The following is a 72,089-nucleotide window of genomic DNA, read 5'->3' as shown; positions in this document are numbered from 1 at the left end:
GCCTGAACTCCTCCTTCCTTGCCTTTCATCACACTTGTGCCATCAAATGTCTGAGCAACCAGTTTTTGAGTATTTTCTTCGAGGATTATGTCTAACTGATCTAGAATGCGCTTCGATATTCCGTCTGCCATTTGGTTTTCCGGAGTGAAAAAAACCTCAAAAATGCTAAAAATGTCTCCATTCAGTTCACATCTCAGAACAATTACCATTTGTATATGTTCCAAAACATCTGTTGTGTCATCAGCCATGACAGCTACAAATGAAGCTTCTTTAATTTCTCTTTTTATTTCATATTTGCCACAAACAGGCAAGAATATCATTTTGAAATGCCTTTAAATGGTTCTTTAAATTGGAATCTAATGTACAGGCAAAATTTATTAACCCTCTGAATACTCCTGGATTTTTAGAATCATCTTTTTCATCATTTCCACGTAAAGGAATTTCAAACTCTCCACAAAATTTAATGTAGTCTATTATTTTAGATAATACCTCACAATTCTTGGTAACTTTTCTGTTATGTTTGGAGATCGAACGTCTGTAGGCCTCAATAAGCTATTCTTTAATGTTTACACTTCCCTAAAGCGATAGTGAAATCACATTATCAATATGTTTCTTCGAGTTTTTTCTTTCATTCTGTTTATGTTTGTAAAGCCACTTTTTATCCATGTTAAGTCATCTCCAAACAGTAAACATGGAAAACAAAATGATGCATTTTTAACTTCACAACCACAAAGCCAACTTTTTCTTTGGTACCATTCAGTTTTAAAACTGCAAATATATTTCTTATTATTACTTATTCCCCACTAAGAAATTTGAATCTTTGGTGTGGGGTGGCCTTCTTTTTTAATTGCATTTTGTTTTTGGAAAGATAATTGTGAAAAACTAAGTTGCTGAAATTTATTCACTGTCACGCAATTTACTTCATGGGGAAGCATGGAGGCCAGGTCCGAATCAAATTTCACAAAATCGGGTGTCTTAGAAATAATGTTTTACTTACACATCACCTCATAATGTAACTTCAACTTAACAAGTTCAAGCTCAATTTGCAATTAAGCTGTAATCAGATAATTACACTGTTGAATGTTGAGTATTGATTTAATACTGATATTATTTAGTTAATTAATGGGAATTCGGGCGAATAACAAAAAGACACCAACATTGTGGCTACACACCCATCATTGTCAACGATGAAATCTGCACTGCATGCTTTACAGTGACTTTGATTTACTTCACCATTAAAAAATGTATACTGGCAAGTTGCCAATATGCTAGTTGCCAGTGGCAACCAACTACCAGATATTCACTGGAATGCAAAATGCAGTAGTAGTAGTAGTAGTAGTGGCATGTGATGCAAGAAAGCAAGTGTATGAGCTTATGCAGCATCAGCCAAAAAAAAATCACACCATTCCCTCCAAATGCCTGTCCAGTTCCTCCTTAAATTTATTTAACTTATCAACTTCCACGACAGATGGAAGTTTGTTCCAGCAATTAATCACCCGCTGGCTAAAGGCAAATTTCCGCACATCTATTCTACATCTGTCTTTTCTTAATTTGAATTTATGCCCCCTTAGGTTCGTAATCTGAACAAGTGGAAGGATCCCATCAGAATTCAGCATGCTCAACCCATTCAAGGCCTTATACACCTCAATCAGATCACCACGCAGGTGCCTAGTCTCCAGCCACTGCAATTTGCAGAACTTAAGCCTCTCTTGGTAAGAGGATCCCTTCATTCCCCTCACCAATCTTGTTGCCCTCCTCTGTACACGCTCAAGCAAATCTACATCCTTCCTAAAATGAGGCCTCCAGACCTGTACGCAGTACTCAAGGCGTGGCCTGACCATTGCCTTATACAGTGGGACAGTCACCTCCTTTTCCCTGCTAGCAAAATTCCTATATATCATTGACAAAACCCCATGACCTGCCCTGGCAGCCTGTCTGCATTGCTCAGAAAACTTCATATCTGACTGCACAATTACTCCCAGATCTTTTTCATTTTCTACCACCTTAAGTGTAGTACCACACAGTTGGTACGTTTCTCTGGGGTTACTTCTACCCATATGCAGTACTTTGCATTTGTCAAGGTTAAACTTCAGTTGCCACTTCTTAGCCCATCTGCCCAAATTATCTAGATCCTGTTGCAGTAGCACACTGTCATTAATAACCCTGCCAACCTTTGTATCATCTGCAAACTTCGACATTAAGCCTGATATACCTTCATCAATATCATTGATAAATATACAAATCAACAGTGGACCCAACACCGAACCCTGTGGGACTCCACTAATAACATTAGTCCACTAAGAGCAGAATCCATTGATTATCACCCTATGTCTTCTCCCACTCAACCATCCTCTTATCCATTGTAGCAACTTACCCTTAATATCATTCTGCTCCAATTTGTACAATAGTCTTCCATGCGCAACAGTGTCAAAAGCTTTCCTGAAATCCAAATATATGAAATCAAAATTATTTTTTGCATCCAGTTCCTTTGTAACCACATCATAATATCCTATCAAATTTGTCAGACAAGACTTTCCCTTAACAAACCCATGCTGTGTCTGAATTATTGCAGCAGTCTTGTCTAGATAATCCTGCAATGCATCTTTAACCAGTGACTCCATTATTTTACCCGGAACAGAAGTTAAGCTAACTGGTCTGTAATTACTCGTGTCACCCTTGATCCCCCTTTGTGAATTGGGGATACATTTGCACATCTCCAGTCCGTGGGGACCTCCCCTGAGTCCAAGGATGCTCTCATAATTATGGCTAAGGGTTTGCTTAGTCGCTTTGCTGCCTCCTTTAATATAACTGGATAGATCCCATCCACCCCAGGTGCCTTTCTTATGTTTAACTTCAACAATTTCTCCTCCACTTTGCTCTCAGTTATTACAAAATCATTAAGCACCCTGCTACAATTTGATAACCTTCTGCCATTTTCAAACCTTAATAACTCCTCATGGATGGCCTCCGTAGCCGAGTGGTCAGGAGCGGGAGTGCAGTGGTACACGCTCCTTGAATAGACCGGGGTTCAAGCCCCTGACTGCTAAATACGGTCGATCTGCCAATCCGCACTGGACCAGCGTGGCAGATTATGGTCCATTTCCCTCAGCATGAATTGTTGGGGAGGCTTCCATCCTGCAGTGGGTTGATAATGGCTGCAATTTATTTTTATTTAACTCCTCATGTATGAATGTAGATGCAAATACTCTTTCAGTTTGTTTGCTATATGAGCAGGATCATCAACAGTCAAACCATCGATATCAAGTGGACCAATCAAGGTGTACAAAGCCTTGAATGGTTTGAGCATGCTCAATGCTGATGGGATACTGCCTCTTGCTCAGAATAATCACCTGAGAGGGCATAAATTCAAATTGAGGAAAGACAGATGTAGGATAAATGTGCGGAAATTTGCCTTTAGCCAGCGGGTAGTTGGTTGGTGGAACAGACTTCCATCCCTTGTTGTGGAAGTTGATAGCCTAAATAAATTTAAGGCTCAGCTGGACAGGTATTTCGAACGAACGGAGGGGTGAAGTGAAAGGGTTTTTTTTTTTTTTTTTTTTGGCTGATGCTGCATAAGCTTGCTTTCTTGCATCATGTCTCTACTAATGCTAATGCTAATCAGATTCATCCTCTTCTTTTTAGTGTTATAAGTAAAGAAATTCTTGCTGTTTTTCTTAGCATCTTTTGCCAAAGATTTCTCATAATCTGCCTTAGCCTGCCTAACCTCCTTTGTGACCTGATTACAGACTAGCTTATATCTGCCATAGGCTTCTGAGTCACTTGATAATTTATATGCATCCCATGCATTTTCTTCTCTGTAACGAGTCTCATTTGTTCATTTGATAACCATTTAGGCCTAAACCTTGAACAATATTTCTTAATAGGTATGAAACTTTTAGTAGCTTCCACGATTAATTCCTTTAATTCTTCCTACTTAGAATTTACTGTTGGTAACATTGTCAGTTGATCTCATTGTACAGAATTTAAAAACTGTCTGAGACCACTGTACTCACTTTTACGGAAGCAAAAACCCTTTCCTTTACCCCTGATGGTAATTATATCTTTAAGTAAAACCCACCTCAGTACACTGTGATCACTGCCACCTAGTGGTTCCTTTATCTGCAAATTCTTAATACATGAATGATCACTGCTGATAACCAGATCAAGAGTATTACCCTCTCTGGTTGCCTCTCGAACATGCTGCTGCAGAAAACAATCATCCAATAAATCCACAAAAGTCTCACTGTGTCACTGCCTAGTGCACAGTGAGGCCTACAGTTAATTAAACTTCAAAGTTAGAAATTATTTCGTCTTTTTATTCTTTTATTATTTAAATGATTACTGGAAATAGAGGATGCACATACTATATGTGGGTCCTCTTAATAAAAATATTCATTGCATTGCATTGTTCTTCACAAAATTTCATATAACTCTGTTCACACTATATCTAGATTTAAATAGCTGGGAGTGCTGCAGTGCCTATGGACAAGCCGCCCATGTGTACAGACAAAACAAGGAACAATTCTACAACTCGTGTCAGCATGTTGTTACTAGATACCACCTGTTATTAATGAGGGACCAGTTAGTCCTGAAACAGGCTGTCATAACAGATCTTTTAAACAAAAACAAAAGAACAGTTAATCTTTTATATATGCCATCTGTTTGAAAGTAGTGTAATATGAGAAACTTGTTGCAAAGGCAAGTTTGTTCTGCTGTGAGAGTTGAGGCCATTGCATTATCTAAGCAGTTTAAATCCCTCCTGTCTGCAGAAACAAATTTAAAGACAAGATGTCCTGCACGCAACTTGTAAAGAAATGTTACTCTTGTTTTGTGTGGATTCTTAGAGACAAATGCGATTGTTGATACAAATGCAGAATTGCTTTCTAAATATATTTCTGGATTATCAAATGTTGATTATTTTATTTATTTATTTTTTAAATGTGTCAGATTTTACAAAATGCTAGATTTTAAAAAATTCCATATTTTAGAGTGCCAGATCTTACAGAGTTTACTGTATCTATATGTGTTTACTGTATTTATAAATGATATGTCAAATACAGATCTTACTGTATTTGACATATCATTTATGGTATTTAGCAATCATACGAGCCTGAACCACAGTTAACTTAAATTTGCGTACTACTGCACTTCTACACTGAACACTTGGCTATGTCAAACCTTAAGTGTTAAGTGCCAAGGTAATTAATGCCATGAGACGCCAGTGTATTGTGTCTGTAATTGCATGTCCAGTTAATTTGTTTTCTGAATGAAAAAAACCTGAATTTCCTGGAGATAAAACCATGCAATCCTTGCCCAAGATTTACGAAATCGACCCTGTTGTGAAAAAAATAGCCAGTTCCCTCTGCCAAAGTGTAATTCAAACTCAGATCTCTTCCACATGGTGTCAAAGAACAAAGATCATAACCTGTGCTAACTGTGAGGGCAGTTGTGAACAAACGAGTGACATACACTACTGATAAAGTGAGAAATATTTTATTAAGTTTATTGCGATTGCCTTAAGTTTTAAGTAAGATAACGTTGGTTAGAAAGATCTGCTCTGCATGACAGGAGGGAAGCTACTGATAGAAAGAAGCATGTCAGAAAGTCCAAAAGCATTGCATGCATACAAATAGCAGGAGAAGCCACACATGACTTGCTGCCAGCAACTGACACCCTAGGCAGACCATGCAGCCGGTACTTTCCTTCCTTAAACCCCAAGGGCAGATATAGGCTGAGATGTTTTTGAGCACCTAAGGTCTCAAGTAGCCTAGGTAGCAGTTACTCAGTTTCCCAAAAATCTATAAAATGGTGCTTTTTAACAAATTAATTTAAACAGATTTCACTTTAAGCATTGTTTGACAAGATTTGAAAATGCTTACCTACAAAATTCAGATAAAATTGTTGTTGATGATGTTATGCAATTAGGCTTTTGTGACCATTTAAGCAGTACTTGCTTTTACGATCATCAACACATGACAGTACAACTGTATAATATAAACAAAGTGTTCTTGTGAAGGCTTCTCCCAGTCTTCTCAAAGGTGCATCTATGATCATTTGAGATATCATTATTTCAAATCTTTAAGATAATATGCAAAAAATATTTTCCCAACAACATAAGCATAAGATCAGTACTGAAATTCTGTCTAAGTTTACATTTTTAAGTTAAAGTGTAAGCTGTAAATCAACATGTACAGGTTGGTGTTAAAATTCACAAAACAAATTTTAAAAATGTTAAGAAACTCATTTCCCAGCTCAAGTTGGAACACCTAAAGTAATCATGGTGCAGGAACCAGTGTATTTACACTGTGTTTTTACCAATAGTCTATAACATTTGCAGATGTTGGATAAACTTTTGAAAAAGAAAAAAAAAAACATTGTTCTTGTCTTTGCTTCTAAGTATTAGCATTCAACTTGTTAATATTTTCTAATTCACACTCTGTATAAGATCAAGAACTGTACAGTTCTTGATTTCTCAAAACATCTCAATTAGATATCCCCAGTGCTAGAACTGGATGGTCTTGGATCATCATATATACCTTATAAAAGCATGCAAACATCCCTGTTTTCATAGTCTATTGAATCTTCCTTGGGTAAAAATGTGACTCAGACCAGTATATAAGAAAAGTATATGAGTCAACAAGACAATTTATTATTGGATGTAGAACAAAACTGACCAATTTGTAGAGAGTGGAAGAGTGTTAATGTCACATTTTTGACAGCTTGCACCACAAAGTTGATTGTCAGTAATTCTATCATGAAATGGAAACATAACAGTACCATCACTGTCCAGCAATGTGCAGGAAGACAACAGAAGCTCACTACACATGATGACAGGATACCTGGAAGGGTTGTATGACAATTCTATCAATCTTGTCAGGCATCCCTACAAAACATCAAGAGCATAAGGGGTCAACATGGGATGAAGTCCATATGAACACACTGTGTACAGAGTTTGACAGCCTGGTTTTCATGGCACAACAGCAGCACGTAAGCCAAACATCACCGACCACAAACAGCAGTTCTATGCAGTCTTGCTACACCCTATTACAATCACATGGATGGGAATGATATGGAGAATGTCTGGAGAATGTCTGCTGCCAGAATGAATTGTGCCAACAATGAAGTTCATAAGAGTAGTAGTGTGCAGTGGTGTGGTGTACAGCTGTCTTTCATATTATGGTCTTTGGCATTGTGCAGGGAACTGGGAACACCAACGTCTACTCTTAACATTTTGGACAATTGCATGCTCTCTATAATGTGACAGTTCTTTGCTACAGACCCATGTTTCGTTCAACAGGATAATGTCCAATGCCACACTCAAGGGTGTCGAGAGCTAATGTGAGCTATGGCGAATGATGGGTTCTTGTATCTGTATGTATAAAACTGGATCCTGTGCAAAGTGCATGCATCCACACTCCTTTTGTTTGTATGTTTTTGTGTGTGCATACAGATGTGAGGGTTAAAAAGCAACATGTCAATTCTAACGTATATTATAAAGTTCATAGTTTTTTTTGTTGCTTGTTAAAAATAAATTTATACTGTGGGCTTCCCAATCCCCATCTTGTTTGTTGTGGCTTTACTTCCTTTGCTATTTGTGATTGGTGTGGGGACATGAATGTACAAAACTTGGAATGGCTAGTGCAGAGTGCCGATTTCAACTCTATGTAGCACATATTGGATGAACTGGAACATGAGAGGAAGGTCAGGCCAACATGTCTTGCATCAGCAGCTGAATTAGCACATTAGTCACATGCTGCAGTCTATTGTTTGCTGGCAGAAAGTCTACCAAGGAGGGTAAAGTGTATCATAGTAGCCAACAAGGGATTAACACATTATTGAAGGAGCAGTAACTTCAATGTAAAATCAGTGTGTAATCAAAATAAAATCAGTTACTTTTTTGGAGGGTAGTGTATATCAGATTTGAATCAGTGTGATTATTTCTTAAAGAGATTTCTTAAGGGGACATGTACAAGGCTAATTCACATTTGGTTGAAGTATTCAAAGCTGAAATCACAGCTAGTGTTGAATTTCTAATTAAACCAACACAGAAGTGTTGGTTTGATTAGAAATTTCATCAAGGCAACTAAGGTCATCATATGGTGTCAGCAAATTTACCTTAAAAATCTATGCATCATTCGTCTGAGACCAACTAGCCTTGTATTGCAAATCATCCCATCTTAATATGGAATATTTCTAAACTTCGGCCATCAATGAAATCAAACCCAGGCCTTTTTCATACAGCATGAGAGAGTAACAACACCATTCACAATACTAACAGATCGCATTACTGAAGCAACACCAGCTCAGTGTCACGCAAACATTTTTGGCCCCAGACCCCCTTTTAGTTCCTAGCTTTACCAGCAAACCTCCAATATAAAATATCATTTTGTTGAATATTGTTCTCAAAAATAAAACATTATAATCGAGAAACAAAAATATTTTTAACTCGCCTTCAAAATTTACCTTTCCAAATTTAAAAGTATACATATTTAAAAAATTAAAACTGTCAGTCCTCTGCATGCCCCAGACTAGAGCAGCAAAGAAACAGGCAGAAATTCGTGGGAGGGCTGTGGCTCAGGGGAGAACCGAAGGGGGCAATTCTCCAGTGCATCACAGCCTTAAAAAATGGAATGGCTGAAATGTTTGCAGAACTTTCTGGAACAGGACATGATCTAGCCATGGAGGATGTCTTTGTGTGAGTGCTAGGTGCAGAGGGTGTCAAGAAATTAGGTGCCAACTCATTCTGATGGGCATCTATGAGAGTTTGAAGAGTAGGGCAGATACCCTCGAAGGAATTAAAATTGGGCCCATCAAGGAAAAAATTACAGTGGGTGCTCATCAAACTTTCAGCTGCCCAACTCATTGCCAGAACTCACTCTTGTGTATCAGGCAACAGTGGCAATCTTCAAGGCAGAACACGCTAGTCACACGGGAGCTAGTTATTGTCAATCACTCAATTGTTAGGGAAACAGGAAATATATTGTGCAAAAAGGATAGGTGGAACAGGACAAAGGTATGTCTGCCAGGTGCAAAAGTTGAAGATGTAGAGCAGATGTCTTTTAAGGGCACAAAACATGATATTGTTGTACACAGCACTAATGAAATTAAGAGTAAGAGATCTGCAGACATACCTAGCAAGTACAGGTCAATGTTGAAAAGGAGTTGCGAGTTAGGGTTAAATTTGAAAGTGTCTGCAATTCTGCCCAGACAGGAAGGTAGGAGGGGGTATATGATGAGAGCTTTGTCAATCAGTTCAGCTCAGGAGAGATTGTGCAAGGCTCATGGGGTAGAATTTTTCTACCCCATGACTGCAAGAATATATTTGCTGATGTTATCGAGGCAGGATTAGGCAGGTTGCAAGACTATTAGATTAACAGTAACTGCAGGTAAAGGTGAAAGATAACTTTCACTGCGTCTATTGAATGAGCAGCAGCTTGGAAAGCAAGGTGCTGGGGATTTCAAGAACTGCTGGAAGTCATCATGGTATAAGTAAATACATGGGCCGTGTTAGGGTAACTAAGAGTAAGAACAGGTGCATGTATACTTGCATGCAGTGGTGAGCTGTGAATATTTTAACAATGGGCTCGCAGTTTTTCTGACTTTCTACTGAGGAAATTTCATTGGTCACGGAAGTGACATCATCCGTGGCTTCCACCAGAGGCACTTCCCACGCTTGCACTACTAGTAGTGTGATTAGAGCGCATGACGCATTTTTCGTGACCAATATGATATTTCAAATCAGGGAGAGATTCAGGTGGGCGGAAAGATGGGATTTAATACCTCTCACCCCTTATTACCATGTGTGTAAGTGAATGTGTAAAACGTTCCTAGGTCTATTTAAAAAAAAAAAAGAAAAAAATTAAAAACCTGGTCATCATGCCTTTCCTTACAATGATAACTGGATACGACGGTGTCTGGAGTTCTAACTTTTTAGAATTTGCTTCCTGAAGTTACTACTGCAGTAAGTATGATTGCAACAATACAAATATTTGTTGACAATTTCCTTTTTTCGTCTCGCATTTTCATTACATTCCATTGCTAGGTGCCCCTAATAGTTGCGTATGTCACTTCAACTCAGAGCCGGAACTAGGGTGGGGCAACAACCCCAGGTGCAACAGTTTAAGGGTGCATTTCACCAGTTATATATTTTAAAATTGCTTCATTTGATTCACTTGATTTAATTACAGACGGACCTGTGTTCCACGAACTTCTTTATAGCGAATTTTTTGAATTCCTTTTGGTAATTACATTTAAAAATTTCCATATAACGAACGGGGATTAGTAGTAGTAGTAGTGGCATGTGATGCAAGAAAGCAAGTGTATGAGCTTATGCAGCATCAGCCAAAAAAAAAAAAAAAAAATCACGCCATTCTCTCCAAATGCCTGTCCAGTTCCTCCTTAAATTTCTTCAACCTATAAACTTCCACGACAAATGGAAGTTTGTTCCAGAAATTAACCACCCGCTGGCTAAAGGCAAATTTCCACACATCTATTCTACATTTGTCCTTTCTTAATTTGAATTTATGCCCCTTAGAGGTTCATAATCTGAACAAGTGGAAGGATCCCATCAGAATTCAGCATGCTCAACCCATTCAAGGCCTTAATCAGATCACAGCGCAGGTGCCTAGTCTCCAGCCACTGCAATTTGCAGAACTTAAGCCTCTCTTGGTAAGAGAATCCCTTCATACTCCTCACCAATCTTGTTGCCCTTCTCTGTGCACGCTCAAGCAAACCTACATCCTTCCTAAAATGAGGCCTACAGACCTGTATGCCGTACTCAAGGCGTGGCCTGACCATTGCCTTATGCAGAGGGACAATCACTTCCTTTTCCCTGCTAGAAAAATTCCTATATATCATTGACAAAACCCCATGATTAAGAGAGAGAGACTTAACTTTGTATGCTTTGTTTCCACCTCTGACCTTTAGGCAATTTAAGCAATTAGAAAGTGCAAATTAAGGGTTAAAGGGATTACCGTTCAAAAATGTAAGTGGAACATAAAACGTGTGCAGCTACCTATAAAAAATTTATTAGAAATACTGCATTATCTTTGTATGTGCTACTTATGATTCCAGAATTTTTTGTGAGAGTGAAAAAAATTAGAAATTCGGGATTTATAATCACTTATGGAAAAAAAAAATCAGGGAGGTACAGTGTTTTACAAATTTCAAAAATAACAGAGAAACTCCAATTACAAACTTCTAAAAATATGGCCCATTTTGTGATGTCACACCTCTAAAATTTTGTTTGTCCTCCAGTGGTTAGCACTGGAGGACAAACAAAATTTTTCAAATATCTGTTGATATTTTGACAGATATTTGAAAAATCATGTTTTACCAATTCTGCAGGATATAAAATCTGTAACCCCTTTACAACTTCTCCAATTCGTTCATGAGTATTGTTTAATAGAATCTTATCTAAATATAGATAAAGGCTAGCACTATGAATTTTTCTTACCCTACCCGTAACAGTAGCTTCTTGTGGTCCTTCAAAGCGAGAAAAATTCAATTAAAATAATACACCTTTATTGCATATTTTTAGTTTATGTTATAATGTTAAAAGTACTGTATTTTGCAATATCTTGTTTCAATGATTTTATACTAGATATATAAACATAAACTATCTGGTTTTCTAGTTTTTTTGTAGTTATATGTATTTTCTTTGTAGTTTAAATAGAATTAAATTCTCTGTAGATTTAAACGAATATTTGTAAGTTTCTCTTTCTTTTGATATTTTTGTTTTGTTATATTCATTATATTGTTTAAATTATTTTATTAATAAATACTGTAAATGCAAATTGTAGACCGTTGCAAATTAATAAAGATTGTAGAGGAGAGGCGTGGCAGGGGTAGCAGAGGAGAATTTCCCCAAGGCGATGAGCTTCAGGGCCGCAAACTGAAGGAATTATCTATCACAACAACCCCAAGGGCCCACATCTGGTGAGTATGGGCTTGGCACACCTAGGTTCCTGAACTGGATATCATTATTTTTCTTTTTCTTGGCGATTCCCCCCCCCCCCTCTCTCTCTCTCTCTCGGGGTAATTCAGAAAAAAAATTTTTTTTGGCTGGTGCAGCATAAGCCTCAGGCTTCCTTGCACCACGTGGCTTATAATAATAATAATCAAGGCGCCAGGAAGAGATGTTGGCCCCGGACGTCGATAACCCTAACTACGCTACTGAAGGATTAACTACCTGCATATGATGGGGTTGTACTTCTAACACTTTTGCCCCAGGCGTAGCCACAGAGAAGTAAGATATGTATGTATGTTACTACTTTGTGGGCGTACGATTGCCTATTTCCGGCTCTGCTTCAACTACGAGATTGGTACATCAATCGATGCTGTTTTCCAGAGACATTTAGATACGTTGCAATCGCATATACATCTCTTCTTTAGTTATCACAAATCCGTTGTACTTGTCTTCCAGAAATTATGAAAATTTGTGAATAATCAATAAATTATTTACAATAAAAAAGCTCTTTTATTTCGTAATCAATATATGCAAATCAAAATACCTAAAAGAAACGCGAAGGATGTTTCACACAAACCATCTACAGCGCGTGCTCGGCACACGCGCAACTTTTTTATTTATTTATTTTTAACAAATAAGTAAAGATAATAGATACAGTACATTTTTTTCATGATAAAATTTTAATATTGCGAAAAACAAAATAACATGAAATATTTCTCATATTACAAATAACGTAAAAACTATCACAAATTTCCACAATATAAAAACAAATACTACCATCAGGGGTAAAGGGAAGGTTTTGGTTCGGTTTTTTTTTTTTTTTTTTTTTTTTAAGGAGCATTAGCAACTAAGCCCATATTGCTCCGGGAATATGCGGCGGTCATTCCCTGACCTTTCCGCATCCTCCGTATTTAAAAAAATAAATTTTCTGTTTATACTCCGGGACGACTAAACGGTCAGAGGAGTTTACAAGATACACAGAATACAAGAAACAGCACCGTATTCAGCAGTCACGGGCTTGAACCCCGGTCACTCAAGGCACGTGTACTTATGCACCCGCGCGCCTGACCACTAGGCTACGGCTGACGGGCTCGAACCCCGGTCTAATCAAGAAGCGTGTGCTACGCACTGCTGCTCCTTCCCACCTGGCTACGGAGGCGCCGTAAAGGGAAGGGTTTTTGCTTTCGTAAAGGCGACTACTTTGATCTCAGACAGCTTTTAAATATTCTAGCCCCCAGAGTGATGTACCAACTGTTCAGTAGAACACTCAGGGTAGTGGAGAATGAACAAAGTCCTGCGGGTAATTGTGCAGTCAGATATGAAGTTTTCTGACCAGATCAGACAGGCTGCTAGAGCAGCTCATCGGGTCTTGTCAATGATATACAGGAATTTTTCTAGCATAGACAAGGAGATGATTATTCCTTAGTATAAGACAATGGTCAGGCCACACCGTAAGTAATGCATACAGGTTTGGAGGCCTCATTTTAGGAAAGATGTAATGCTGCTGGAATGAGTACAGAGAAGGGCAACAAGATTGGTGAGGGGGAACAACTGGTTGCTCTTACCAAAAAAGGCTTAAGTTCTGTAAATTGCAGCATCTGGAGACTAAGCACTGCAAGGTGATCTGATTAACATGTCTAAGGCCTTGAATGGTTTGAGTAAGCTCAATGCTGATGGAATTCTTCCTCTTGCTCAGATTACGCACCTGATGGAGTATGAATTCAAATTGAGGAAAGACAATTGTAAAAGAGATGTGCAGAAATATGACTATCAACTTTCATCTGTCGTTGACGTTGATATCTTAAATAAATTCAACGAAGAATTGGATGTAACTTTTGGAGAGAATGGATAGATGAAGTGGGATGGGTTTTTTTTTTTTTTTACACTGATGCTGTATAAACTTAATTTTTTGCATCGTATGCCTGTACTAATGCTATTGATACATAATTGCTTATACTATGGGAAGTATCTTAGGTAGATAATAAATTATCTACCTAAGATACTTTCCATAGTTATGTTTCAATGATTCATGATTTATCATGATCCTACATATTTCTACTTGAATTATACTAATTTTGATCTCTTTATGTTTTTAGGTTTGCTCTGCTGTAACAGAAAGAAGGAAGATATTTGTATCAAATCACGGATTTGCTGAATTTGAAGCATCGTTCAGTCAACAAATTTCTCACTAAAGAAGGAAATGGGCCAAAGGCCATTCATGAAAGGATGGTGGCTGTATACGGCAAGAGTGCACCTTCAGAGTACCAGGTAAAATTCTGGTGAAAACAATTCAAGTGGGATAGAGAGTCCATCGAAGATGATCCACGTTCAAAAAGACCTGTGACAGCGACCACTCCAGAAATATGTCAAACTGTGGAAACCCTTGTGTTGAATGACAGATGGTTAAATGTGTCCCAAATCTCTATGGAACGTGACAAATCTGAGAGAACGGTTATAACCATCCTGTATGAACTGACTAAGGTCAGTGCAAGGTGGCTCCTCAGATTTCTGACCCCTGTGCAAAAGCAATTCAGAGTATGTTGTTGTGAGGAGAATTTAGAGATTTATGGAAAAGACCCTTAAATTTTTATCTCCAGAATTGTTACGGGTGATGAAACATGGATTCATCACTGTGATCCTGAAACCAGCCAAGAATCAATGCAATGCAAGCACAAGGGTACTCCCCCCACCCAAAAGTTTGGACACTAACTTTAGCTGGCAACGTTATCGCCAGAGGCGGACTGGTCATAGAACTTACCAGGGACCCTGGTGTGTTAGAGGCCAGTGTGGCCATAAACACTAGTATGAGGCCGCCACAAGTTTCCCCGGTAAGAATTCTTACAGGGGAAAGACCCAGTCCGCCTCTGCTTATGGCCACCATTTTGGAATGCTGAAGGAGTTTTTTACATTCGCTGCTTGGAACACAAGCAGACAGTCAATGGGGAGTCATATGTATCCCTACTGTATAACCTAAGGGTTGTCATAAACGAAAAACGCCATTGTTATTTATTTATTATTATTAGCTATATGGTGCAAGGAAGCCTGAGGCTTATACTGTACCAGCCAAAAGAAAAAAAAAAAATTCCCGAGTTACCCTGAGAAAGAGGGATAAGTAGAAGGGAATCACCAAGAAAGAGAAGGATGATGATATCCGGCCATGTTAAACTTTCCAGAGGTGTGCTGCTTCTTCAGGACAACACACCAGTACATGGGTCACAAGCTGTTGCTGCTGCTTTGAGAGACTGTGACTTTACAGAACTTTCCCATCCGCCTTACAGTTCGGATCTGTCCCCCGGTGAATGTTTCCTTTTTCGACATCTCAAGAAAAATGTACGTGGACGTCACTTTGCTGATGATAATGAATTGAAGTGTGCTGTTTCTGCGTTCTTTGATGGACAGGACAAAGAATTTTATTTGTCTGGTATTTCCTAATTACCTGAAATAGAACAAGTGTATTGAAGTTCAGGACAGTTAGATTGAAAAATAAAAGCGGATTTTTGTCTCTATTCATTTCCGTCATAGGCCAGCTGTAGGTATGAAAATTTCCGTAGACGTTTACGTGGTTGAAGTGAAAAGGAACTGTCTCCCCTCCGAAAAAAATTAAAAGTATTTTTGTTTGGATTTGTAAGTGTATCAAAGGCAAAAGTTTATCCGTTTTGAATGAATCTATATAAAACATTTCGAATGAATGAACAAAATAACCCAATGATTAATCAGTTATTAAAACTAAATTATCTGTATTTCTTGATAGGCATAATTATTTTGTTTGAACTGCTTTGAAATTGTATGTGGCGTTAATGTCGAGAGTTTACGAAATGTTTTCAAATATCAGAAGAATGTCGTATGCTAATTGAAATATTATAATTGATTTTTATAGTTTTTTTTTTTTAATTCTTTGTTAATTTACCAGTATTTAAAGTATGAACTATTAAAAGGAAGATATCAAAAAAAAAAATTACGTGTTTCGGTTAGGCTTCGATATATTTATTTATTATTATTGTTATGATTTGTAATCGTAAAGTAGGATTGTAGTGTAATAAATTATTCGACTCTTCGGGATTGTGCTGCAAGTTTGAAAGCTCAAATAAGCCAGGTCTTTTTGCTTTTCTTTTTTTATATATGTTTTTCTTCCCTTTTTTAATTTTAAGCTGGACCTTTTTACTGATATACTTGATCGTTATCGATAATGTCAGAAACAGATCAGCAACCAGCGGGTGACGAAACTAAGTTACCACAAGACGAAGGTGAGAGCGTTGATGATACTAAGTTACCTACACAAGAAGAAGGTGAGATACCACATACCATGCCTAGTGACATGACTTCGGAAAGACGTAACGATTCAGTTACTTTAGATGTAGCTCAAGATTATTTAGATGAGCAAGATAACGAATCATTAACTGCATCAGAAGAAGCGGCATCGTCAGGTGAGCAAGACGATAATGAAGAACAAGAAGAAATAGAAGAGGTACAGGAAATATTCATGGATTCCGAGATAAAAGATCTTTTAGAAATGACTTTTAAAGACAAATTAAAAACAGGTAAGTTAAAAAAAAGTTTATATTTTCCAATATTTGCTTTATTGGTCTTAACCACCGTAGGGAGACTTAGTCTGACTTTAGTAAGAGTCCCGTAAATAATATTTATTATTTACATTTTATCGAATTTCATGTAATTACTGTTATAAAAATAGAAATATTTTATTAAGTAGAGACAATTAGGAAAAAACTTATTTTTTATTACTATAAAAACTTTATATATATATATATATATATATATATATATATATATATATATATTTTTTTTTTTTTTTTTTTTTTAATTTTAGAAATTTGTTTAATTTTTTCTTTATTTTATTTGAGTATATCCCGTATATATATATATATATATATATATATATATATATATATACTTATATTACAAAATATAAGAGCAATAAAGCTCAATCTTTCCTACGTAAATAATATTGTTAAATATAAGAGAATGGGAACTGAACACAAGATTAGTTTTTAGAAAATTCGGTTAAATTAACAATATTTTAATAGTGTATATCGCGTTTTTAACTCGGGCTTTTTACATAATGTGTTAACCGGATCAATTTGATGTGAGCGTTGGGTTGAAGAATTTTCCTACAAAAAGGTATGAATGTTCTCTTATATTTAACAATGTATATATATATATATATTCCGCTATTGCTGGTATTACGTTATCATTGCTTCTTATTATAACCTTTGACTTATAATATAATATGAACCATCCTTAAACTTACAGATCGGGCACATATGGAGTTACTTGTAATAGTAATAGAGGCATGTGATGCAAGAAAGCAAGTGTGTGAGCTTGTGTAGCATCAGCCAAAAAAAAAAAAAAAAAAAAAAAAAATTCACACAACCATTCCCTCTAAATGCTTGTCCAGTTCCTCCTTGAATTTTTTTTAAGCTATCAACTTCCACAACGACAGATGGAAGTTTGTTCCAGCAATTAACCACCCGCTGACTAAAGGCAAATTACCGCACATCTATTCTACAACTGTCTTTTCTCAATTTGAATTTATGCCCTCTTAGGTTCGTAATCTGAACAAGTGGAAGAATCCCATCAGAATTCTGCGTGCTCAACCCATTCAAGGCCTTATACACCTCAATCAGATCACCTCGCAGGTGCCTAGTCTCCAGCCGCTGCAATTTGCAGAACTTAAGCCTCTCTTGGTAAGGGGATCCCTTCATTCCCCTCACCAATCTTGTTGCCCTTCTCTGTACACGCTCAAGTAAATCTACATCAATACGGGATCGAGTCTGGTTTACAGTTAATCTTACGGCTCGTGAGTCGGATGCGGTTATAATTATTATTATTATTAGCCTTATGGTGCAAGGAAGCCTGAAGCCTGCTGCACCAGCCAAAAAAATATATATATATATATATATATAAATAAATAATCTGAATCACCCTGAGAGAGGTTTTGAGTGAAAATCACTTTAATACAGTAAACCGAAAAATTAATATTAATTCATATAGTAACTATATTTACGTGTAATAATTTTTTTTTCTGAGTGACATTATTTGTTAAATTATCAAGTGTGCTTGTATTATTATTATTTTTTTATAATTTGAAGTATACATCATACTACGCCACTGACGTCAATTTTTGATTATATTTAACTTTTTTACGCATCAATCCGAAAATTAAACTATAATAGTGGTATTTTTATAAATCACGTACATTCCCCATGATTTAAAGTTATTTTCTCTCTCTGTCAATGGTGCAAGTCTGCCAAAATCATTGGCATACTTAAAAAGTAGAAAGAATAGACATTGTTTTCGATTGCCTAATTATCTCTAATTATGAGGCTATCGTTTTTAATGTGTAGTATAAGGGCAATATTGCCCTTCTCATTATGAAGTTTGGGCTCTGCTTCAGAATTAGAAATTGTTCAACACTAAAGATAAAACGTTTCAGTACAAATCATCATTAAAAAATTGCAACTTAAATGAACGTCTTAACATTTTAGTTGGCTATTCATCATGAGAAAGTAAAATTTTGGTTCCAACGAACGTCTCGAGGATGTATGAATCATTTCGTTAACAGGAAAAAATATCCCATTTTCTTCTTATTATTATTATAAATATTTATAATAATATTAATATACAGTACTTAAATAATGGCTGAACTCCAAATTAGGGTAACCCGTCCAACATGGCGAGCAAAGAAGTGATTGACAGGTGAAGGCACCTCCCACTTAGTGCTGTCATTGTACGGTCGAGTTCTGTGATTGGGTGATTATTGTGGAGGCGTTTTCTTTCTGATTGTTTTGTGTCGTTGATGACCTGGATGCTTAGCTTTGGTAGTAGGGATTTTACCCCACCCTCCCTAATCCGGCTGTTTTTGAATCGGAAAATGAGTTCGCGATCTAAAAACAGCGGCAAGTTGGGGGAAAAACACCCTAGGCATATCCACCTAGGAAGACAGTGGGCGGAGTCACAACTTGTCAATCATTGCCTTCCTACTGTTTCTGCTAGCCACCATGTTGGACGGGCTACCCTAATCTGGACTTTTACCTTAAATAATTAAGTATAATAATACTTGAATAATTCAAGTATTATTATAATAAGAAGAAAATGGGATATTTTTTCCGGGATTCATCATTTCATGGTATACCGAAATTTCGTTCTGATGAATATCGCATAAAATTATTTTAAAAGCGCCATTCAAATAAATTCTGTTGCATTTTTCTGATATAGTGTACTGGATATAGAAGAACCAATTTCTGCTTTTATTTTACTTAAATATTGAGTTTAAAATCAATAATAAATAAATAAAAAAATACGTACTACAAAACTAAACATACTTGCTCAGAGATCGACGTTTTGAAAGTACAGTATATTGTATTTTATATTAATTTAAATAAAACTAAACGCAACTATGCATAAAATTTTAAGAGTTTAAGATTCTATATCTATATAATATCGGTGTAGATCCATCATAGATAACTCCTAAAGAAAAAATACGATAGTAGTGTGAAAGGCATCATTTCATCTGTATCTCACTCATACTGTGCTCATCCTTCACAGCGAGTTGCCCATGTATTGCACTACCTCGAATAAGTAATGCTTTTACTTATGAAATGAGTAGTATTTTAAAATGAGCATTTGCAACCTTTATACAACAGTATAAATTTTGGTCAACACAACTGTGAAATGTTATCAGAAGCCCTCAGTTTGCTTCAGTTTATCATTTTAAATGGAAAACAAAATGAAAAGTTCACCAGGTGCGAACTAATATTTAGTTGAACCGCCTCTGGCCCTGATGAAGAGCAGCACACCGTCGAGGCATTGACAAGATCAATTTCTGAAGATAATCAACTGATAGTTCGTGGTTCCAAACACGAATTATGGCTTCCTGAAGTTCACGAAGGGTTTTTGGTTTCTTTCTGGCAACTGCAGATTCCACACGATGCCAACAGTTCTCTATAGGATTCAGGTCCGGCCTTGCTGTTTCCTGTCCAGCTAATAGTTGTAATGGACCGTTCTTCGAACCATTTTTTCACCTGTAACAAATGTAAACATATTACTGTCGAACCTCTAATGCAGAAATGAAGCTAAAGTAATTACAGAAATGCCTACTTACACTTTTCGCCCGATGACAAGGAGCAGAGTCGTCCTGAAAGATGCAGTTACTTGGCAGGTTGAAATGGTCTCTAATGGTCGGCAGCAATTTGCCTTCCAATATAGCCAGGTATCCATTGCTATTTATGGAACCTTTTATAAACTGCAGCTGACCTACTCCGCTATACGAAGGGCAGGGTGGATGCCCTCGAAGGATCTAAATTGAGGGGCCCATCAAATGTATGGCTGGAAACACAATATGAGGGCCGTATATGTGTTAAAAATCATCTTGTACAAAAAACGAATTTTCGCGCGCACACACACACATATACTCAATACGACTGAACAGCACCAACTGGAGTCAAAACGTTTGATTTAGTGATTTGTTTTCCACCCGTGCTACCTAGCCCAGCACACAGAGGGACTGAAGGTGGGATCCACCTGTAACCCGAACCGATCAAAGGGCACCTGGACAGGAGCGCCTAACCATCGCTTAAAGCATAATGGGAGAAGTTCACGCAAAGCACCATGGGAAATAAAAAAATATCGGAGTCTGGAGAGGTGATCGCGCAATGCATCATGGGAGATAAAATCGGTTCAAAGTTCCTCGATGGCTGCGCCCTCTAGGGGCAGTGTGGGGGAAGGGATTGGGAGGCACACTGCCCTCTGGGAAAATCTGTTCAAAATGCCTCATTGGTCGTGCCACCTAGCGGCAACGGCCGCAATCAAAATCGGCTCAAAGGGCCGCGATGGCAGCGCCACCCAGCGGTGATCGCCGCAACTAAAAATCGATTCAAATGACCATCCTCCCTACTGACGTCAGATAAACTGTTGAGACTAGTGGCAGAGATGAAAAATACATGGGATGATTACACCGGTCTGCATATTAATAAAACTTCTCTAATGTTTTGCTGCTGATAAATAACCTAAAATAAATACACGTAATTACATTTTTAATGGAAATTTCAATAGTTAATTGCATTTGCTCTGACACTTCAGAATTTTTTACAAATAAAACGACACGAAAATATCGGTGGAGGCGCCTCTGGTTTATTTTGTAATTTTATATAATAATACCGATAAAATTACGTAAAAACAGAAATATCAAAAGCCCTCTGGTCAAGCATAGATGGCAGCAAACTGGATTACTTATACACTAGAGTGGGTTTTTGCCATCTATAGTACTTATATAGCATCCAGCAGTAGTCGGCCATCAAATTGACATTCTATCCTACTTGGTACCTTTTTTACATTTATTTTATATCAATGGAATATTTCCTTTCCTCTCTTCGCATGAACTACCTAAACTTTCTGGGAAATAGTGGAGTTGAGAGTCCAAGAAGCGTACCTTAACATTAATATTGCAGCCAAGTTTTTTTGAACTTTTCCAGCTTGTCACTGACGATCGTCTCATAATAATCTGGGTGTTTATTGTATCCCAAAAAATTGTGTACTACATTTTTAAAGCCAGTCCATGCTTCTCTTTCAGATTACGTTGTGGACTCGTCAGATACAGATCCTAGCAACAGCTTGCGGATTTGAGATTAAAACAAAAATTCCTGTTTTGATTTTTTTCGTATGTAAGCGATGGGAATTTAGTGAAAATACTGTATACTTGAAACAGTTTCTTCCTTTATTCATGGCTTGGACGAACTGTTTCATTAAAATTGTCTTTATATGTAGAGAAGGTAACAGTACTTGCTTCCATCTACTAGTGACTCATCTTTAAAGTTCTTTGAACCTAGTGTCAGAGACTGTCTTGGTGGTCACGCTTTCCCGATGTTCATTTCTCATTCGACTGTCCCTCTCGCATACAAAGGAAGGTATTTTTGTATAACCAAGTTTTTGGCTGAATATCAGATCAATAACTTTAGTCTTTACTCACTAGCCAACCATCATCTTTGTACTGAATTTTTACAGTTTTCTTAAATACCTTTCTTTGTATGCGAGAGAGACAGTCGAATTTTCTACAAGATTTGTAGAAAATTCCAAAAAAAAAAAAAAATAATAAATAAATAAATAAAATAAAAAAAATAACTGCAGGAATGTTGCAATATGTCATTGTGCCTTTTTCGGAAAAATGAGAAACCTATTCTTTTTCACTGTGTCTATACCATGAAATACCTTTTCTGGGGCCAGTAGCTTCATGAATTTCAGTCTTGATCCTAGAAGCTCTGCGAACCCTTTGGGTACATTTGAATATCTCACGAGATCATCAAGCTCACTTTATGTGTACAGCTGTGGGCAGGGTTGCGAATTTTTTTTTGTTACAATAGTTTATATCATCCTCTAGATCTCAGATGTCAAGTTCAGGATCTGATGGCATATGTTAAAGAAAAACTGGTGGGGTATTACTGGTGTTCAGTTCGTTCAGGGTACTGGTCTTCTGCCTACAGCTGAAGTAATGTCGTTGAGGTACGCTATGCTCTGCTTGTTCTTTGCATTATAACTTGCTACATTTAAGGAGCAAAAGCAGTAGTCATTAACATGATTCCAAGGTTCCCCTACATCCTGAGAATGGCAAATGTCATGGCTTTCTTTTTACTACATTTCGACAATCACAAGCCCTTAACACATGTACGGCACATTTTATGGGGGCGAACTTTAATCTTAGTCACCTTATTTAATTCCAAAATGTTCGCCATATATATATTTTTTTCACAAATGATGTTATATCCTGACTTTGTTTTGATACAAATATAGTGCAAATGTAACAAAATATATTTGTTTCATATATTTTCTATAATTATATATTTTTTGGCAATGGCAGCTCGTGGTTGTTCACACAATCACGAGTTGCCATTGTCAAAAGTACCAGAAAACAACTGAATGCCGAAGAAACCCTTCGCAGGTTTATATAGCTACCTCACTTGTAAGTCTCGACATGTATGGACAGGTAGGGCATGGTCACAAAGGAAATAGTACCCATGTCGCATATATTTGGAACGTGTATCTCAGAAACGCTTCTTACTGTTTATCAAAAAGCTGTAGGCGATAAATGAAAAATGGTTTGGATTTTTAGAATTAGCCACTAAAAGTACACCCAGAAACCCCAATTTTGGAAACATCAAGATCTATGCAGACCAGTGTAAGCAGTTTGATTAGTTTCTTTTCTGTAATGCTCATATTTAATCTTTCCGTTATATCAATATTTAAAAGGTAGTTGTTAAGGTTCTTGCTGGTAGCACAGTGGATAAAATCGCCGTTCTTCCTACATCAGTTGGAAAAGGATCTAAGTTCGAATCCCATCAATAACTTGCGAGGAAATTTTGGGTTTTTTTCGCAACATGGTGGAGTTAGTCGACCTCGGGTGAAGATCGCAGGGTTTCCCTGAAAATTGGGTTTTTCGTCCAGCAAACAAGCAAATCGACACCAAAATATATGCAATTTACAGAATATACTGACTCTTCATAGCCTTAGTTTGCATTGGCCCTTAACACACACACACACAGTAGTTAGGTTTTGTGTGTTAAGTTCCAAAGCAACTAACACTGAAATGTCAATACACTGTGTCTATAATTGTCTAAAAAAAAAAGAGCTTTAAAAGTTGCGTGCGAGCTTTCATTTTCAGGGTGCTGGTCTGATATACTTAGTGCACAAGAATGAGTGAAAGAGGACAAATGGAGGGTGAATGCTAAGTGTTGTCAACAGTCCTATTATTATATATGCACCCTGATGAATATATATATTATTACAAAATCCAGATACGTCTTGTATGCATGTAGGTATGATAGAAGTATGACTGATTGGAATGCATGTGTTGTGTACTGCATAAATGACAGGAGTTCTCCCTGATCATGACTGCAGTTCGAGGCGCCAATTTTGGAAGCCCTCCACGCTGCCCTTGCTGATGCCTGCCCATTTCTCTTCTTAGGCGGCATGGCTTAGGATGCTGACACTGGCTTCAGCTGGTCTGATCGGTGAGGCATTGTCAGACTTTTCTGACCGAACTAGCCAGGATGGCGACCAGGATCCCACATAGGATGTCCTAGCCTTAAATCCTCCACTTCATTATCAGGGCGTTTCCCACCTCCCTACCAAAACTTTCGCTTGGTGTGCTCTACCACCTTAAATACTTTTCATTGTTCTTAACAGTCCCTTCCCTGTGGAGGGCTGGTTGCCTCTATAGGGGTGTCCCTTCTGTTCCCTATTTTTCCAATTTCTGGCGAAGCCTTCCGATAACCCATCTCTTTGCCACCTTCACATGTTATCCGAAACTTAAATGCCGACCGGGCTAGCCGAGTGGGTAAAGTACCTACCCGGCAACCCAAAGGTCGCGGGTTCGATTCCCGCCTCGGGCTTGGATCAAAGTACTGCAAAAACCTTGGGAGGTGCAATATGGCCACAGAAGCCGATGCGCCAACAACTACCGAAACTTAAACTGTCACCCCCGCACTCCCAACAAAAACTTATTATTATTATTATTTTTTTTTTATCCTTCCTGGTAAACTCATGCGACTCAGGGGTTCGTCCCGCTAGAGCATCTGATCCCTACTGCCTGGCCTGGCTGCCTATGCTCGGTACGATAACTAGGAGAGTCGATGGTGCTCCACAGGTTCCCTTGGCTGAAGCCAGAAGAACAACATAATCCTACATTACACTACGTAATCATATCACTTACACTATCTGGCCTTTACAAGGTACTGTATTCAAAATAAGGGAACTGATCGCAGAGTTATGGGAAATCATCAGTGCTGCTAGACCCTCAAGACTATGTTCTATTCGTCTGTAATTGCTTGTATTCTTTGGTCAGTTTGCTGTTTACTGGATGAAAGTCCGAGTTTCCGAGAACAAATCCAGGCCAACTAACTCAGCAGTGTCGTGAAAAAGCCCGTAAAAGTTCCTCGCGTTATTGACAGAATTCCAACCGAAAGGACAACCACTGGGAGGATAGTGATTATAACCGCTGGCCTACCCGCGAGGCAGAGGCAGTTGGGATGAAAGCAATGAAAAAGTACGAATATTGTACACCTCATGTTTTATGCTCAGTTCAGTGGTATTACAAACGATGTTACTTTGCCCTCATAAAGTTTTCAAAGTTAATTTTGTATAATGATAAAAAAAAAAAAAAAAAATTATACATCAACTTTTATTCTTCATTTTTTTTAGTTTTTTTTTAAATTCTTTTATTTTGTTTGTAGCCCGCAAGATTTATCAAATTCCCGAATCCGAAATATACGTTCAGAGTTGTGAACAACTGGGTATTGTTCCTGTGACTGAGTATCTTAAAAATATCAAAAGCGAAGTGCTTAATCTAAAACATCGAAATTTGGGACCTGTGGCAATCAGCGCCCTTTGTCGGGCTTTAGTGGTAATAAAGCATAAATTTATCGCAGTTTATTATACGCAATCATAATATATTATATCATAATATAAGCCTTTTTATCTGTCTGTGAGATTCTTTCATGAAATATTAAGCAGCGCAGTTTAAAGTAAAGTTCCCAGAATTAACCAGACATGATAGTCATAGGAAGGACCGAAACTAGTTTGAGAATCGCGTGCAGAACCTATGCGCGGGTTTCGCATTCCAGTTTCCCCTTCCCCATCTCTTCCATCATGGAGTATGACTGATGGCTTTTGAGGTTATGATGGGCATCATGGCGAGATCCAAACTTCCTTACATTTCGAGGGTACATCTCTAAAATGGTGTTCGCAGGCCGGTCGCTAGTTGGTACACCGGACAACCTTTTGTAACTCTCTAGGAGGCTTCCGGATCAGCTAGTGTATAATCTTGCTACCTCTACTCTGCCAAATAGTGACTGGAGGGAGTCCAAGTAGTGTATGCGGGGGAGGGCATTGTCGAGGCTACGTTATGTCAAGGATCTGAGTATATTCTTTCCATGTGTACGCCAGATACAAAAAATTTCATTGCTTCATACAGCATGTCCCCCCGATCCCACTTTTTCTTACTATCGAATACACCATGAATTCTCAAACTAATAGAGCAAGCTTATCTTCGAAAAGATCTAAACCTCCCAAGGTTTAGATCTTTCTAGTTCATTTCACAAATATACGTGGTCTCAGTTCTAATCTCAATGATGTCCATTTCCACTTGCAGTCTGCCAAACCCCTTGTACTTTTTCTGACAGAATCTCAGTTATCGGTTGATCCAACCACTGCTCATCTCAGTTTCCCAAATTATTCGCTGTATGATTCCTTTCGCCTCAAAGGCGCTACTTGTGCATATATCCGTTCCGATATTCCATGTCAGGGACTTGGTAATTTGGAATGTCCTCTTTTCGATCTTATCTGGCCTAAAATTTGCCCAACCTCATTCTGTCAAATTCATCTGTTGTCTTTACCGGTCTCCCAAATCCACTAATCACTTGGAGCTCTTTAACTTCCTCTCTTTGCAACTTGACTTTCTTCAGTCCAACTTTCCTAACAGTGAGGTAATTTTTCTTGGTGATTTTAATGTCCACAACTCCAGCTGGCTTCCGTTCTCTAGTCACACAGACCCAGCTGGTCGAGATGCTGAGGCTTTTGCAGTTACGATTGACCTCGAACAGATCGTTCATTTACATACCAGAATACTGGACAATCCTAACCATACAGCCAACACGCTTAAACCTTTTCTCACAAACAACCCTTCTAAGCACATGGTCGAAGCGAATGGTCCGTAAGGCACCTCAGCTCACAACTTGGTGATTATCTCTTTTCTAGTGGAGCCTTTATCTCATGGCTATTCCCACCCTTGTGTTGTTTGGCATTACAGTACAAGAATGCAAAATGGGATGACCTGCAAGATTTCTCTTCTTCTTTTCCATTGTTGGATAACTGTTTCAAAACTTCTGATGTCAACGTTTGCTCAGATCGTGCCAGTGAAATCATTCTTGTAGGAATGGAATCCTTTATTCCACACTCCACTTTAAAATCTTGTCCTTTATCTAAACCTTGGTTTTCCAATAAATATGCTAAGGTTGTTCAAGAGAAGAATGTTGCATATCATATTTGGCTTGTTTCCAATTCTTCAGTTTCATTTTCTGTCTGCACCAAAGCTCGCAACAATTGTAAAGCAGTTATTAATCAGTCCAAACTAGATTTTGAACAGGCTAAAAATAGAAAACTTGCTTCTTGCCCTAATGGTAGCCGAGCATTCTGGTCTCTTGCCAAAGCTATTGGCCGCAACTTTTCCCGATCTCTGCTCCCACGTCTGTCAAAACCAGATGGTTCTGTTGTCACTTCAGCCAAGGATAAAGCTGACCTGCTAGCATACCGTTTTTCTTCCAACTCATGTATTCATGATCTTGGTACAACGCCTCCCACCATTCCCAACACACTCCCTTCAATGGCCCCCCGTGGTCTTCCGTCAAAAGGATGTCAGAAAGATTTTGACGAATATTGAGGCTAAGAAAACTCCAGGTCCTGATGGTATTTCTCCACTTGTTCTCAAAACTTGTGCACCTGAACTTACTCCTGTTCTTTGCCGCCGTTTTTCCCTTTCTTATTCCAAAGGTGTTTTTCCTTCTGCTTGGAAATTTGCTCATATACAGCCGTTCCTAAAAAGGGTGACCACTCCCTCCCATCCAATTATCGTTCCCTCGTTCCATTACAATTACTTCTACTCTTTCTAAAGTAATGGAGAAATCAATTAACTGCCAACTCTTAAACTACCTAGAAACCTTCCGTCTGATCAACGATAGCCAGTGTGGATTCCATGTCGATCCATTGGTGATATTCTGGCGTATGTTACCCATTTATGGACAAATTTAATGGAAAAGTTCGGTGAAACACAAGCCGTTGCTCTTGACAAATCCAAAGCCTTTTGATCGTGTTTGGCATAAAGGTCTTCTAAACAAGCTTCCTTCTTATGGTTTGCCAACTGTTTTTTGTAATTGGTTATCCAGTGTTCTCTCTGATCGCTCAATGAGGGTGATGGTAGATGGCTCTCTGTCTTCTAACTTCTCCACTAATGCCGGTGCCCCCCAAGGTTCAGTTCTTTCCCCGACTCTTTTCCTCTTGTATATCAATGACCTTCTTCCATTGATTGGAAGTCCTATCCATAGTTTTGCTGATGATAGCACATTGCATTCTACTTTCCAGTTTGAGTTTCATCAGCTTCAACTCCTCGAATATCTGCTGCCAATTCCTTTAATGCCGATCTCCAGGTATTTCTCCAGTGGGGCAAAGACAACTAGGCCTGACGTAGCCCAGTGGTCAGGAGCGAGAGCGCATAGCATGCGTTCCTTGAGTGGACTGGGGTTCAAGCCCGTGACTACTAAATACGATAAATATTTGTATTGGCGATTTATTATAAACTCTACTGATTTGGTTGTCGTGCCGGAGTATAAACAGAAAAGTTATTTTATTTTATTTGGTTGATTTCAATCCTTCTAAAACTCAGTCCTGTCTTATATTTCGCAAAAAGGATTCTTCTGCTCCTATGCTTATCTTTGGTGACACTCAGATTTTTAGGTAAGATGATATATTTCATTTAGGGATTACCATGACTTCTAACTTCTCTTGCACAAGCATATTACAAATATTACCTCTTCTGCATTTAAAAAACTTGGTTTTCTCTTTTGGTTTTAGTGTTAATTTTCTTCCAAACAGATGTTCACTCTGTACAAATCGCAAATCCGCCCTACCAGGAATATTGTTCACACATTTTGGGCGGTGCTTCTAAAACCTTTCTCAGGCATCTAGATTCCATTCAGAAGAGAGCAGTTCGGTTTATTAATGACTCATCTCTAACAGAGTCTCTCCACTCTCTGTCTCATAGACTTACTGTTTCTGTTGCATGCCTCTTCTACAGATACTTCCATGGGCACTGGTCTTCTGAATTGGCTTCTATAATGCCTGCTCTCTCTTTCAAAACAGTCCAAACACGTGCCACCACCAGCCAACATCCATTTACTCTCCCACTTCGAACTCACAGAACCAACTTTTCATCTTCCTCTTTTATTCATTCAACTGCAATTTTCTGGAACAACCTTCATACGTATTTCCTGAAAATTACTGTCTACAGAAGTTCAAGTCTAATGTCAACAAATATCATCTTTCGTCTTCTTAACGTCCATCCCAAGCAGGTACTAAGCACTATAGGATCTAATACCTCTCATGTTTGGGGTTTTCATAAAAAAAAAGTTTATGTACCTTGCTTTGTACATCCTCGTAAGGACACTCTAGCACGGGACAGGGTGCATTGCACCTGGTTCACTCGCCTAGGACCGATACCGACATAAGACATTAATATTGAGCTGGATATCATCATTTCTCTCTTTCTTCGTGACTCCCTTCTCTCTCTCTCTCTCTCCCTCTCTCAGAGTAACAGAATTTTTTTTTTTTTGCCTGGTGCAGCAAAAGCCTCAGGCTTCCTTGCACCATATGCATAATAATGATAATGATAATTTGTGACATTTTCAGCTCTGTATTTTCATAACAGAATGCGAAGGTGATTGTGGCAAGAGTATCTGACTCTTAACTGTTGAACATCAAAATTTGAGTACTGTTCGACCCCACTCTCTTATCTCTCTTCTGTTTCGCTCTCTCTCTCTTGGGAGGGCGGTCTGCCTGCGTCGGCTGTGTCGCCTTATTCTGGCGATCAGTTAGGACAATAACCTGAGCCCTTAGAAATCAGGGGTTTGAGGGCCCCGGCTTTCTGCAGCAACAAGTCCGTTGTGTTTTTAATGGAAAGATCGCTTAGCATCTTTCCATCCCGCAAAATCCATTTTCTTTATTAGTTTACCCTGGTGGTTTAGGACGTTGACAGAGTGAATGCGACATGCAAATAACACTTAACAACATTTATTATCAACAAAGAAAGGCCATGTATACAATCTACTTTCACAGGCATTTTGGGTTGGAAGCTAGCTGGTCGGACGTGTTTGCCTTAGCTCTGTAGGCTGTTGATTGCTGTGGTAATTTAGTGAGTTTAATCTCATCGTTTATTTTGTGTTCAATTGTGTTTTCAAAGTTATATTAATATTTAATCAGAGTTATTTACTAATCAAATAGTTATTTCCTTAACCTGGTGAAACTGCAATCTAATTACAGTGAAAAAAAAAAAAGAAAAAAGCAATAACGCAGTATGAAGTTACTGACAACTGATTTGTAGGTAGTGTTTATTGCTAAAGTTGATAAGTTAATAAAATCGATCTTCTTGCCTACATTATATGCGATTACTTCAGGATATTATTTTCCCTACACTGCAGCATGGAGGGGAAATCGACGAGAAAATCATTACGAACTGGGGGAGGGGGGAAGAGGCTTCTGCTTTTCACCCTCTACCCTCTAGAGTTCCCAGGTTGAATTCAGAACAAATTAAGAAGTTAGAAGGTAAATATCTCAAGGGAAAAAGTACTAAAGTTGTGAATACAGTGTCAAATTTGGATGGTTTGCAAGAAACAAGTGATGTTGCCCAGCAAAATACTGTTCAGGTAGAAGTAGTTGGAGAAATTACAAGTGTGACAACTGAAAAGGGGTTGCAAATAAGTGATGAACTAGATGTTGATATTCAAGGTTTGGCAGAGGTTGGGTTTGATGATTTTACAGATCTTAATGTAGAAGGTGATTTTGATAGCTTATATGGAGATATTGCAAGAAGTACAGGAACCACTGTTCGTGAAAGTGGCATCATTGTGTCAAATATTCAAGAACAGAGGTTATGTTATGACGCGTCAACTGTGTATGAGTTAATCACTAAGTTAAAGAAGCAAGTAGTAAACTACACTACAAGTGAGTCGACCAAAATAACAAAGACGGCATCAAACTTTATATTAGATAAGTGGGTTGACATTGAAGTTATTACAACAGCTGTGCTGATTGATAATGAAAGACTAAAAGCAAAATTAGAAGAGATGGAAGTTCGAGTTGCTCTTTTTGATGAAATTGTGAGGGGCCAACCATTTCCTCCTGCTCAGGAAGAACAGCAAATTTGCGTTGATAAGGTTAAAACATACAGTAGTGTAGTTAAGGATAATATAATTGATGGTAATGAAGACAATAAAATTGGTAATAGATGTGGGGGGAGGAAGTAATAAGCAGAAACAGGTGAACAATTTAATATTAAGGGCAGATGTTAATGCAGGCGCCTTCGTAGCCAGGTGGGAAGGAGCAGCAGTGATTGTATTAGACCGGGATTCGAGCCCGTCACCACCAAATACGGAGGATGCGGAAAGGTCAGGGAATGACCACCTCATATCCCGGAGCAATATGGTCTTAGTTGCTAATGCTCCTAAAAACCAAAACGACAAACAAAAACAACAGATGTTAATGCATAGTTTACGAGTAGTCAGGAGGTCAAAGAAGTGGTATTAAAAGCCTTAAAGGATGATTTTAAGGAAATTAAAGTGAGAAACCTGCGAACAATACGAAATAAAGGTGTTTTGATAGAAACAGACAATAAAGACGATTTGAACAAAATAATATGTTCAGAGACTTTAGTTAGTAAGGGTATTAATTATGATAAGTTGAAAACAAATAATCCTGATATACGCAAGGATATTACGAGGGATGAAATAGTTGAGGACTTAAATCTAAAGAATTGAAGGACTATGGTTACGATCTCGAAGAGGTAAAGAATGGAGTTGTATTTAGATTTAATAGTGGAAACAAGTTAAATTTGACTAACTGGGTTATTGGGGTGGCCCCAGAGTTGTTAAAATGTTTGTTTCTTAGAGACAGAATATTTTTGGGGTTTTCTTCCTATAAGTTTAGAAAATTCACAGTTGTGACCAAATGTTTTAAATGTTTGGGATATGGCCACTCTGCCCAGTACTGTAGTCATAAAACAATGTCATGTGGTCATTGCGCTGAGGGGGACCATGTTTATGCTAGCTGTCAGCGCAGGGACCAACATCTAAATTGTGTTAACTGTAAGCGTAGAGGTCGTGTCTATGAACACTCTGTAAAAGATGTGAAATGTCCAGAATATGTTAAAGCCCTTGAATTAGCAAGTACGCGCATAAATTATGGATAATGATAATAACGATTGTATTAAACAGTTTTGGTTAGCACATAATAGTGATAATAATCAGATATTAAACACAGTTCTGACAGAACTGTGTTTAATATCTGACAGAATCTCAGTTATCGGTTGATTCAACTACTGCTCATCTCAGATGCCCAAATTATTCGCTGTATGATTCCTTTCGCCTCAAAGGTGGTACTTGTGCATATGTCCGTTCTGATATTCCCTGTCAGAGACTTGGCAATTTGGAATCTCCTCTCTTTGATCTTCTCTGGCTTAAAATCTCTACCTCATTGTATCAAATTCATCTGTTGTCTCTACCGTTCTCCCAACTCCACTAATCACTTGGAGCTCTTTGACTTCCTCTCGTTGCAACTTGACTTTCTCCAGTCCAACTTTCCTAACAGTGAGGTAATTTTCCTTGGTGATTTTAATGTTCACAACTCCAGCTGGCTTCCGTTCTCTAGTCACACCGACCCAGCAGGTTGAGATGCTGAGGCTTTTGCAATTACTAACGAACAAAACAGATTGTTCATTTACCTACAAGAATACCGGACAATCCGAATCATACAGCCAATACGCTTGATCGTTTTCTCACAAACAACCCTTCTAAGTACACGGTCGAAGTGAGAGGTCCTTTAGGCACTTCAGATCACAACTTGGTGATTGTCTCTCCTCCAATGGAACCTTTATCTCATGGCTATTCCCAACCTCGTTGAATGCAAAATGGGATGACCTGCGAGACTTCTTTTCTTCTTTTCCTTGGTCGGATTACTGTTTCAAAACTCCTGATGTCAACGTTTGCTCAGATCGTGTCAATGAAATTATTCTTGCAGGAATGGAATCCTTTATCCCACACTCCACTTTAAAATCTCGTCCTTTATCTAAACCTTGGTTTTCCAATAAATGTGCTAAGGCTGTTCAAGCGAAGAATGTTGCATATCGTAATTGGCTTGTTTCTAATTCTTCAGTTTCATTTTCTGCCTACACCAAAGCTCGCAACAATTGTAAAGCAGTTATTAATCAGTCCAAACTAGAGTTTGAACAGGCTAAGAGTAGAAAACTTGCTTCTTGCCCTAATGATAGCCGAGCATTCTGGTCTCTTGCCAAAGCTATTGGCCGCAACTTTTACCCATCTCTGCTTCCACCTCTGTCCAAACCAGATGGTTCTGTTGTCACTTCAGCAAAGGATAAAGCTGACCTGCTAGCATCCCATTTTTCTTCCAGCTCATGTATTAATAAACTTGGTAAAACACCTCCCACCATTCCCAACACGGTCCATTCAATGCCTCCTGTGGTCTTCCGTCAAAAGGATATCAGAAGGATTTTGATGAATCTTGATGCTAAGAAAGCTCCAGGTCCTGATGGTATTTCTCCACTTGTTCTAAAAATCTGTGCTCCTGAACTTATTCCTATTCTTGCCGCCTTTTTTCAGTTTCTTATTCCAAAGGTGTTTTCCTTCTGCTTGGAAATTTGCTCATATCCAGCCAGTTCCTAAAAAGGGTGACAAATCCCTTCCATCCAATTATCGTCCCATTGCAATTACTTCTACTCTTTCTAAAGTAATGGAGAAATCAATTAACCGCCAACCCTTAAACTACCTAGAAACCTTCCGTCTGATTAACGATCACCAGTATGGATTCCGTCAGTGTCGATCCACTGGTGATATCCTGGCTTATGTTACCCATTTATGGACTACTTCAATGGAAAGGTTCGGTGAAACACAAGTAGTTGCTCTTGACATCTCAAAGGCTTTCGATCGTGTTTGGCATAAAGGTCTTCTAAACAATCTTCCATCTTATGGTTTGCCAACTGTTTTTAGTAATTGGTTATCCAGTTTTCTCTCTGATCGCTCACTGAGGGTGATGGTAGATGGCTCTCTCTGTCTTCTAACTTCTCCACTAATGCCGGTATCCCCCAAGGTTCAGTTATTTCCCCCACTCTTTTCCTCTTGTATATCAATGACCTTCTTCCATTGACTGGAAATCCTATCCATAGTTTTGCCGATGATAGCACATTGCATTCAACTTTCCGTTTTGAGAAATCTTGTCCTGCTCGATCAGCTTCAACTTCTCGAAAATCTGCTACCAATTCCTTAAATGCCGATCTTCAGGTAATTCTCCAGTGGGGCAAAGGCAACTTAGTTGATTTCAACCCTTCTAAAACTCAGTCTTGTCTTATATCTCGCAAAAAGGATTCTTCTGCTCCTATGCTTATCTTTAGTGACACTCCGATTTCTAGGCAAAAGGATATATCTCTTTTGGGGATTACCCTGACTTCTAATCTCTCTTGGCACAAGCACATTACAAATATTGCTTCCTCTGCATCTAAAAAACTTGGTTTTCTCTTTTGCTCTCGGCGTTACTTTTCTTCCAAACAGCTGCCCACTCTGTATAAATCGCAAATCCGCCCTGCCATGGAATATTGTTCCCACATTTGGGGTGGTGCCCCCAACACCTCTCTCACGCTTCTTGATTCCATTCAGAAGAGGGCAGTTAGGTTAATTAATGATTCATCTCTAACAGAGTCTCTCCACTCGCTTTCTCATAGATGTACTGTTTCTGCTGCATGCCTCTTCTACAGATACTTCCATGGGCACTGTTCTTCTGAATTGGCTTCTATAATTCCCGCTCTCTCTTTCAAAACAGTCCGAACACGTGCCGCCACCAGCCAACATCCATTTACTGTCCAACTTCAAACCCACAGAACCAACTTTTCATCTTCCTCATTTATTCATTCAACTGCCGTTTTCTGGAACAACCGTCCTTCATACGTATTTCCTGAAAATTACAATCTACAGAAGTTCAAGTCCAATGTCAACAAATATCTTCTTTCGTCTTCTCAACCTCCAACCCAAGCACGGTACTAAGTACTATAGGTTCTAATACCTCTCGTGTTTGGGGTTCACATAAAAAAAAAAAAAAAAGTTCAATTGAATGGACAAAGGTCTCGCATGATAAGGAATGAAATTAAAATATATGCAATGGAAAACCGGTGTGACATACTTTGTTTGCAGGAGCCATATGCATTACATCATGAGTAGAGTTATAGATTGGTAGGTTTTCCTGTAACTGCTAAGTCACTTTATGTTACTAGAGTGAGGCAAAGAGTAGCAATAGTTATTTTTAATAGGAATTTAAAAATAACTGTGGTATTAGAGTATTGCAATCAAGACATTGTTTGCATTCATGTTGTTATGCCTGACATTTAATTTTATTTATTGTCATTGTATTGTTCTCCAACTGATAATATTGAATATTTCATTTCATGTATGGAAGGTGCATTGGCACAAATAGGTTATGGCAATGTATTATTGGCTTTTGACATAAATGCTAAATCCAGTATGTGGTTCAGTGGTGTGACTGATAACAGGGGAAGGTGTATGGAGGATTTTATAATATCAAATAATTTAGTTGTACTTAATGAATCACAACAACCGTATACTTTAGCAATGTACATGGACAATCGAACATTGATTTAACACTGGCTTCACCAGATTTTGTAAAGAGGGTGTGTCACTGGGTTGTTGATGAGAATGCAACAAACAGTGACCATCGGGCTATATTATTTCATGTAAATGTGGGGGTATATAGTAAGACTTATTATATTAAAATTAATGAGAAGATGAGGTTTGCATATATAAAGATAAATTGTGAAAAATTTAATGATTCCTTGCAACTGGTTTTTGGTAATGATAAGTATCTGGCTCTGAACACTATGAATGCCACAGAATATGCATTTTATATTCAAAGTGTACTTTTTGAAGTATCTAGCGTAGGAAAGCCATAGATAAGCAAGTACCATGATGGTCTGAACAACTGAAAATTTTAAGGCGAGATGTTTTTTCGGCCAGGAAGCAATTTCAAAGATATAGGTCTCGTGATATAGAAGAAGCTAACTATTATAAGGAAATATATAGGTGTAAAAGGAGGGAATATCATAGGGCTATTTAACAGCATAAGTTAAGATCATGGCAGAATTTTGTAAGAACTGCAGGAAACAGTAACCCTTGGGGACTACTGTATAAGTTGGCCATTACTAAAAAAATAGAGCAGGATGTATTGCTCACAGTAATAGTAGACGGTAGGGAAACAGTTAGTTGGGAGACAACTATTAAAGTTGTCATAGACAAACTGTTTCCCGAGGATTGTGTAAGTAATGATACTCTTGAACAGTGTGAGATAAGAGAGATCATGTCAACGATGAGGATATCTCTCTTTTTACAGCAGAGGAGTTTTTTTTTGGTAGTTGTTGGCGCATCGGCTTCTGTGGCCATAATGCACCTCCCAAAGTTTTTGCAGTACTTTGATCCAAGCCCGAGGCGGGATTCGAACCCGCGACCTTTGGGTTGCCAGGCAGGCACTTTACCCACCTGGCTAGTCCGGTCGGCAGCAGAGGAGTTACTTCTAGTCAGTAAACAGATAAATGTTGATAAGACTCGGGGGATTGATTTAATTGAGAACAACAGTATCAGTAAGTTATTAGAGATATACCCTCCAGTTCTTCTTAATTTATAACAAATGTTTATTGGAAGGCAGATTTCCTGTTTTCTGGAAATGTGCCCTTCTGAAATTGTTGCAAAAACCAGGTAAAGAAAAAAACAAGCCCCAGGAGCTTTCGACCAATATCGCTGTTACCTAACCTAGGCAAGTTGTTTCAGAGATTGATTTTCCAGCGATTAAGTGAATTAATGAATTTACACCACGTTGAGTTCCCATTTCACTACGAATTTAGAAAATCAAAATCTACTGAGGACGCGATTAATGATTTAGTGCTTTATGTTAAAAATGCAGATAGTAAATATGTTCTTGCTCTGTTCATTGACTTTGCAGGAGCTTTTGATTCAGTCTGGCACGAGAGTATTCTTTACTCATTAAGACAGCTCCATTGTCCAGGGAAAATATTGTAATAAGCTATTTAACTTCAAGGCAGATAATTGTAAGAGCACAGCATTTAACTTATAGGAAATTAGTGTCTAGGGGATGCCCACAGGGATCTGTGTTGGGTCCCCTATTTTGGAATTTGGCTTAAACTGAGACAAACAGTTTGCTATAAAATAGCATTTGCGGATGATCTGCTTATCTGTGTCCCTGGTAACTCAAGAAGGGATATTGAAGCGTTTTAGGCTGAAATGGTTCTTCAGAGTCTAACATCATGGGCTACTGTAAATAAATTAACAGTTTCAGAAGAAAACAATTATGATGTTAGTTAAAGTTCACCTTGATATCAATCGACCACCAAAAATGTTGTTAAATTGTAAGCAAATTAAATTTGTTACCCAAACTAAGTATCTAGGTGTTTTATTAGATGCTAGGTTAACTTTTGTTCCACATCTGAATTATCTGATGAATAAAATTAAGCGTTTTAGTGCAGCAGTAATACGGATTTCTAGATCAGAGTTGGGGTTACGTAAAAAAGAAAAGGTAAAGTGCAGCCATTATCAACCCACTGCAGGATGGAAGCCTCCTCCACAATTCATGCTGAGGGAAATGGACCATAATCTGCCACGCTGGTCCAGTGTGGGTTGGCAGATCGACCGTATTCAGCAGTCGGGGGCTTGAACCCCGGTCTACTCAAGGAGCGTGTGCTACTGCACTCCCGCTCCTGACCACGGGGTTACGTAGATCAGTTTTAAATCTTTATTTTACGGCAGTTTTTCTGCCAATAGTGAATTATGTATCATCAGTGTTGGTAACTTGTGTGAATAAGATTAAGTTTAAAGCCAAGTTAAATTATGTGCAAAGAACAGTGATGTTGGCAATTCAGAGGGCCTTCAGAACAGTGTCAACAAATGCCCTGTAGGTATTAGCGGGCCACATGCCGTTAGATCTTTTTATAATATATAGAGCTTTCTGTTACCATATTAGGAAGCATAATAATTTCACGTGCTTAAACATTGTGTGTGACATTGACATGCACCCTAAGGTTGAAAAGAAAAGAATATATGCGAAGTTAATGGAAATCTGGCAAACCAGATGGACGGATAGTATTACTGGTGCGTTCACCAGACATTTTATTCCAAATGTTTCTTTTTCATGTTTTAAACTGAACAAGTGGTTTTTTCCTAGTATGAAGACTTCTTTTTTGTTAATACATCACCCGATACCATGTGGTTGTACCACGGTATAGGGTGATGTATTAAATTGATATAGGGTGATTTATTCTTCTAATTTCCACAAAATTACAACATTAAAATCCTACATAAAACTCTACATACTTTTGAAAACACATTTTCCCACTCTGAAAACACTTAACTGTATTTTATTCTATCTGGATCCTTATTTTTACCTTAATAATTGACACTTCGTTGGGACTACCTTGCCCATACTGTATAAGAATGTGCTAATTTTATTATTTTGCTTTTTTGGACTTTCACCTTTCTTCTACTACTATGGACAAGTATAGAAACGCAGTTCCTGATATATATGCCTAATATATATTGTAATATATTTTGGTGCATATATATATATGCACCGAAATCATGCTACTATTAATATAATTGCACCAATATTTTGCAAAATGAATAATGTTATATATATGATTACTTGCAATGTTAAATATATAGGTCAAACCTGTAACAATTTACATATCAGAATGAACTTACATCGTTCAGACATTAATACTTACAATAACAAGTCTAGTAAAAAAACAGGTAATCTTGTACATAATATTGAATTTAGACATTTCCAAAAACATCATTTGTAATATTTTTATTTCAATACTTAATGTAATTATAAACACAAATGACAGATTAATGCAAGAAGAGATTAGCATGTTACAGTATAAAACTATATCCATAAGGACTGAATAACAAATTTAATCAAAAATACACGACTAACAATTTGAATGATATTTGTGTTTATAATATGTTTCAAATTGCCAAACTACATACATCTAAAACAGTTAAGAGCAACCGAGAACAGTTAGGGGAATTCATATATTTATTTAAATTATGGGATACTGATCCTATAAACATTGGTATAATACACTCTTCAGTATTAAACCTAGTGCACTCAAAGCCCTAAGCAGGAAGCTAATAATTATATCTTTGGATCTTGTCACCTTATTCACATTATACTAGAAATTGTTAAATTCAGAATTAATATTTTGAATATTTATCTTTGGATCTTGTCACCTTATTCACATTATACTAGACATTATTAAATTCAGAATTAATATTTTGAATATTAACAAACAACCAGAAAACCCCATATGGACACAAGCCGGTGGCGGCGGTGTCATGCTTTGGGCGATGTTCTGCTGGAATACCCTGGGTCTAGTCATCCATGTGCCCCGCACTCTGATGTCTACCACCTATCTAAACATCAGGTAGCCTTACGGCAGCCTGAAGAGGGTACCCTATCCCCTTTCACTTTTAAACCCTACTCCCCGGGGGGACGATTCTCTCGTCCCCACCCTCATTTCTACTCTGGTGGGGCATGGGGTGTGCCACTGAAATTTGGGGCTGTCTTCCGTATTGGCCCCATACTTCTGTCTTTATCCCCGCAGTCTTCATCTCCCCCTCTCTATCTTCACGCTAGCGAAGCCTCACACACCTAAAGTTAAACACATCCAAAATATCTTCGTCCATGTCCCAGCCTATCAACTCAAGCGACATCAACTCCACGATTGATGCTGTTATGTGTATGCACCTTGTGTGTATATATGTATTTGTATACACACATATATACATACAATATAAGAATTTTTTATTTTATTTTATTTATTTATTGTTATTTTTTATATTTATTTTTTATTTATTTATTATTTTTTTTTTTATGTCCAAGCCACTGAAATCTCAGGAAATCAGGTAGCAGGACCTGCCAGAGTAACTTAAGTCTACTGGGTTCCTGGTCTGCCTCCACGGGGAGAAGGTGGGGCAACGTTGTGCCTCAGCAGGGGTCCAGCGGCTAAACGACCAGATGAATAACGGTACACGACACTACACATATACAATATCCATACACTTTTAAATCTCTGGCATTTCCAGCGAATTGGTACACCCACAATGAAAACTACACGGAGATGGGGGGGAACTCCAGATGCCGTCTGACACTAAATACACCTTACCTAAACATCATTCTTGACCAGGTACACCGTCTTTCAGCAGGATAATGCGCCATGCCACACCGCTCGAATTGTTCGAAACTGATTTGCAGAACATGAGGAATGCTTCCAGGTATTGCCCTCGCCTTCAAATTCCTGAGACATCAATCCCATCGAGCATCTGTGGTTTGTGTTGTAACAGCAACTCCGATCTGCGGCGTCTCAACTATGGACCTTGCAGGAGTTAAAGGACCTGCTGGTTACATGTTGGTACCAGATACTACAAGACACATTTGGAACCAGATACTACAAGACACATTTGGAAATCTTGTAGCGTCCATGCCTCACCCACATACCCGGTGAGGCATTTGGCTGCACCTGGAGCACCAACATCATATTAGGTAGGTGGTCATAATGTTTTGGCATTATCGTTTTGGTGTATATGAAATAAGTATAATAATGGGTTAAAAATTGTAACGGAGAGATAAAGATATGAAAAATGCAACTGAGTGTGCAAAGCACCAGCAAACGATACAAAAGTTTATATATGCGAGGTGGAATTAATAGGTCTGTTAAAAAGTGTGAAGATGGAAGCGTAAATTACACAAAATGCCATAACTAATAGGCGAAGGATAGCAGAAATAGGAAATATTGTAAGCTTGAAAAACATGACAAAATGTGAATATATCCTATATGTTATTTATAATGAATTAAGCAAAATTATAGGCTGAATTGAAAAGCCAATTAGAGAGAGAGAGAGAGAGAGAGAGAGAAGGTACTGTAAAGCAAAAAATGATTAAATTACTATAAGCAGTAATAGCCAACATCAGATATGGGTGAGTAATTTTGGTTATAAGTATAAAAAGGGGTAGAGCAAATATAAAATTAAAATCTAATGTTAGCTAAAAGTAAATATTAATACATGATCAGGTATTTAATCAGGGGACTACACCTGATCATATATCAGGGACTGCGTTTCTATACTTGTCCACACCTATGGAAGAAAAGCAAATTTAAGAATAAAACTGAGTGAGATTAAAAAGTGGGTAAAGCAGTATAACCTTTACAAAATATGGAAGAGGTAGTCCCAACGTAGTGTTTTGTTTTATAACAAATTATGAAGTAAGGTGGTAATAAAAAATGTTTACAGTGTAACCTAGATGCAAAAATAAGTGGTTATAGGCGAATAATATATTTAGGATAAATTTAAAGAGAATATGAATACAGTATTAAGAATATGTATATAAAATTTAGTGTAAGCAAATGGTATAAGACAAGGGAGTGAATTGAGGATAGGGAAGGGATAAAAGTGTAGATAAATAAAGGCGACGATTGCGAGATATTAAGGACAGTAGGAACGTTGGTATCACCCTCGTATTGCACTAATAGCTTTACGAACGGTAAAAAAAGGAGAAAGATAAAGTTAAGAAAAATATATTAAAATTACTGGGCTGGCTGGGATCGTAAAGCCCATCCTTTTATTTGTAACAATATATAAAAATTATATTGAAGATTCAAGATATAACTATCTGATTAGAAGTGAACAGGTATAGAAAATAAATCCAGTAATAATAAATAAATCCAATGGTGACAGAGTGATGACAATGGTGAATAAATCCAAAGATGGTCCAGTAGTGAAATCCAGTATAAATATTGGGTAATAGCAAGTCACTAACACCGTGAGATTCTTAGGCTACAATGCTGGCAAGAGCAAGGGCATACTGGTATTCAAAAGGAAGAGTAGTAATTGCTATATTGGAGACCATAAGATGAAATATAAGCAATAGAGAAAAATAGGTAGATTAAAGATGAAAAGGTTACAATAGTAGCTTTAGAGAAATACGCAGTGGAATTCAATATAAAAGTACTTGAAAATCAAAGATAGATACAAATTGTAATTAACAAATCTGAAAACATAAATAAATTGTCAATAAAACTCTCCAAAGGGACAGTAAATTATAAGTGATTTCATTAAGGATTTTGTTAATCGTGTATGTGATTTTAAGAAGGATCTTGTAAAATAAATAAGTAAATAATAGATAAAAGTAAATGCATATAAAAAGAGGGAGAAGAAACTTAGTGAGTAAAGAAGCAGAGAGATCATTCCATAGGAAATAATGTGAAGTCATTACTCTCCAAGTAGTGGAAATACCAGCATATAATATTACATCTGTAAAAATACTCATTAGAACTGACCTGATCAAATTAAATTATAACCAAATTTATGCTTGATAAAATGAGCAACGATGCTGAAACTGTGGTTGATAAAATAGGTAGAGATACTGTTTTAATTAATTTATTGTAAAGTAGTCGTAGAGCACTCGTTTTATTTTTCAGCTTCTTACAGTCTGATAATTTGAGTACATATAATATTTATATGCACCTTGTTAGAACTATTATAATTCCAGCTGGTGAGGTAAATAATATTAAAGTTAAATTAATTTCTTTTATCAAACAAGTCTATATTATGTAGAAGAGAAGTATTGCTGAGGGTAATATTAAGGTCAAGGAAATTGGCAGTATGATTAACTGTGTTCTCTTTATTCAATATATTCTGCTATATATTCTTTATTCTGCTTCTTTACACAATACTCTCACGTCTTTTATAAACATTTATTTTTATAAATGCTTGTTAAACATACTTTATATGTTTAACAAGATCCTTCTTAAAATCACATATTTATAATTTACTGCCCTTTTGAAGAGTTTTATTGATAATTCATATTATGTTTTCAGATACTGATGCAAATATAGTTTGGTTAATTACAATTTGTATCTATCTTGGAATTTTAAAGTACTGTACTTTTATATTGAATTCCACTGCATATTTCTCTAAAGCTGCTATTGTAACCTTTTGGTCTCCAACATAGCATTTACTATTCTTCCTTTTGAATACCAGTATGCTCTTGCTCTTGCCAGCATTGTCGCCTAAGAATTTTATGGTGTTAGTGACTTGCTATTACCCACTATTTATACTGGATTTCACTGTTAAACCATCTTTGGATTTATTCCATTGTCACCATTGGATTTATGTATTATTACTGGAATTTATCTTCTGTACCTGTTCACTTACAATCAGGTGAATAGTTCTGTCTTGAATCTTCAATATACGTAATTTGAAAATTTGGGAGTCCTTTTTCTTCAGAAACAAAAATTTTAATATTCCGTAATAGTTTGATTTATATACTGCAGTATGGCTTCACTTATACAGTCTTCATAGCATTTGTTGCAAAATAACCCTACCATTTGGACTGTAGACAATTATTCTTGACCTACGTTTACCCATAGGTCATTTATATCCTTTCCATCGACGGATTTCATGTGGCTCATTACACGTTAAAATCTAAAAAAATGATTGCTGTCATATTTCTCAGTCACCATTGGATACATAAACTGTTAACTTTGATATATGTGAACAATTTTAACTTGGATTTTAAAATATTTTTGTGTACTTTAATAAGGCTTTACTTATACAGCTTATAAAGTTTTTGATGCATAATAATTTTGGCCTACATTCATTCCATATGCTCTTATTTTTAATGCTGGAACCGCTTGACAGCCATTTTATTACTTCTTTTTCTACTGGACTTGCACTATTGTATTCAATCACTTATGTGAAATATGTATATTCATTTCATTTTTGGACTGTTCTATTCTTATTTTCCACATCTTCAACCTTTCTGTCTACAGAATTTAGTTATTCCGAGTATATCTTCCATCTATCTATCTGCACTCCATAATTTCAGCTGTGTATATACTTTCTCCTCTACACATATATTTTATCAAAAACGACTATAGAGGTCACTACTTGTGTTTTCTTTCAGCTTTCTTTTAAGTCAGTGTTTTCACTATAAATTATTATGAGTTCCAAGCACTCTCTCTAATGTGTTATTACTTTAGCATAATTTATCAGTCTAACTGGATATTTTCTCACTGTTATTAACCGTCTAACTTTTTACTACGCATTACTTGAAAATTGCAGGTATCGATTTTATACTCTATTTTAGCAATTATATACTTTTTCATAAGGCTTTTGGTTTTTATTTTCGGCTCTTTTTATTTTTCGGCTTCTTACAACGCAAGCATTTGGTATTAGTCTCTTTTTTCCTACTAACCCTCTCACAGTCAGGACTCTTACTAAAAGGATGGGATTTACGATCCCAGCTGGCCCAGTAATTTTAATCTCTTTCTTAACTTTTTATCATTATACTTTTTACTTCTCTTTTTTTTTCCATTCGTAAAGTTATTAGTGCAATACGAGGTGATACGAATGTTCCTACTGTCCTTACCCTCTCGCAATCTTCGCCTTTTATTTATTTATCTACACTTTTATCCCTTCCCTATCCTCAGTTCACTCCCTTGTCTTATACCATTTGCTTACACTAAATTTTATATACATATTCTTAATATTTTATTTTCATATTCTCCTTAAATTTATTCTAAATCGCATCATTCGTCCATAACCACTTATTTTTGCATCTAGGTTACATTTTTTTTATTACCACCTTGCTTCTTATTTTTTTGTTATAAAACAAAACACTACGTTGGGACTACCTTTTCCATATTTTGTAAAGGTTATACTGCTTTACTCCATTTTTTAATGTAACTCAGTTTTGTTCTCAAATTCTTCCACAGGTGTGGGGCTTTTTTTCACACCATGCCCGAGTGAGTCGGTCTCGGACAAGGGCTGATAGTTTCATTTCCGAGACCGGCAGATCGATAGAGAATACACACAACTGACATATGCGATAAATAGAAGCCACGTTTGCCTTGGCACAAATTCCATACAGTCCATCGGTACAAATTAATGTATTGCATTAAATTTACAATTCAGATCTAAAGGGTTCTATGAGCTCGTGTATAAAAATTATGATGGATGCTGCACATTACAAGAGACCAAATACAATTAAAAAAAACTCCATAAAACTTAGTTTTCACCTGCGGCAAGTTACATTATTGAATTTCACTCCATTCAGTCTTATTACGATTTAAAGTTTTAAAAGCAATTTAAAATTACTTTTAAAATTATCATTCTGTAAGTTGAATGTGTTGTGGATTTATTAAAAGACGAATACACATAATTTCATTAAAGATAACTTGATTTTCAAAATAAATTTATAAAGTTCCTTTTTTCCTGTCATGAAATATCACTATATATATATATATATACACACACACACACGCAGTACTGCTGTAAGTTGCTTATGTTCTAAAGATGATTTTTTTCCCAGGGAAGAGGCTAATGAAGTTGAACTTAGTTTTCTGTTTCACAAGCCAAGTTCATCCTGATTTAGCCACAAAAGCTCTCCTTAATCCCTTTGTGCATGAACTGCTACAAATACCACTTTTTTCCTTTTTATTTTCAAATGTGATCGCCCATAAACTTTCTTTCAGATGAATGCTGCCATTACAACTTTAGACCTCGAAGAAAATGACCTTGGGGGAGAAGGTTTGCGTCATGTAGCTAATATGTTACAAGAAAATTTGATAATCACTCATTTGGTAAGTTCTACTTTTTTTTTTTTTTTGATTTTTTTAATGAGCAGTCAGTAACATTAAAAAATATTTTGATATTGAATCTAATACAGGTATTTCAGTGTTGAAATAACGTTAGATAACAGGTCCAGTCTTCGGGAGGGATTGCAATGAGTGAAATTCGCTCAGACCCTCATTTTAAAAGGGATCCCAAATCCAAAAAAAAAAAAAAAAAAAAAAAAAAGGAAGAGGGGTTACGCTGGGTCTACCATTGTGGAGAGGACCGAGGAGTCAGGCGATCCGACGGCTGGGGTGGTATGGTTGTCAAAGATTACGTGGGTTCTAGGGGAGCCAGAATTTATAGTTACTCCCTTGTGGTAGCTCATCTACAAATTCTTGCATAAATTCCCAACATAAATTAGGTCTCCTGAACGCGAGGGCCTGTACCCTATATGATAACCGAGAGAAATAATGAACTTGACAATAATCTATGACATTAAAAGGCTGTTTAAAAACAATTAAATTTTTTCTTTCATTTAATTTCATACTATACAATAAGTTTATTATTACAGTGACAGATTCGAAATACTTGAAATGAAAATATTTCACCTGTTTAAAGTTTAGAATTTGTTTATTTATATTTAATTTTGTAGTCAGCGAAGAAGCGGAGGAGAAAACATTCGCGAAACGTATGATTTTTAGACTTTTAGTAATAAATAGATTTTTCTTTCAAGCGTTTAGAAAAAAGATAACCCGTACAACATGCCGATCAACCAGTGATAAGCATAATCGAATGATTAATCGTTTATTGATATTGTTCTTTGATATCGGTAAATAATAATCGATTATGACATTTTCATAATTGATTATATGCAAATTAGTTAACGGGCATAATTATGAATATATACGAGGAGGGGTTTAAAAAAATTGTATTCACCTCCAGGTAGTTGTGTTAGAAGATTAAAACAAACACCATGTATTATACTTTTTCAACATAGTCACAGACAAAATGACACATTTTTGCCACCTCTCAATACACTTCCGCAAGCTAGTTTTGCAGAAGTCCTCTGACTATCCTTCAAAGCACGACTTGGCAGCAGAAATCACCTCATCATTAGCAAAATGTTTTTCACGAAGAAAGAACTTTGGGGAAGGCAAGAGGAAGAAAGAGGAATAAGGCCAGAGGAATAAGCAGAATGCGGCAATATTTCAAACCCTCATTCGTGAGCACACTTCGCTGCGAGGAATGCGCAGGGGCATTATCATAGAGCAGGTGCACACCTTTTGACAGTTTTCCCCGTCTTATTTGTTTTAGAGAAGCACGTAGCTCTATGAGGAGCTTGAAATAATTCTTCACTGTCACAGTACAACTCTTTTGAAGGTAATCTATTAGTATTACACCATACTGATCTCAAAAAAAAAAAAAAAAAAAAAAAACTGACAGCATCGCCTTGTCAGCACTTATTTACACTTTGCTTTTTTGGGGATGTTGATTCTGCATGCTTCCATTGTTTTGATATTTGTTTAGTTTCGGGATCATAGCGATGGATCCAAGTTTCATCCATGAGAAAAACTCCTCTTGCTTTTTTTGGCACATCGACAACATTTCATGTGTACATTGTCCCTGTTTGTTGTTTGTTATTTGGTTTTTAGGAGCATTAGCAACTAAGGCCATATTGCTCCGGGAATATGCGGTGGTCATTCCTGACCTTTCCGTATCCTCCGTATTTGGTGGTGACGGACTCGAACCCCGGTCTAATCAAGAAGCGTGTGCTACGCACTGCTGCTCCTTCCCACCTGGCTATGGAGGCGCCTACATTGTCCCTTTTCTTCTTCTTCTGGTAAGGGGTCAGAAGGCTGGGAACCCATCTAGCAGGCACTTTACTCATATCAAATTATTGATGGATGATTTTCTCCACAGGCCCTACGCTAATTTGCAGCTCTGCAGCTAGTTATTTGACGCTAATACGGCGATCTTCCAGGATTAATTACTTAGTTTTTTCAACACTCTCTTCTGTTACAGCAGTTGCTGGGCATTCTGGGATTTCTTCTTCATGCACTGAGGTTCTTCCACATTTGAATTGTTTATACGAATATGCAACAAAACTGTGACCTGAGTGGTTTTCTCCATAAACAGCGACCATTTCTTCTTGGATTGTTTTGTGTGTTTTTCCTTGTCGAAAGAGGAACTGAATCACTGATCTGTATTCTACTTTGTCTGCGCGGGAAGCACAGTGGTATCGTCACCGTCCTCTCCAACACCGGATGGAAAAAGCCTGGGTTCGAATACCGTCGATGACGCCAGGAATTTAATGGGCTTTTTTCACTCCGTGGCCGAGTTAGTCGGTCTCAAAACAGGCAAACCGACCGAACACACGCAATTTACAGACACAAATAGGGGTTTATTTAGTCAATTACGGAAAACCCTAATTAGATAGTATGAATCAGAGCTGTAATACATAATCAAATTATTATATTAGGGAAACCCTAATATGATAATTTGTATTCCACTTTATCGATTGTGACACTTCACTTCATTCAGCATTGCAAAGAAAAAAAAAAAAAAAAACGAATTGTCAGATCGAAACCAAAATTTGTATGATTGCTATAGAGAGATCAAGGTATCAAACAAACAAAAAAAAAGTTTCTATCACGACTTCTGGGTGATTACAATTTTTTTTTTAATCTCCCTCATATGCACTGGCGTTCAAAGAAACTGCATCACCTAGGAATTTCACATTTCTAACCCTTTTTCGCGATGGTATGTTACATCACTGATAGAAATATGCTAACATAACAAATATCAAAGTATGCTAGCATCACAAATAGAAATATAAACAAATGATATTTATTAGTAGTTAAGGCAAAGCCAAGTAATATTTGACAGGTGCTCTCAAAATATTCCAAAATGAGAATTGCAACCTTTATACAACAGTTTCGGTAAACACGACAATTATGGCTGAAATGTTATCAGAAGCCCTAAATTTCTTTAGTTTATCATTTTAAATGGAGAAAAAATTGAAAAGCTCACCAGGTGCAAACTAATATTTCGTTGAACTAAATAACTGGCCCTGATGACAGCAGCACACCATCCAGGCATTGACAAGATCAATTTATGAAGATAATCAACTGATAGCTCGTGGTTCCAAACACGAATTATGACTTCCTGAAGTTCACGAAGGGTCTTTGGTTTCTCTCTGGCAACTGCAGATTCCACACAATGCCAACAGTTCTCTATAGGATTCAGGTCTGGCTGACTGTTTCCTGGCCAGCTAAGAGTTGTAATGGACCGAGAACGGTCCATTACAACCTGTAACAAATGTAAATACATCACTGTCGAACCTCTAATGCAGAAATGAAGCTAAAGTAACTACAGAAGTGCCTACTTACAGTTTTCGCCCGATGACAAGGAGCAGAGTCGTCCTGAAGGATGTAGTTACTTGGCAGGTTGAAATGGTCTCTAATGGTTAGCAGCAATTTGCCTTTCAATTTTATTTTATTATTTTTTTTTGTTTTTTTATCATTGTTTTGTTTGGATTTTTTTTTTTTTTTTTTTGGCTGGTGCAGCATAAGCCATCGGCTTTCTTGCACCATGCGGCCGTTACTAATACTAATAGCCAGGTATCCATTGGCATTTATGCAACCTTTTATAAACTGCAGCTGACCTATTCCGCGATACGAAATGCACCTCCATATCATTTGGCTGGTAGGGAATTTCACTGTAGACATCATACAGTCTGGATGGTATTCTTCACAACGTCTACGGCGAATCGTTTGTCTCCCATCAGAGCCTTGCAGGTTGAATTACTTTTCAACCGAGAAAATAACACTTCCACTGCTCGAGGGTTCATTTGACATGCTCCTATTTCTAAACTTGCATATGCAGACGATCTTATTGTTCCCATATATGGTATTTCCAGACTTGAATTGGAAGAACGTGGAAACGATGTGTTGCTTGACTTAAATTCTTGGTGTGTAACCCACAAACTGGAGATTTCTGTAGTGAAAACCAAACAAATGCTTTTTAAAGGCAGCCTAAATTTACAGAGACCACCAAACATAAGATTAAACGACCAACCTATTAAAATTGTCCATTTCGTATAAATACCTTGGTATAATGATCGATGTTCCGTTTCAGTTCGTAGCCCATGCAAAATATATACTCCAGAAAATAAATACACTGACTGGAAAATTAATTAGAATTACAAGATGTGCCTGGGGCATTAAGCCTTCTACATTAAAAATGTATTATGGAAGCATATTTCTACCTACAGTTTGCTATGCAGTGCATGGGGCACTGGTATTTGTAAATGTCTTGTAAAAAAGTATTTTGTGTAAGCTCAACGGTTCTTTTTATTAGCGACATCAAGGACATGTCATACAATTTCGACATCAACTCTCCAGGTACTAACAGGCAAACTGCCCATTCAGTTTGAAATAATATTTAACTACCTACAGTATTATAGGCGGAAGGGTCTAACTGCTGTTATTGACCACTACACACTTAATCTAGAGTTACCAGTTAAGAAAGATGTGCAGAGAATTCGGAATCAGTTCCTTGTAGATTTGCAGGAGGAATGGTCTAATGATACTAAGGGTAGGATAACTAATAAATTCATGCCCAGGGTCAATAAATCTTTATTTGTCTTACCAAATTATAAATTCAGTTGTACGTTGGTAAGTAGCAAATTCTCTTCACGGCAGAAAATGCCAGGGGATTACCTACGTACTCGTTGGCACCAATAATGACATTAAGAGTAGGAGATCTCCAGATTTACTTAACAAGTAGAGGTCACTGTTGCAAAAAAGTCGTGAGTTAGGGTTAAATTTAAAAGTGTCTGAAATTCTGCCCAGACACGATAGGAGGAAGTACATGATGAGAGCCTTGTCAATCAATTCGCCCCTGGCGGGAATGTGTAAAGCTCAAGGGGTAGAATTTTTTTTTTCAGTGTGGTCTGTGCTTGTTAACAGGAGAGACTGCTTCTACAGGGATGGGATACCCTTAAATAGAAAGGGTGCAAGAATATTTGCTGATGCTATCGAGGCAGTGTTAGGTGGGTCGGAAAACTGCTAGCTTGGGGGATTCACAGACTAAAAGGTTAAAAGTAGCCGCAGGTGATGATTCTTGCACAACTTATATTAGAATAAGTAGCGACCTGGAGCGAGGGGTGCTGAGGATTTCAGGGACTGATGGCAGTCATCGTGAAAAGGGTGTGTATATGGGATATGTCAGGGTAACTAGGAATAGGTGCATGTATGCTTGCATGTATACCAATGCCAGAGGTGGCTTACTATTTTCTTATTGTGAGATCAGGATTTCTGACTTGCTAAATTGAAATTCAAATCATTGTGAAATTTTGTTAGATAGATATTGAGCTGTTCGTTGACAAATTTATATCTTAGGTTGAGATCAAATTTCAATCGAGTTGACATGTAGTGATGGGGATAAAGAGGTTATTCGATTATCACAAGACAGTGATTTCTGGTTTAACGTAGTTGATGCTGCGTGTTCAGTATAATAATTGGATGTTTTCAATTGCGTAAATTGCTTTCTTACTGGCTGGGGAATCCCCATTAGCTAGTACTTTAACCTCTTGTCTTTTCTTCACTACATGGTCTTGTGTTAATAATAATATCAAGAGTGTTAATCATAATATCAAGAGTTTTAATGTTAACAGTTTTAACCAAGTCAATTGAAAGTTATGTCTTGGTATCTGATTGTTGCAGCTGTGACATGTTAATTTTCTTGGTACTGCTGCCAGGTAGACAGTTATTATTCTACAAGATTAATCTAAAAGATTAATTTTTTAGTTTAAAAAATTGATTGTCTTTTCCACTAATAACTTTACTCTTTTCTTCCTACTTTGCTTCTTTTCCGGGGATACCTATTTCTCTCGTCCCCTTGCTTTCTATCCATTTTCCTCTCCCTGTTTTAATGTTAACAGTTTTAATGTTAAAACTGTTAACATTAAAACTCTTGACATTATGATTAACACTCTTGATATATCCCTTTTCCTTTCTTTAAATACCTTGGGGCTCCTAGGCTTGCCTGATAGCCCCAGTAAGAGTCTCAGCTAGAAAGTGGAACCTGGTGCGCCTCAACGTGGCCAAGGTTGGGAGTCAGGAGACCAGGTGTCCCCTGCCCCCTGGCTACAAAGTCGCCAGGTGCCGGCACTCAACATAACAAGACACATACTTACACACCGACATATATACACTTGCCTGCCTGGCCTTTGCCTTTTCAGATGCTAAAATCAAATAGAGGAAATATAGAGGAAACCCTGGAGATCGCAATTAAAACAAACACATCTTGACCTTGACATGCTCCATACACTAAATTAATCGGGCCGTTTTCATTTTTTGTGTGAGGAGGGGGCTTCTTAGGACGACGGGATTCAAGTCCATTTTTGAAGCGGCGTCTTCTGACCATTACTGCACTTGCTACCATTCCTGTATGTTCTTCCCATTCTCTTTTCAGCTCAGATGAAGAAAATTTGTGGTTTTTAAGGCATAAGCGCTTCAAAACGCGGTCCTGTTTTGGCGTAGAGTCGTTTGCGTCCGGTTCCTTTTTTCCTATCAGCAGAACCAGTATTCTTGAGTTTGGAAAGAAATCTACTCACTGTCGACTGATTACAAAACACTGTGCAGATGTGGGAAACCACCGGTGGCGCCTGAACCTAAATACTATGCCACTACTATGATTAAAAGACACTCGGCGAGGTCAAGCCCCTGGCCTTTGCTGATGATCTCGTACTGGTTATTCATTCTGATACAAGAGCCACATTGGAAGTACAAGCCAACTTTGCACTGGGAAAACTTCAAGACTGGGCTGCCATGCACAAATTAACAATCTCCAGTGAAAAAACAAAGTCAATCCTTCTAAAAGGAAAGCTCCAAATCCGACGGCCACCAGTGATGAAAATTAACAACACCCCCAATCCGTCTCTACACAGAAATCAAGTATCTGGGCCTGTATCTAGACGCCAACTTATCCTTCCATCCCCACTTAAAATACCTGTCAGCTAAAATCCGAAAATACACTGCAATGATAAGGCGGATTAGTAGAGCGGATTGGGGCCTAAAGAATAAAGCTCTATCATTAATATATAAGGCAGTATATGTCCCGATTGTGTGCTATGGAGCCCCCATCTGGTGTGAAAAGGCAATCCTGGAAAGGAACAAGCGCAAGCTTGATTCCATTCAAAGATTTATGTTATTATCGGTTTCCAGGGCTTGCTGTACTGTCAGCACCCCTGCATTACAAGTCATTGCAGGATACTTATCTCTCTATCTGGAAGTTAGCATTAGCATTAGCATTAGCATTAGTAGAGGCATTTGATGCAAGAAAGCAAGCTTATGCAGCATCAGCCAAAAAAAAAAAAAAAAAGAAAAAAAGTAACATAAATAAATAAAAATAACCACTTCCACTTCACCCCTCTGTTCGTTCGAAATACCTGTCCAGCTGAGCCTTAAACTTATTTAGGCTATCAACTTCCACGACAAGGGATGGAAGTCTGTTCCACCCGCTGGCTAAAGGCAAATTTCCGGACATCTATCCTACATCTGTCTTTCCTCAATTTGAATTTATGCCCTCTCAGGTGATTTTTCTGAGCTAGAGGAAGAATCCCATCAGCATTGAGCATGCTCAAACCATTCAAGGCTTTGTACACCTCTATCAGATCACCCCGCTGGTGCCTAGTTTCCAGACACTGTAAGGACACTCATCTCAAAGAGAAAGCCAAAATTTTCCCAAGCAGTCTTGAAAAGAGCACATAATGCTTCGTCAAACGAGAGATCAATAAGATCTTCCTTTGGCTGAATGGTAATTTCAGGACATGAAGAAGTGTCAAAAGCAAAGTGGTCATGAATCCAATACAGCTAGGCCTCGCATAATGCGAGTTCGATTAACACGATATTCAGTTAACGTTGTCAAGAGGGGTCTCTTACAGCGCATGAAGAAGGGAATCCCAACGCAATTGTTAAACCTGCAATTGAACCATGCAAATGACCCTAAGAAGGAAAGAAGAAAAATTGCAGAAAACAATTTTTCCTCTACAAATACTACACAATACTACATTAACCAGACATTACACTTTTTTTCTGGCTGTGCAGTAGTTCTGCGTTCCATCACAGAGTACATATGGTGCAGATGTGGGAAACCACCGGTGGCGCCTGAACCTAAATACTATGCCACTATGATTACAAGACACTCTCTAAGCAGTATGACGGGGAGAACATCGTTCCTCACGTAAAGCAACAATAGCATTCCTTCTTCGTGGCGTCAACTGCTGTGCCGCCTCCGTAGCCAGGTGGGCAGGAGCAGCAGTGCGTAGCACACGCTTCTTGATTAGATCGGGATTTGAGCCCGTGACTACCAAATACGGAGGATGTGGCAAGGTCAGGGAATGTGTGTGTGTGTGTGTGTATATACTGTGTCGGGGTGGTACCTAGGCATGTGCCCATCTCCACCTAAAACATTTTAACAGTAAAACTGTAAAGTGGGCCTGAATTATAGCTAAGAAATAGAATATTCAAAAGAAGAAAATTAATTTTGTATAGGAAAGGTTAAAATTGTATTAAAGAAGTGTTTGTGTGTATAGTGTGTTGTTAATGTCAGGTCACTTTGCCATCAGGAAGCAGCTGTCATCCACAGCTGCTAAGTGATGCCCGTCCCCGGCACGTGGAGCCGGACCTGCTCTACTATTATGATCTTTAGTGCCAAAGCACAATCCTGCACCCGACAGAAAAAGTGCAATACTGTCGGGTGCCAACATTCCTGGTCTCAGGTTGCCCAAACCCAAGAGCCAAGAAGGGGAAAAAAAAAAAAAAAAACCCACCGTAGTGGTACATGTTGAGGAACCACAGATCAGACATATAGCTTCCTGATCTGAAGCTCCCAACCCAGATGCATTTATGCATTATTCAAATATACTGCCAGCTCAACCTCCGACAAATTTCTTATGATCGTCCTTCTGGTGAACACAGCAGATGCGAACCTCTGCAAGGCCTGGAAACTGGAAGCGTCATTCAAAAGCACCTGCACATTATCCTCAGTGATGTTAGTAAGTTCATTGAAAAGTCGGCTCCGCACAGATCCATACAAAGGACAAAGAAATAAAACATGTGTCCAAGATTCCGCCTCGCCGCAGGAACACCACGGATCAGGCTCCAATCCTCGAGAATGTAGTTTTTCACGAAAGGACCCGTGTCCTGTCAATATGTAGTTGGTATACATCGAAGGATGAAACCATGACGACACTGTTTTTGACATTGCAAAATCTGCTGATGGGATTAACTTCCTCGTTACCTGTCCTACCTCAGAAGAGCCCCACCGATTCCTCCAAACTTCAACTAATGAACTCCAGATTCTAAGTTTTTCTTCTTTGACGTTGTTAGTAAGGTCAACGGAAATGTCCAAACACTCAGTCCAAATTCCCCTCCTCAGTGCGTACAGCATTCCCCGATACATAATATATAAATCCAATGGAATGGTTCCTGCAATGACCTGCAACGCCGCTGTTGACACAGTTCTTGGAGCATGTAAAAAAGCCAATAACATTGATCTCTGCAGTGACATGAGTTTGCTTCTGATTCGGACCTTATTTACTGCACCCATCCACACTCCTGCCGCGTAAGCCACTATTGGCAGAAAGACAGTTCTGTAATATAATATCATAGTTCTTTTGTTAAGCCCCCATTCCTTCCTAGAAATCCGAATCACTGCAGAGGTGAATTTCTTGATTTTTTCATTTAGGTGCGACAGGCAAGGTCAGGGAATGACCACCGCATGTCTCCCAGAGCAATATGGCCTTAGTTGCTCCTAAAAACCAAACAACAACAACAGTGTAAACTGCACGTAACTCGCCATCCTGACACAAGCAAGGAATGACTGAAACTCCTGCAGAGTGCCTGTAAAGCGGAAAGTAACAGCTGATGCAATATTACATCATCACCAACGCGTGTCAATCTTATCTGATGCAATCTATAAGAAATATTGCCGTATACTTACGTTATTCGGACGAAAATTACAGTTTTAAGGGGTGATGCACTTTCTTTGAACACCAGTGTATATGGAAATCATTACAATACGTACAGTTGTATTTATCAATTTCCTATAAATGGCCAATTAGAATTAAGGAAGGTTGATATTGGTAAATAACGTACATACGTAGCAGTTATAAACAATTATACAATATACATTTAAAATCAGAGAGTTTAGTCCTTCAAAATCCTGGTAATTACATTATATAAGTTACACTATTTACATATAATGCATTACATACTCTCTACCAAAAGTAATAGGGCAGTCCATTGATTGGAGGAAAATGCATCGGAGGTGGAAATATGAATAGCAGTTGCACTATAAATATTACCACCCAGTGCCCGGCAAGTTGTTCACACTTCTTTGATCTGTGGATGAGTTGTGGGATAGAGTTAAAAGGACTTTTAGAAGAGAGAGAGGAGTGGGAGTGGTGATTGGATGTCACTGCGTAATATTGAGCAGCAATTAAACATCCCCAAATTGGCAGCTTGCCACGAAAAATAAGACTAAAAGTGATCCTGTGGTTAAGAAACGACCAAATGGGCTCAAAATCCTAACGGACAGGACCCCTGCAAACAGTGGAAACATCATGCTACTTGCCTTTCTAGTAGAGTCCGCATGGGTTCCGGCTTTGCCCGAAGACCTCGGGTTAGCCCGAATGCAGTGATCTACCTTCGTGTACTGGATAATGTGTGTTCTACACTGTTACATTTTATGAATTGGCATCTTTATACCTCCCAACATGATAAAGTTCCATGCCCAAAGCACGACTTGTGAAATCGTGGTTTGCAAACGCTGTTTCGGTAGTGCCTAAGAAGGCCATGTACGTTGCTGGAATTCGTAAGTTTGAAGGAAGAATGGAACGCTACACCACCACCACTGCTTTTCACCAGAAATTGGTGGAAAATCTTTCCTCAGTGTGTTCACACAATTATTAACATAAATCAGAGAGTGGGATTTTGGAAGTTTTCTGGAATTTTATCCAGTGATAAACTTGTTCTGTAAAATGATTAGAATAAAAATTTAAAAAATTTGTTTATTAAAAATTCCATTCAGATCCATATATAAATCATCCTTTTATTTTTCGTTAGAATTTAGCAAGGAACAATTTAGGATATTTTGGAGCAAATTCCACCAGCGAAATTCTCCGAACAAACAGTTCGCTGAAATACTTAAATCTTTCAGGTAAGCCTTATTTAGTAATATTGTGCAACTACTTCTATTTATATGTATGTTTAGTGTGGTACTACTTGGAGTGAAGAGCGTAGAGATATTAAAGATAGATATCATTACTAACGATATATTTATTATTTATAAGAAAGAGTGATGCTAGCGAATCATATCTGGCGCTATTAAAAGTTCATGGATGGAACTGGCCTGAAGAAGCAAGCATAGATAAAAATGGCTGAATACGCTTACTTCATAGTGTACAAAATGAGTTTGGATAATCGATCTTTGTTATATTAGAAATGCTATAATTTTCAATAGTAAAAAAAAAAAAAAAAAAAACAAGCGTTCTGAAGCTCCAGAAACGGCCTTCGAACCTATTAGATGTCTAATCCGGACTCTCACCATGAAAATCCCTAAATTTGGTTAAGATTTATTCTATTTTTACTCTAGATGAATGCACATATAACCCTTTTTACAAAACCTTCGAGAAGCCTCTGATGACTTTACAGTTCTATTGAATTGAATCGATTTTATTGAATCGTGCATAATTAATAGTTATACCTTAATATATAATCGTAGAGTGTATAACATGGCACTGTCACCATTGCTGAAACTGAAATTTATTTATATGTTGAATAGGGTAATTCAAATTTAGCTAAACACTTTTAAATTTGTATAATTTTTCTTTTTCTGTTCAAGACAAAATCTTGAACAGACACTGCCTTGGATTTCAGTACTATACGTTTACTCTTGGCAGGCTTCTACTGCAGCGTCACTAGGGTTGCTGCGGTAGTAAATACTAAAATAACGACATTCACAGGTGCTTAAAAGTTCAGTGTGCGTTTTCATTTTTAGAAAATAAGTTACGACGCAAAAGCTACTTAAATTTAAGACAGGTCGCAGTAAGAATCCTCCCGCTATGCAGTATGTTGCATCCAAACTCTGTTGCAGTGGTTTGTTTTGCGAGCCACGTGAAGAAAATGGCAGACCAGATCTCTCACGCAAGTTTCAAACGTCGAAACTATGAGGAAAAAAAAATTGTAGTCAACGAAAATTGACTTATTTGATAATCGAGACCTTTGTATCCCACAGACATTAGTATGTAAAGGAAAATTTTATTTAACACGCACAGACTACAAAAATTTCAGAAAATTAATGTCGATTATAAGGTATAACACGTCGGTCTTCTTTAAAGGACACCATCTGTCTCAATGTGAAGGAGATTTAAAATTTCATTTGGGATATCATTTTAACGAACAATGTAACTTCAGTGTGAGTACGAGTAGCAAAATTGATAATACGATATAAGGTTTTAGGATTCTGAGAATTTTGAATTCCCACAGGTCGTTAAGGAGCATGATAGTTCATGATAGTACCGAAATCAACACACTTCTGCCTTCAGAACTTTGTGGTATTTGCTTTCTTATTGAAAGCACTATGAAGGTATCTGGATATGTCCCTTTCGGTAAACGAAGTACTGTGTGTGCCCTCGCGTGCAGTAGCTTTAGTGAGACACAATAGTTATAATCACTATTCTTTCACATAGTATGAACAAGGCCTGAATTCGAATCCGGTCGAGACGAGCAGTGGGGTAGCAAGGGAGGGGACGACGAGGCGATCCGACCCGGGTGCCAGCCAGAAAGGGGCGCTTGAAAATACGAAAAGAAACGTATTAATTTTAACAAAATAATTTCAACTTTTTTAAAAATTTCTTTCTTCACTTAAATTTACATTAATTTGGGATTCTGAGAATTTAGAATTCCTAAACGTGATTAAGGAGCATGTTCGTGATAATTTGAACATGCTCCTTAGTTGAAATTTCTATTTGACACAATTTAATTAATGATAAGATACTTTGATTTTTATATTAACCAACCCCGACTGTAATACTTGCGTTTAAATTTTTGCTATGTTAAGGCACATAAAACTGGGGGATCAAAACAACATTCAGCCTTTACAAACGTGTTTAGTTTAATCACATTTTTTTTTTTACAAAGTTCGTTTTACAAGTCATTAAGTTAGGACCACATTTTTGGTGAGCGGATTTATACGAAGTATACAGGCGAACCTTTGTATTTCCTGAAACTCGTTTTTCATTTTGATTTCTATTTATTTTCCATTTTAATGAACTTCTTTATATAGGTCCCTACGTATAAGTACAAAATGAAGCGAAATCGACCCAGTGGGTTTGAACAGAGAAAAGCAAAGAAGGCAAGAGAAGTTATTCAAGCAATGCCTGGATCATTGCTGAAGTATGTTACACCTTCAATATCTAGTGCAGTAGATATTCAGCATGATAAATCAGAAAAGCAAGTACAAGAATCATCTTCTCAAGAGGACCTAACAGAGAAAGTTATGCATCCACTAGTGGAGAAGAATCTCGAAATGCCTATTCATCCACTAGTGGTTGTTGTTGTTGTTGTTTTGGTTTTTAGGAGCATTAGCAACTAAGGCCATATTGCTCCGGGATATGCGGTGGTCATTCCCTGACCTTTCCGCATCTTCCGTATTTGGTGGTGACGGGCTCGAACCCCGGTCTAATCAAGAAGCATGTGATACGCACTACTGCTCCTTCCCACCTGGCTACGGAGGCGCCCTCCACTAGTGGAGAAGAATCTAGTGAAAATACACATGAGTAGATAGAAGATTCTGAAAAGGAAGAGGAAATCAACATATTTTTAAAGTATTCCGCTGTCGCTTTTTGGCCTATACCGGTACCAAGTAACTTGAGGATTTATTTTATTAAGAAAGGTAGCGGATATTTTCAAAGTAAGCACAGACCTTTTGACACTGTTGAAAGATCAGGAGAAAAAAAAAAGGGGGAAATGTCGACAGCTAACAACTTCCTGGTTTTATAAGACAACGCCAAACGAAGAAAAAATTTTAAGAACATGGATGGTTTATTCACCATCATCAGGAAATTTATTTTGTTTTTGCTGCAAACTATTTTCATTGGAGAATAAAGAAATCTAAATATCCAACTTTATCACGGGATTTAAAACTTGGAAATTAAACGCAAATGTTTCTGACCATGAAAATAGTGAACAGCAGCTCTCGTGCTTGGAGAAGTGGAAAACCTTAAGTGCAGTACTGAAGTTTCAACGAACTATTGACCACATTTATCAGACAGTACTGGATAAAGAAATGGAGAGATGTTTTACATCGACTTTTAGATGTAATCTTATTTCTGGCTCTTCAGAATCTTCTTTTTCGTGGAAATACTGAACCCATATTTTCTACAAATAAAGAAAATTTTAGAGAAATAGCAAAGTTGTTATTAATATATTAGGGTCACCAGTAATTCATTACGTAAACCCGAATTTGTGTCTGTAAATGGCGTGTGTTCTCTGGTCGATTTGCCCATTTTGCTGGACGAAAAAAACCCAGTTTCTAAGGGGGGGGGGGACCTTGCTATCTATGCTTGAGACCTACGAACTCAGCCATGGAGTGAAAAAAGCCCATTAAAGTTCCTCGCGTCATCGACGGGATTCGAACCCGGGCCTTTTCCACACTGTGGAAAAGGCCCGGGTTCGAATCCCGTCGACAGCTAACAACTTCCTGGTTTTATAAGACAACGCCAAACGAAGAAAAAATTTTAAGAACATGGATGGTTTATTCACCATCATCAGGAAATTTATTTGCGACAACTATTACAGGCCCGGGTTCACCCGAGGTTGGTGATGATACCACTGTGCTACCGCCCAGACATAGTGTGCATAGTGTTAGGGTCGGGCGCCACCTGTGGTTTCCCACATCTGCGCCATATGTACACTGTGAAGAAATACAGAACACTGTAAATGCCAGAAAAAGTGTAGTGTGTTGAATGTGTAGTTTTGTGTTGGGTTCCTGTGTCCTGGCATTTGGCCGCAGGGCCCCTGGTGGAACCCCACGTTGCCCGCACACACCACTAGGAGGTAGCCAGGCTGCCCATAGTTCTCTGGCTAGTCTCCGTCAGGGTCGCCTCAGCTTCCTGAGCGGAGACCAAGTTAAAAAAAAAAAATAATAATAATAAAAAATAAAAAAATAAAAAATTAAATAAAAATAAAAAAATAAAAATTAATTAAAAGAAAAAATAATAATAAATAATTAATTAATAAAAAAAAAAAAAGCAGCGATTAGATAGAGTGAGGTAGTACAGGGTGTACAGAAGAGGGGGAATGAAAGTAAGAGTAAGGGGATATAGGCGAAGGCATCCCCAACCAGTCAATGTACACTCAGTCAATCAGGTGAAGGCGAAGAAAGGGGAAGGAATGGGGTCGAAAGTGACTGTACAATTGAGCACAGATAGGATCGCCATTTGGCGCCTCTGTCATCGACATCGGCTGGTGTCCAATCCAGGGGTTTAATTCGATCCAATGGTAGCTTTCAAACTTCAATCATCAGATAGTTGTCCGTTTGATGGTGTGGCGGTCAAGTTCATGACTCTCTAGTCTGGATGAAAGTCCATCATGGTCTCAAACCGTCTGTTGTCTTCCTTGGGACTGCTGTGGCGCAGGTACAGGAACTGTAGATACGGATTTCCTTCGGCTGAAGAGCTCTTGTGCGAAACGCGTAAAAGCTGTATATTCCTCCCTACTATCAAGCAGGTGTGTTTCTTGGTCTTTGGGTATGTAGGTCAAGGTAGTGATGAAGGTGCAGCGAAGATCCTCATACAGGGGGCAGTCATACATAAGGTGCGACCAACTCTCAGTCCCACCGCAGGTGCAAGTGGGATCATCGATGATTCCCAGGGCCGTCAGTTTGCCTTTTAATGATCCATGGCCAGTTAACAGGTATGTAGCATAAAGGCCAGGTGAAAACCAGGGAGGAAGCCTGGGGAACACCCTGTTAATGTAAGGGAAGAACTTTCTAGTGATTTCGCCTTTGTTGGAAGTAGTCCATCTTGCTTGCCACGCCTGCTGCAGATGCGTGAGGAGACGCTTCTTTTCTGCTGTTCTGTCGTTTGCGGGATCTGTTGTGAATTCGAGGATGGTCTTGGAATTTGCTTTGGAGAGGTGGAAGAGTAGTCCACAGCGGACCACCTCCAGGTCCAGTGGCATGGCGCCTGCCAGGATTTGCAGAGCATGGGTACTGACAGTGCAGCAGGCACGGGTAGTAGCGAGCAGGATGTTTCTTTGCAGAGAGTCGAGGATTCTTCTACCACTAACAGTGATTGCTTTCGGGTACCAGATGCCTGCTGCGTACGTTATAATTGGGGTAAATATCACTTTATAGAATAAGGACAGAGTGTGCCTATTGAGTCCCCAGTCCCGTCTGGAGACCCTGGTGACAAGGGCGGTGTAATTGCGTATCTTTCTTCTTTTGGTAGAGTTGCTATCGCGTTTTAAAAGAACATATATTAAGAATTGAACTTTCATCTGATAGGGAAGAATCTTCATATTTATCGCCAGAGATTCAAAATGAGTTGAATTATTATTTTAGTAAATTATGTGAGAGAAAAAACAGTAGCCGATCATATAAAACAAGCAAAATATTTTGGAATTGTATTTGATAGTACACCAGACGTATCCCACACCGACCAAATGTGTGAAGTAATTAGATATATTCACATTGTAGGTGACAAAGTTGAAGTGAAGGAGTCGTTTTTAGGTTTCTTCCTCATTGTTGGAAAGACCGCTGCCGAACTCACAAAAGAAATTTTGAATAATTTATAAAAGGATGGACTGGATATAAATCTGTGCCGTGGTCAAGGCTACGACAATGCGGCAACCATGGCAGGAATTCCTGATAGGATCCAATCTAAAATCAAGGAAATTAATGCCAAAGTGTTGTTCATGCCCTGTGCAAGCCACCCCACTAGTTAAATTTATGCGGAGTGAATTCATTTGCAAGCGTTTCGTCATGCGTAACCTTCCTTGGAAAACCTTTATTCCTTCTTTTCAGTCTCTCCACACCGTTGGGAAATAATGAAAAAACTTACAGGAATGACAGTCAAAAGATTTTCCCAGACAAGGTGGGGTACACATTATGAATCTGTAAATACGGTCAAAATGAATTTTGAAAAAATAACATCCGCTCTACAAACATTGTGCGAACCTCAAGAGAATATAGATACCAGAGGGACCGCAAAAATTTTATTATCATCCATATGTGATTTTTCTTTTCTAAGTTATCTTTCTAGCGCGAAATTCTACAAGAAGTTAATCTTACACAAAAATATTTACAAACAGTCGGAATAAGCCTGGAAAAATGAATTGTAAAGTTACAATACATTTTTCCAGGTTCTTAAAATTATTTATTAATGAAAAAAGGAAAAAATTGTAGAAAGGGCTCTTCAATTTGCAAATACAACTTGTGAGGAAATGGGCATTTCAATAGGAAGAAGAGGAAGAATAAGGATAAAAACAAATGCCAGGAGAAATGACGAAGGATGCTGGACTGTCACTCCAAGAAGAATTAAAAATAGCTATCCAAGTATTCATATAATTTAAAAAAAAAAAAAAAAATTATTTGAATACTTGGATAGGTTTCGTAGAGAATTGGAGGTTCATTCCAAAGCGATGGACGAAATTCTTTCGACGTTTGCCATTATCCAACCATACAATATGGTTGTTGCGAAGAGAGAAGAATATGAAATGCAAATTTCAAAGAAGAAAAATTGGACAACTAAGACGTCACTCACAAGCTGGAAAAAATAACTGTTGAGGAAGCAAAACAGGAGACAGCTTTCCAGTTTGTAGAATTTATTATAAAGTGGGATTTTTCGGAATCTCAACCAAATTTATTATTATGTTTAAGGTTCTTTGTATAGTATGTGTATCTATAGCTTCTATGAAAGATTTTACAAATTACAATTAATTAAATGTTACTTCAGCTCATCAATGGGTCAGATTAGATTATCAAATCTAGCTGTATTATCTTTTGAAAATGAATGTGCTAGTAAAATAAATTTTGATGAGGTTATCGATAAATTTGCGGAAATGAAGCAACGAAAATGGAAATTATCTCTTCTGTTATTGATTTTCACTTTTTGTACCTCTTTTTGTTATTATATTAAATACAGTACGCTATACTTTATTCACTGAATTTTTAACGTTCCTTAGTTTTCTGTAATTTCTTAAAATCAATTAAGTTTTAAGACTTTTTCAAGTTGATAACATTATTTAGGTTGATAACATTATTTTTCAAGTTGATAACACCAGAAGAGCCGCCCCGAGTGCAAAAGACCGTAGCTACGTCGCTGGAGACCAGTTGGCTTTTCAGTTGGACGAGAGTTGCATGATTTTTTCCTCTCGTAAACTGCGGTTTTTGCCCTCAAAACAAGCAAACTGAACAAAGAATACACACAATTTACAGGAAATATTCGGTCATAGCCTTAGTTGCCTTAGGACAAATACTAAACAACAACAGTCTCGATTTCTGGAGAACTTTAAAATATGTTTCTTCAGATTCATGTGGACTCTAGAGGACAATGTGTTCAAGCTGGATGGAGCGTCTTTTTTCCAGCAAAATGTGTAATAACACTCTCCGGTGATCCGCGATTAGCCAAGGTAGATCAATTAGTTGCCTACTTTATTTTTCGGACATGAATGGACGTTTTCTAAAAGATGCTGTTTTCAAACCAAACTTACAAACCAGGATCAAATATAGTGAACGATTATATGGGTTGCGGATTAACAGGGTCTTTACTTCCCACTCGAGTCAATCTATATCAGATTGACTCGAGAAATCGGTTACAGGTGTTTGTTTACATTTTGTATTTTTTCCATAGATGAGAACTTTGAATTCACATTAACCGTATCCCCACTTTAGCTTTCATCCTAATAGTTCACTCTAGTCATATTTAATAAACCTCCAGTTTCACTACTGTAAGTTTAATTTTAACATTCTTCTCAGAGATTTTTAAATTTTTATCCAGTATGTTAAAATGGAGCAGTGTTGAAAAATAACTTCAATTAGGCAGATTTGAAAAACAAACTTTAACTCCGATAAGTTCTAAACATCGACAGTTTAGAATATCTACACAAATAAGTGCTGGCATTACCTAAAACCAGTTAAAATGCGAACCGATGGCGCTGTAGTTATGTAAAATGTGTATTTTTGATTGGCATATACGTCAATCAAAAAATTTATGACAAAATCCTGGTTTTGTCTATTTTGTCAGAAAAAATTTCTGACAAAATAGGCAAAATCCCTTGCATATCTTTTGTAGTAAGTACACTGCGGCTTGGAATCGTAATGAAGATTTCGATATGTAACTAATCGAACATTTTATTTATTACATGTCTGTAAGTACCATTAAGAAGAACTACGATTTGGCATTTTAATTTTCAGCGTTTAGATTTTCTGTTTATTTTCTGTGTGGTTGAGAGGTAAGTGTGAATGGAAATAAACTGCAGGTGTGATGTATGCCACATTACTGATGCGAATCATATAGATATACGATATTTGATTTCAATTAACTTGATTTTGTCTTGAACGGCTAAATAAACGTATACAGTTTTGAAAATGTTCAACTCTTTATATGTATAATGTAAATATGTATTGTTTTAATTTGCTTCAGAGTGGTGAAAAGACGGACCGGGTGTCTTGTTAGTATAACCAAGTTTAATAATGTAGTTATGATCAGTATTATTTGACATCTAAGTCCGTAATACATTACCCGCATTGGTAGCATAGTGGGTATAATCGTGATTCTCTGCGTGGAAAAAGACCTGAGTTCAAATGACGCAAGGAATTTTTATGGGTCTTTTTCATAGTGTGGCTGAGTTATCAGTCGAGAGTAGCATGGTTCTCCCCAGTGGTGTATTCGGGCCGGAACGACGTTCCGGTACATTTTTTCTAAATGTAATAATAGAAAATCATCATTAAATTTATTCACTTAATATTATGAAACAATGGCATAATAAAAGGGAGGAAGAAATATCTATTTTTCCCATTGCTACTAAAAATGTATATTAATAGTAATCTTTAAAATTAATAAATTTATTTAAAAACAAAAATATAAATTTCGCAATGAAACTTGAACGTTTATTACTAAAGTACAATGTGTTAAATAAAGAGATCCAACGAATGAGATATACTGTGATGCGTGCGAACGCTGCATTTTGATTCGCCATGAGCTGAGCGCTAGAACTGGTTGTTCTATGAACCGTGAGTCTGAAGTCTGATTCAGTTACTGTACAGTCGATGTGGCGTTATCATATAGTCTTCTGGAGAACGAGCGTTCCTGTGGTACTATTTTTTTTTTTTTTTTTTTTTTTTTTTTTTTTAGCAATACACCTCTGGTCCTACCCCGGAAACACGGATTTTTCGTCCAGAAAAAAAAAATATCGAACACAGAATACTCACACAATTTACAGACACGTTATATACGACGCAGTATGGCTGATGTGCCTGAAATCCTACAACTAATCAGCCAACCATAATACGTAATTAATATTCTGTGATTTTAAGAGGAATGAAACTAGAAGACTTGATTTACTTGAATTCGAAGAGATCGGTAAGGCAGGTGGTCGAACTAATATGTTTCTGTACATTTCTAAACATTTTGAAGTGGGTTAACAAACCGATACGCCTAAACTTTTTAAAAAAAAGCCTCACTTTAATTCTAAAAAGTCTCACATATATTCTATTCATGGGTCTTTTTTTTTTCCTTTTTTTTTTCCCCCTTTTTTTTTTTTTTTTTTTTTTTTTTGCTTGATCAAAAAATTCGCTCAACCCTCGCTCGAGACTCATCATGTCCATGGCAGGAAAAAAATGCGACCTTTCACGATGGGCGTATTTCTGAAAGTTGACCGACGACGGGAATTTTACCTGTCTTTTCCGTACATGGTAAGAAAGAGCAGTAAAGGTATCCATTGTGCTCTATCAAACGAGGCTATAATAAAGTTTAATATAATTTACATTAGTTACGAACAAGTGGTTCTGAACTGCTCTATTTCTTAATAAATAAAACATAAATTTAAAAACAATTCAATTAAAGGAGGACTACTTTCTGAAAATTTCTATCTGAAAATTGTAATTCACCTCATTTCTAAAATATGTATAGCACATGCCGATACTAATATTTTGGATGAATTGTTGATGTATATATGTTTCTTTTTTATTATTTTTTGTACATGTTTTTACTTGTATATTAATTCAGTACATGATGTGGTATTTCAGCAAATAAGTTTCGAGATCTGAAAGCTCGCAGGTTGGCTATTGGTATCGAGGTAAGGCTCCTTCTTTTTGATGCATTGGTCTTATATAGTTGATTTTTATTCTGTGTTGATAAACGGTATACAGTATTCCTGTAAGACGTTGTTGAATAACTATTAAATGCATTGTATTTACTTTTTTTCTTAGGAAAATACTGGTCTGCAAGAACTGGATTTAAGTCACAATAGTTTTTCCGAACTTGGAGGCAAGCTTCTTGGAACCGCTTTAGGTATGTTTATGTAAAGGGAATATTTTGTATTAATTATTATTTGAATATTTGGAGTAAAAGTTGAGAGCGAACTCCAACACTCTTAGTCTCCTGATGTCAGTTCTAACTTGTGGGACTTCTGGAAAGAAGAATCAGGCAGATAGAAAACTGGCCTACTGCGATCTCTCGTTTACGTAATGTACTGTTAGAGCAATTGCCCGAAATAGCCTTGGAGATAAGATTTAACTACTTATTAGTTCAATTCCACGCTGCGTAGTGAAAGTTGTCAAAGCCCAGTTATTAGTTGCTTTTCTACGTAATTTCTTTTTTTTTTTTTTTTTTGTCTAGGCATTGTGTATGTATATATATATATATACACATGTATATGAGTAACTTATTTTGAGCCTTTTTTTTATACCGTGGTCTACCTAAAACCCCAGTTTTTCATTGTGCTTAACAAACAAGTGACTATAGAATGTACACAATTTACAGACACTATATACTGACTGGCGCTCATGGCCTTAGAAGCCTTGACGTATATTCCAAACCTAAATCCTGAATTTTACATGATCACAGACACTGTACTAGTGGCTGAATACAATTAGGGGGGGGGGGGCATTTTGTGCATGTTCCTTGAATTTTCTCAATCAACATAATTTTTGATGAACGGAGTTCATGTGAAACTTGAATGTAAGAAATATTTAGCAATATTGTAACTTTTAGTGTCTGTAAAGCTGTAATCAGTGATAGTTTAGAAACTTAATTTCAGTCATTGAAATTTTGGAAGCATACACGAGCAAAGTATTTTGTATTAATTATTATTTGAATATTTGGATTAAAAGTTGAGAGCGAACTCCAAAGATCACCTGGTTTATCTTTAAAGCTATAGTCTCTAACCCCCTCCCCCCGCACCCTTAGTTTGCAGAGACTACGTTTTGAGGCTTCTAAAATAGGAAACGTTTGAAATCAATAGAGCTCAGAATAAATCTGATGAAGACGGCCGGGATGACGATAACAAGCAGAAAATTAAAAATGATATAGAAATTTATATTAATTAACGAGAATTAAAAGCGATAAGCATTCATGTAAATCGATGGTTGATGGGACGAAAGCCTCACATTTCAACCCTACATTTTCAAAATGAAAATAAACGTGGGTTAACAGGCAGAAGCTGACGAGAATTAAATGTTTTAAACTGGCAACCCAGTACTTCTAGTGACGCGTACAGTCCATTTCCCTGTTTACCTCTGTAATATTTTTGCTCTAAATGTCTTGGTTCGAGTACTGGATACTTCCTTGGTCCAATTCAGTGGCGGTATGCCATTTATCATATCAAAGTTTGTGATGTTTATCAACTTAGAAGCCTCCTTCATGAAAGAAAATGATTATAATCCACTTGTAGATGCTCGCACAATTAATTATGGGCCGAGTGGATGTACTCAATGTAAAAAGTCACTGACGATTTTATTATGTGAGATTGTAAGATAATAACACAAAATTTTAACACTATCTTGAACTTTAACTCGACAAAACCAAACCCTTTGGCAGTCTAGTGGATATAAAGGGATTTTCTTCAACTGGCTTAATAATATTAAGCCAGTTAAAATAAACCATTAGACTTGTGAAATACAGCAGAAGTGTGCCAGTGGATACACTAATCTTTATTAGTCCTTTTTGCCATTAGAATTCTTCGTAGGATTTGATTCTGGTACTGCATTACAAACCCCTGTTTATTGGTAATTATTGATAGCATAAAAGTACATTAAGTATATATTAAGCTTTTCATTACTTGTATATAGAATTTTTTGCATGGTGTTCGCTTAATTTTTTAATTTATTTTCATATAGGGAAAAATGGAACTCTCTTGAAACTGGATTTAAGCTGGAATCTGCTAACATCTGTAGGGGCCGTCGGTATTATTTTAGGTATAAAGGTGAGGACTGAAACAGGATCAGATTTTGAACGTTATAATTAAAAGTTTGTAATTTTTTAATTAATACTCATCCATAGAATCTAGGCACGAAATGTGTTTGTCGCCTCACAGTTCAGTGCATATACTCTGCTGCCTAAAAGTTTGAAATCACCTTTCATTTCAATTAATTTTCAAAGTTTTTATTAAAATAGGACCAACTTGTTCACCAGTTTTTATTAAAATATTTTCTATTATGTATAAAAATAAAAAACCTGAAATAATATTTAAGAAATTTCTAAAATATTCCAGAGGTGTAGAAGATTCCTGAATGTGGTAGAACATCGAAGAAGATTCTTGACTGTGATAGAACGTTGTAGAGGATTCTAGAATATTCTAGAAAGTGGGAGTATTGTTTCGACGTTATAGAAGATTGTAGAGTGTTTTGCAATAATATAAATTGAGGAGTAAGAGCTGTAACTTTTAAAATCGAATACTCGTCATTCAGAATAAAAGTTTAGTATAAGGTTTGTGTGTTTCGTGATAAATATCCAAGAAATAAGGAACTGATGTTGAATAAAGAAGTGCTATTATAACTCTGTATAAAGAAAGTTAGTCGATGAATAACTTTCTGTGAAGTCTGTCATAGCTAATTTCGATGAAAAGTGTTTGCAGAAAACTTTTCATCGGTGTTTCGTTTAAAGTTGTGAAAAGTACCATTCGACGATGCAAGAAGACTGGCAGTTTAAAAGACAAACCACGATCAGAACGACTGCGGGTAACAACGGAAGCATAAGATAAGACCATAACACCGATTTTTAAACGCAATCGACGATTTACTGCACCCGAAATCCGAGCTGAGTTCAATAGGAACCGAGAAATTGTCATTTCTAAATCCACTGTAAAACTTGGTTTTAAATAAGCAGAACTTCATGGTCGTAGCGGTACAAAAACCCTTATTAAGGAAATCGAAAGAAACAGTTGTCTGGGCTAAGAGCCATCGCCATTGGACAGTTGAAGAGTGGGAAAACGTACTGTGGATGGATGAATCCAAATTTGAAATTTTTGGATCCAAGCATAGAGTTTATATGAGACAATCAACTGGATTAAAAATGGTTCCACATTGATTAAGTTCCTATAGTCAAGCAAGGTGGTGGTGGTTGCATCATGATCTGGGGTTGCGTTTGTTTTTCTGGAGTGGGTGACATCATCAGAATTGAAGGAATTTTAAGAAAAAAAGGCTGTAAAAACATTCTTGAACATAATGCAATATCCTTTGGACTTCGACTTTGTGGAAGAAATTTTATATTACAACAAGATAATGACCCGAAGCAGAGCTCTAAGCACAGGGACTTTCTAGAAATTAAACAATTGGAGGGTGTATTGCAAATTATGATGTGGCCGTCCCAATTGCCTGACTTAAACCCAATAGAGTTTTTGTGGGATCATCTAGAGTCTAGATGATCATAGAAGCTACTAGGCTTTTCATACCAATTAAGAAATACTGTTCAAGGCTTGGACCTAAATGGATGTCAGATGAACTGATGAGACTTGTGACAGAGAAAAAAAAAAAGTGTGGTTTGCATATTAAATTATCAGGTGATACAGAAGCCTATAAATTATCGTAGTATAAATTATCAGGTGATGTGGAAGCCTATGGTTTATATAAGTTCAGTCTGTGATCAAGTCACAAAAGGAGATTTGTAAATGATATATGGAAACTTTTCTAGCAGGGATAATTGTAATAGAATTCGCCACATAGTGCAAGGAAGTCACAGGCTTTTGCTGCACTGCCAAAAAAAAAAAAACAAGTATATAAGAAATTATAAGTTACATGCTTCCCTCCTCACACAGGTAACTATCCAGTTGACCTTTGAATTTATTAAAACTGTCAGCCTGAACTGTTCTGCGCGGGCAACTTGTACCAACACAACGACTCGCTGGCTAAAAGAAAACTTCCTACAATCTAGTCTAAACCTCAACCCACCGTAATTTGAATTTATGACTCCTAATTCTGGAATTATTTACAACAGTGAGAACTCCACCGCCATTCGTTTTACTAATCCCTTTCAGAGCCTTATAAACCTCAATCAAGTTACCTCTGAGGTGCCTGGTTGCCAGCTCTGTAGCCCACATAATCGGAGTCTTTCCTCACATAGTCGTTCTTCTTCCGATCTTGCCATACGAGTTGCCCGTCTTTTGACCCTTTCAAGAAGTTCAATTACGTTTTCAGATGAAGTCTTCATACTTGAACACAGTATTCCAAATGTGGTCTTACAATTGCTTTATACAGTGGGATTATGACCTCCCCATCTCTACAGGATAACGTTCGATAAGACACCAGGGCTTTCCTGGCTGCTTGTTTACACTGTTCAGAAAACTTCATATCTGCCCGTATTTTAACTCCCAGATTCCTTTCCTCCTGTTTTTAATTCATCCCTACCAAGTGTATAATTTATTTGTGGGTTGCTGTTCCCCAAGTGTAAGTCCTTGCATCTAGCAGCATTAAAGCATAGCTGCCCCCTCTCTGGCCATCTTTGAAGTCTGTTCAAGTCATCTTGAAGGAGCGCTGCTTGGCACTGATCATTAACAATTCTGCAAATCTTTACGTCATCAGCAAATTTTGACATCACGCCTTCTATCAAATATCAATCAATTATCCCATCGTCGATGTCATTTATGAAAATGAGAAACAACAGTGCTCCAAGAACCAATCCTTCAGAAACTCCACTCTTGACATTATGCCAATCTGAAGAATATCCGTTAATCAAAACCCTCTGCCTTCTTCCCTGCAGCCACCCTGCAGTCCATCTTAGAATCTTACCAGTAATCCCATCCTGTTCAAGCTTATACAATAACCTCTTATGAGGGACCGAGTCAAATTCTTTGCTAAAATCCAAATAAATTATGTCGAAATGGTTCCCAAATCCAGCTCATGAGTAACTGTGGCAAAATAGCTTACTAAGTTAGTTAAACATGATTTTCCCTTAACAACAGCAAATTGTGTCCTTCAGAATGCCATATCTATCTATCTACTAAATGTCCCTGGATTGCACTCTTAATCACTGTCTTTAAGATTTCTCCTACCATTGAAGTGAGACAAACCGGTCTGTAGTTACC

This window comes from Mastigoproctus giganteus, chromosome 6 (assembly GCF_048544385.1).
Source record: "Mastigoproctus giganteus isolate SK-2022 chromosome 6, ASM4854438v1, whole genome shotgun sequence".
In the NCBI taxonomy this organism is placed as follows: Eukaryota; Metazoa; Arthropoda; class Arachnida; order Uropygi; family Thelyphonidae; genus Mastigoproctus; species Mastigoproctus giganteus.
The sequence above is the reverse complement of the archived record's forward strand: the minus strand, read 5'-3'. Positions refer to the sequence as shown.